Source organism: Hibiscus syriacus, unplaced genomic scaffold (assembly GCF_006381635.1).
Source record: "Hibiscus syriacus cultivar Baekdansim isolate YM2019G1 unplaced genomic scaffold, ASM638163v2 tig00111318_pilon, whole genome shotgun sequence".
Taxonomy (NCBI): Eukaryota; Viridiplantae; Streptophyta; class Magnoliopsida; order Malvales; family Malvaceae; genus Hibiscus; species Hibiscus syriacus.
Window position 1 is genome coordinate 569,300 of NW_024063058.1, and position 72,089 is coordinate 641,388.

Here is a 72,089-nt window from a genome sequence, read left to right on the forward strand (position 1 = left end):
GCGGATCAGTCTTCTCAGGTGAGTTCAAGAGTGGTTCTTATCGCTATATTTAGTTGAATTTTGTATCTTGACATAGCAGGAAAATATAAATTGTACCAACCATCCCAAGTATGGTGTTATGGTTCTTTACCTATTTTCCTACTGTAGATAACTAGTGAATTTTACCCATCAATGCAGGATGATAAGGAGAATTTGGTCAGTGTAAAGAGATTAAAATGTGGAGCTAAACAAACTAGTTTGCAGTCTCAAGGATGTATGCAAATATAGCACTTCTTCGGGAAGGGCTCGCCACTGATTGAAATTTAAAGGCACGTCCCATGGTAACTCGAACACTCTATTCAATTTTTACGGCCAATGAGAACAGCAGTTATGTTGCAACTTTGTTAGCCGGCATTAAAATTATGGAGTTCGTCACCCAGACATTTTAGGGTTAACCTGCCATATGGATCTGGAATCTAATGACATTATGGGGTTCGAACACCTTTGCTTTTATTCATGTTAATGACCTGTCCTACACCATAAAACATGAGAAACACGTTGGCTGTTGCCACTGCTAGCTAGTATCATGAAGAATGGTAAAAAAGAAGTTTTTTTATGCTGTCCTTTTCTTGGCACACTCCAATCATCAATTGTAATTGCCTCCCCAAGTTTGCCATGAATCACGCCGGGATTCGGTCGAAAATTAGATTGAAACATGAATTACACTTAAGGTGGGGAATTTAATGTTGTTTTCCTTCTTTGTGCAAGAATTCCGGTGGCTTTTACCCAGGAAGTGTTTGAAACATGTATTCTAACCAAACTGGTAGTCCTATGTTGAAACAGGTCAGTTTTGCTGTAGACACGTGTTGTTTGATTCTTCTCTATATTTGGCCATAGGAATTGGTTTTATTGCTAAGTTTATATGGTTATTATTAGATTAGTTTATTTGTTTATTTATTTATTAAATTGAGTACGTACAATGTAGTATTTGTTCGAAAATAACTCTTAACTAGGGGTATTTAATGAGTTGAGCAGCTCGAACTTGACTCGATTAAAACTCGGTAAAAGCTCGACTCGAGACCTTAACGAGCTGAGTCTAGTAAAGTCCAACTCGACTCAATAAGTTCGCGAGCAACTCGTTAATTTTTTTATAACTTTTTAGTAGTTATCTTAAAAAAAAAATTCATTCAAAAACTTACTAATTTACTAATAGATAATAAAAAATGATAAATTACTAATCTATTGATTCTCTAATAAATAATTAAAAATATTAAAATATTAAAAATTATTATTTTACTACGCCTAAAAATTAAATCTTAATAATTAGTTTAATGTATTTATAAATTGTTATTGTGGTGTTTACACTTTCAATTTGTTTCATACACTCTTTAGATATTTTTTTTGGTTAATTTATTTTAATTTATGTTTATATTAAGTTCTAGTATTAGTTATTTTACTTATAGTTAAAAAAATAAAATAAAAAATTTGGTGAGCTTAACGAGCAACGAGTCGAGTGATAAATTTATTAACGAGCACGAGTCGAGCAAAATTTTAACAAGTTTAACGAGCAACGAGTCAAGTCGAACAACAAAAGTTTTTAACGAGTACGAGTCGAGCATTGTCCAACTCACAATTAACTCACTCGATAAATACCCCTACTCTTAACTATTTGACATTGAACGTTTACACTTTAGTCTTCTTAGTGCTTGAACACGAAATCTACGAAATAACAACAATTCCTTGTCATCTTGTCTCTAATTTGACACAAAAGAATTCAAATTTAATTTCAGAAGAATTTAACTTTAATCTCTTCCTCTGTTTCTCCTCTTTCCATTTAGTTTTCTCTAAAATTCTCCAAAAACATGAATCCAGAAAAAATATTATGTAGTTCATTTTGATTATTGTTATCTTGTCACTGAATCTGACACAATCTGAATTCGAGTATTCTTTTATTATGATTTGCATGTGTTTTCTTTCCGATGTTTCAGTTAAGAACGCTATAAATCTGAGATATAGGTATGAATTTTCCTTTTCTTACAAAATCAGAGTTTAACACCGACAATGACAGAACTAGTGCTGGTGTTCATTCCCAGAAACTGCTGCACGCGTGTCATTCTCTGATGAGTTGAGCCGCCGAGCAGACCTACATTCTTTCTATACGTAAAAAATGGAAAAATGAGAGAGGAAAATACAAAAAAATGGAGGGCCATCGGACAGGCGGTTCTATGCGGCAGCTAAACATTTTTCAGGTACGCTAATACGCTTACGCATACTTTGAAATGTGGACGTCAACATCCACCTAATCAGTTGACCAACATTTGGACAGCAAAATTGTTCGATTGATTCTTAAGTTTTACTTTTTTCAGCATAGAACTATAATGATATTTTTCAAAATGATATTTAGTCTGGTGGATGGATTATAGTACAGCGATGATGAAGTACAAGAATTAGCTAGCCAAATATCTGTCACCCGTCAGCAGTAGGTACAACAATTCGACGCTGTTAGGAAATTAAGTGTATGTGTAATAATAATAATCGTGTTTCCACTTTACGTAATGTAATTGAACATAATAAATTCATTTATTTATTTTGATTATAGGATTCGTCGATGATGGATGGATTAGCCATCTATCTAGAATCGTCTTCAAATCTAACAAAAGTTTAGTCAGTTCCATCCTATTAAATATTGAGTAGTGTGCTTTTTTTAATATAATTATTAGTATTTGATTTTTTTTCATTCAATTAGTTTAGATCCAATATTATAATTATAACTTTGGAATTTAAATAAGATATGTTATAACTATGGAATTTATGGGTATACTTTTTACAAATTTATGTGTTTTGCACTTTTCCTTTTCTTTAGTGTTTTGATGTGGTCTTTTAGTCGTATATATTTTGTTTTTTATTTGGTTAAATTCACACATCTTATAAATAATATTGTTTGAATTTAAATCATTTATAGGGGATATTACCATCACTTGAACCATTTCTTGAGTTTTACCCTACATTTTTAGTTCATTGTTAGCTTTTTTTCTTAAAAATAAAGAAATAGAATTTAAATTTTAAATGAAAGGTATCAATGCTACTTAATCACTAAAACAATAGAACTAAAAATATTTTTTTTGGTTAACTATACGGATGATCACTTATGTTTGTGTTTTGTCCACTTTTGGTCACTGACTTCAAAAAAACATAAGATATGATCACTTTCATTTTTATTTAATTAAGATGTGGTCACCCCGAGCTATCATCCGTTAACAACAATTAAATATTTTGATATAATCACGCATTTGATCTCTGTTATTTACATATTCTCTCAATTTAGTCATACTTTTAAATCTATTATGTTTGTTAACTATAAGATTTATTCGACTGATGTATATGATAAAGAAAGTCTAATTATGTTATTTGTCAACTATCATTTTATCACATTCTCTTATATCTTTGGTCATTCTAGACACTTATAAATCTGTTTTATTATTGTTTATCAATTTAATTTTGTCAAAATATTTATAAAATTAACATAACTTTAACACTTATCTCTTTCTTTCTTAGAGGGGGTAAAAACTTTTTCGGATTTAATGGTTTTGGACGTGGTCAACCAAAAATTTAAATAGTAAGAAACATGCTTTCAATAAGAAAAATAATATATTATGAAACTAACTTCATCGGACCATTATCGATAAAGATTTGAGAACTAGAAGATTAAAATTCTGAGTTGATTTTCATTAACTTTAAGAAAAACAAAATTATTGAGAAGAAAATGGGGGATAAAAGGTAAACATTGTTGTACCATCTATGTCACATACATTGGTAGATGATAATTGAAAGAATTTAAGATCCTTTTACAAAAGAAAAAAAAATCACATCATATATTGCGTTAAAATATTAATAGTTTGATGACTAAAAAATGAATTAGAAAACTTTAGTACTATAATTTTAACTTTTTATAGCTCAATGATCAAAAGAAAAATATGGTCAAAGTTTAATATTTAAGAATGTATTTTGCCCTTTAAAAAACAACAATTACAAAATTAAGCATAATAAAGGGACTAAAATGAGAATTTGAGCTTTAAGATTTATATCAAATTAGGAATAAATTGAAAGAATATGTAAATAAAAGGGACCAAATGTGTAATTATATCAAAATATTTAACTGCTATTAACGGCAGTTAACTCGGGGTGACCACATCTTAATTAAATAAAAACGAAAGTGATCATATCTTATATTTTTTGAAATCAGTGATCAAAAGTGGATAAAACACAAACATAAGTGATTATCTATGTAGTTAACCCTAATTTTTTAAAAGGGGTTTTGTATGTATTAAAGATAAAACACTTACAAAGAACAATCGTAAGTGTTTCATTAAAATATCTCCCTAAACCTAAATAAAAATAAAAAGAGTACACTAATTGTTTTCAATTTTACAATTCACTGTGAGTTTTAGTTTTTGATTTTTTTAACAACAATTTTAGTTCTTGCTTTATCAGAATAATATTGACAACAATTATAATAGCGATAAATAACAAAACTACGCAGCTTTGATTAATTATGTAATGTTATATTTATACTTTAATTTTACGTATTTGTATCTCTAAAAATTAAATTAAATTTTAATTATTGATTCCTTATCAAATAACATCTTTTTACATTTTTTTGGGATAAATTTTTATATTCTTAAACCTAGAAATACTTTATTTTTGGCATGAAAAAAACTCTCTTCCCCCCCCCCCAAAAAAAGCCCTACTGAGGTTCCCATACATTATTAAAGTTTATGTAAGAATAGAGATTTCATAATAGGTCTATTAACATGCTGGAAAAACACCAATTGATACAATCTACCATGACATGCTTCATAACTCATGCAACCTACCAAAACACATCTAATGATCTACATGTGGTATAGTTGAGTTAGAAGTATGTTACTTAAGTGCCTTAAGCTTCTGGAAGTGTCCATGACTCAACCAAGTGCTACTTTTTCCTTTCCCTTGTTCTTGGAGCTCAAACTTCTCTCACTAGACAAGGAATTAACCACAAGAGTTACTAACTTGCTTAGGTGTTTAGGAAGAGATTATAAACAATTCCTAACACTTGAATACACTAAAAATGGTCTGAGTTAAAACCCCACTAAACCCACTTATGGCAACCACGACCAAAACTTGATGTTGAGGGCTTGAATGAAAGCTCTAGTAATGGAGTTTTTTATTCTTACCTTTTTTAATTCGTCCAAGGCTTACAACACTGCCCACCTTTGTTGGTTCTAGGTTGGGAGGAAAAATGAGAAGGTTGAAGGGAGGAAAAAAGACAAAAGAATGAAGAAAATGAGATGCAAAACGTGGACCTCATTCTTATTCAATAGAATTCAGTTTTTCAAATTTAGAATGGTATAATTATCTCATTGCTCCTCCTAACTTTGGGCACAACTTAAAATTCCCTTTTTACCAACTATTGGGCTCAATCCAAGTCCAAATCCACTCAAACTTGGGTTAAGGCTTCCTACAAGACATGTGGTTTATCCAAGGCCCTCTTGGGTTAGCCCGAAACTCATAACTCATGATTTGGGAATGTTAAATCTTGAGAAGATATTCTTTCTCGCATAACTCCTGACTAACTCCTATTCAAGTAAAGTGTTGTCCACAATGCTACGACATTCACAAATATTGTCTGGTTGAGGGTAATTATCATAGGAAAAATTATTATTAATTGATTCATCAAGATATTAGAGATGGTCTTCTACACCATCGAACATAAATATATAGGCCTCAAGTTTTTAACCATGGTTGGGTTTGGAACCTTATGGATAAGAACCACAATAGTAGCATTGAAAGTAGGAAAGAACAAAGAAGTGGTAAAGAAATACTTCACAACAGCTTTGAAATCCACCTCCACTATAGGCCAAGCCATCTTGAAAAAAATAAGAAGAATACGCATCAAGAACATATGCTCTATATTTACCTTGACCCCAAATAGCCTCCATAATATCATCATCAGAGATATCTCAGCATAAAAAATTAGCAACACCTCTATACAGGGTATATTGAAGAAGTTCTTGTAATAGGCTAACATCACAACCCTTCACATTTTGATCCATAACTCCCAATTGTTTCATAAAGAAATCCACCACTTGAGTAGAGATACTCTCAAAAGATTTAAGTCTATTACCATCATTATCCTGAAAACCCTAATTGTATTATTTTTCTTTTTAGTAGCAACCACATGATAAAAGAAACGAGTGTCTTGATCCCCTTCATAGAGTCAATTCACCTTAGCTTTCTACTTGAAGAGTAACTCAACATACTCTAAAACATGCAATTCTTTATGGGCTTTGATCTTGGCATCAATGTTATCCCCAGCTCTACCATAAGTCAAATTAGAAAAATTTGAAGCCTATTAAACTCTTTTTTTTTCTTGACTTTCTCATAAATACCATTAAATTGAATCTGGTTAAGCACTTTAAGATTACTTTTCAACCTCTTCAACTTTTGAAATAAGACTTGAAAGGGGTTCCCCAACAAAGATAACTGCCAAGACTCTTTAACAATGTCCAAAAAACTAGGATAAAGGGCCCAGAAGTTGAAAAACTTGAAGAGGTTAGACATGTTAACAGGGGCTTATTTGGACAACCACAACAAAATAAGATAATGATCTAAGTCTCCAGGAGCTTGAAACTCCACAAAAGAGTTAAAAAAATCTAGTAATCTAATTTAAAATAATAAGAACACAGTCCAGTTTACGAGCCAAATAAGCCTCCTACTGCTTATTGGACCAAGTAAAGACAAGGTCGTAATATGGGTGGTTCACCACATCCAAATCCGCAACAGAACTCTGGATGTAATACCCCAAATATCAGGTCAGGGACTTTAGTGAAAAGTTTTAAAATTTGAGGATGTATTTGATTAAATGATAAAGTATAAGATAATAATTTAGGAATTTGGTCAAGACTAATTTCTAAGAGTGAAAGAATGAAAGGGGTATTTTGGTCATTTATAGAGGAAACGAAATATGGTATTAAAGTAAAGAAAAAGGGGAGAGTGTTAATATTTTTTTGCTATCTTCTTTTTTTCTTTCCCGTGTTCACTTGGCCTTCTCTATAGATAAGGTAAACTTCATCTAATTAGTTTTTCCTTTCGATTATGTTTTGTTTTTGCAACCTTAAGATATGTAAGTTTAAGGAAAGGTTGAATAAGAGTAAAACTAGGAGATGGAGGAAATAATTGAGATTTAAGAAAATGGGTTTTTGAATGATAAGTTAGAATATGAGTTTTTATTGATGTTTACTAGTATATTTGACTTGTCAAAAAAGTAAATAAGAGATTATAAGCATTGGTTGGGATTAAGAACATGTTAGAAAAAGTGGTATGATTCTTAGATGGAAATTTTCTTGTAAGATTTTAGATGTTTTAATAAGCTAAATGAAGGAAAGTTAGTAAGGATAAGTAAATAAGAGTTTAATAGTATTGTTGGGAGAAAACATAAGGAAAATTAACCAAATTTGGGAAAGAATCGGGCTAAAAATGAAAAATCTGGATAAGGGTATCAGTACTGATAGAACAATATCGATACTATAGGCTTAAAATTGGAAGAATCAGCTGAATAGTATAGATACTGATGCAATTGGTATCGTTACTGAGAGGGGAGTATCGATACTATAGACAAGGTATTGATACCATTGATTACAGAATGCCAAAATGGTATCGATACCAAAAGGGAGTATCAGTACCATAGTGTAGTAGTATCGATACTGATAGAAAGATATCGGTACCATAGTATAGAAGTATCAAATACCATGGTAGATGTATCGATACTATGGAGCCTGGAGCTATAAGATAGGTTGAAATTGTTATAGAAATGTAAATAATAGTACTTGTGAATATTATTAAAGTATAAATGTTAGAAAATATACTAACAATTGATATTGTACGTGTCTTTAATGGATACTTGAGTATATCGAAATCAAGCTCCCGAGTCAAGCAAAATGAAAGGCAAAGGCAAAGCAGCTGAATAATCAGAATTTGCGTTTTGGATATAATAGCGAGGCAGTGAGTGCATTTATTATGTACGTATTTGTGATGATAGTCATAGATGTATGATTTCTTAATATATGTATGGTGATTACCAAATGACATTTTGTGTGCAAAACTAAGAAATTTATAATAAGTTTATGAATTTTCGTATGGGCACTTTGTGTGCAAAACTAAGAAATTCATAATAAATTTAGGAATTTTCGTATGGGCACTTTGTGTGCAAAACTAAGAAATTCATAATAAGTTTATGAATTTTTGTTGGGCACTTTGTGTACAAAACTAAGAAATTCATAATAAGTTTATGAATTTCTGTATGGGCACTTTTTGTGCAAAACTAAGAAATTCATAATAAGTTTATGAATTTCCGTATGGACACTTGTGTGCAAAACTAAGAAATTCATAATAAGTTTATGAATTTTCGTATTGGTAGTGGGAGTGCAACCCATGTAAATTATAATAAGTTTGTGAATTACAGTATTGGCACTACATGTGCAAACTATAGAGTTTATAATGAATTGAAAGAGTTAATTGATATTATGAATAATTATTAGAGTATAAATTGTTCTAAAATAAAAGACTAATGCCTAACTGTGCATTTGGAAGAAAGGTGCCAATAAGGCAAGTTAGAAGAAAGGTTAAATGCCTTTAGGATAAAAGACCAATGTCTAATTTTGCATTTGGCATAAAGGTGTCACTAATACAAGTTAGATCAAGAACAACACATAATTGGCATAAAAGGATGCCATAAATGAAAATGTATAACAGTGCATGATTGGCATGAAAGAATGCCTTAAATGAAAATACATAGCGGTATATTAATGGTATATAAGGTGTCACTCATGATAATTATAAAAGATAAAGGACTATTTGGCACTTTGGTGCAATGAATGCACAATACTTTCTCATTTAACGTATATAGGGCAAATAAAGAATAATTGGGGAAAATATACAGAAGGATAGGTGTGTTGGGACTAGTAAGAATGATTTCGATGATTGTATGAAAGAAAAATCTGGTTTAACTGAGAAGGATTTACTTGATCCTTATAGAGTATGCGATTTAGTTCGTCATTAAATATCATGAGATACTTATGTATAAATTGCAGATTCTTTACAATATTATGGCTCACTAAGTATATACTTAATGTGTGTTGATTTCATGCGTAGGTAACAGCAAAAACTAGTCGGGTACTGGGAGCAGGAGCAGTTATCATTAATCTAAGGTTGACTCTTATCAGTAACAATAGGACAATCATGTTATTTTGAAACAAAATTAATGGCATGTAATCGAAATTAAGAAAAATTGCTCTAGAATGTATTTAAAGTGATAACTCTGATAATAGGTTTCAACGACTGTTTTCTTGTTGTATAGAAATGTTTTTGGTTTTAAATTTTAAGATAAAATTTTAAGGGTTTCCAAATGAAAAATTGTTTTAAAAGTGATGTGACATCTATATCTCGTGTACGAAAAGGTATACGGGAGATGGGTGTTACACTGAAAGTCCTTGATGTCAAATTAGTATAAGCACCCAAAAATACAAACTTTTAATAGAGCTCATAATGACATTGAAGTCATCTCTAATAACCCATGGCATAGCTCCCACAACATTTTTCATAATCCTCAACTGATGCCAAAGCTATTTATGAGCACTACCCTCATTAAAATCATACACAACAGTGATCATAAAGTCATGACCACCAAATGAACCTTTTATGAAGACATTTTGATCTACCACTTGGCAAATAAAGAAAACTAGAAATTTCCTCCAAAGAATTCAGATCCTACCATTAACAGCTTGATCATAGTCACAACAATAATCCTAACCAAATAATTTCTTCCTCAAAATATCAACAGACTTATCCTCTTTCACTTTAGTTTTCAAGAGGTATAAAATATCAACCTTACAATTCCCAACTCTATGCATAACTTTTTTCTGTTTAAGAGGGTTATTGGGCCCTCTAACATTCCAATAACAGATAATTATACTAAAGATTAAGAGGTAAAACCCCACCAATAACCAAGGCATCTATAACCTTTTTTTCTTTATCTGAGTATTCTTTTTTCACTTTCATATCCTGCACAAGCATTGCCACACTAAGAGAAACACCTCTAGGCTTTCGGCCAGAATTATCATCAATCAACACAAATTGCCTAGAGTTTGTTGACTGCCCAAGAACATGACTAGCCATCTTCCCAATAGTACTATTCTTGGGGCATTACCACAACCCTACCATTACCATTAGTTAAATCATTATCCTCAATAACCTCAACTGCATCTTTAGTAGCAGTAACTATATCCTCATCACCCTCAACGAGATTACAAATAAAAACAAAAAAGACAATCTCATTCCCACCAGTATTACCACTTTTCCCCTTTACAGTTGTTTTAACTTTCCAAACTTGTTCAACTCTTTTCCCCTGAGGGAGATATTTGCCTATATGCCCAAATCGACCACAATCAAAACAACATGAAGGCATCCAGGTAAAAATACCCTAATCCAAACAAAAAAAAAAATCACATAGCAAGACATAATATGATTTGGATTTTAGAACCAATTAGCATACTCAAGATGCTCCATATATGCAATTATAAGTCAATATGTAAATGTTTGCTAGGCACTCGTAATATAGTTAAGAGCCTTTTCAAAAATAATTCCAAGGGACATTGAAAAGTTGAACCCAAATCGACATACGAACCAGATCGAAGCTCAATTCCTTTATATTTGGCTCTCATTTCCTATAGAATACAGGCTTATGCTACACATGCCAGAGATCATTCTCTAAAACCCAATCCCTAGCAGTTGATTAACAAATGAAAAAATAAATAGGTTTAAACTTATTAAGTTAACCTTCACTAGAGAGGATTTCCCTTACATAAGCTTGAAGATCTTCTGAAGGGAGCTAAAATTGGGAGTTGAACCAACAAATTGCCCAACCAAAACATACTTCCACTTTGAGATCCCCTTCTCAAACACAATACGAGGCAGCTTAACCACAATCGAACCCTCATTCTCCGACGGTGAAAAGAAATCGAACTCTTGTTCATCCCCGTCACAAATAACTTCCTCCAATTTGTAGTTACCTCACCGGACATAGCCCATCAAACACACTAAAGACCTAAACAACAAGAACAAAGAAAATAACGAAACAATAAGGAAAATGACCTCGTCTTCAATCGTCATTAGACCAGCAGGGTGATTGAGTGTTCCTTGTCAAATGGTTGAGAGTATTTAGAACACATATTACTTTGTAATCACTTAAACTTGTTAAAAACAATTATATATGCAATTGAAAAAAATTGTTGAAAACATTTTGATGTTTCGATATAATAATTTAAGTATAAAAGAATTTTAAGATTTTACAAATCATTTTAAAAGTATATTCGATTCAATTATTTGGATATCAAAATATTACTCCAAGTTTTTCAAAGTTCAATTTCAATCTTTACTAAAGTGTAAAATTTTGGTTCATACATAAAATATTTTTGAAACAATTTTCACAAAGTATTTCGAACCAAAAATGAGCCAAAAATCAATTTTATGAAGGGATGTACCGATGCACTCATTTGATGCATCGATGCACACCCATTTCGAATGCAATTTATGCACCGATGCACAGCCATGCATCGATGCACTCTAGTTTTTATTAAAACATCGAATTGATTTTCTGTACCGATGCACACACCATGCATCGATGCACTCCAGGCTATTTTGAAACATCGAAGCAAATTTGTTCACCAATGCACACCCTAGTGTACCGATGCACTAAGTCTTCCAACGGTCGAAATATTTGAATTTTACACATAGTATACTGATGCACATAGCCTATGCATTGATGCACCATACGCTCCCAGCTATTTTATTAATTATTTTCACACAATAACGACTCTATTGAGTCCACTAATGATCCCCAACGTTCAGATCCAAGGAGTATTTAAACAAGCTTAAGAGTCATTGATCAAGCACAATGAACAAGAAAAAAGAGAGAATCAAAGAGAAAGCATCAAACTCATTGTTTGAGCACTTCAAGCCTATTTTTCATTCAATATTCATTTTTCTTTCAAGAACACTACTTGTACTCAATTTTATTATTCTTGAGTGTTCTTTCTTTGTTCTAGAATTGTGCAAACAATCTACCTTGTGAGGTTTTCTTGTAAGTTTATGAAATTTGTGTATTTCTCTTTGAAAAAGAGTGTGCTCAAGAATTTAGGGTATAATTCTTGAGGAAGTTGTAAGGTTACTCTTTGTCCTCAAAAGAAAGAACAAATTAGTGCATTTATTGGAAAATCCTTAATGTGGATAGCTAAGGTAGTGGACATAGACTTTGGTTGAGAAAGTCAAACCACTCTAAATCGCTGTGCAAATATTTTCAATTTTCTGCAAAAGCTTCCACCGAAATCTTTAATTGTTAATTCACCCCTTTTGGCCTATTACGTCGATCAATTAACTCAATAATTGGTATCAGAGCCTCACTCATTTAAAGGTTTAATCGCCTATTGAGTCGATTCGGGAAGATTTACATCGATAATCAAGTCATCAATGGCCTCCACTTCAAATTTCGATTTCGATCTTGATTCATTGCCCGTCAACAAGCCTCCCTTCTTCAATGAGCTAATTATGCTTATTGGAAGAATAGGATGATGTATTTCATTCAAGCAAGTGACATGGGAGCATGGAACATTATAGAAGACGGATAAATCAAACCTTCCACTCATCAAGATTGTAGAGTGAATGAGATACAAAAATGTTCCTGCTCAACTCCAAAGCTATCTATATTATTTTTTGTGCTCTTGGACTGGATAAATACGGGAGAGTTTCATCTTGTACAACCGCCAAGGAGATATGGATAAACTACAAGTCACTCATGAAGGCACAAACGAGGTAAAAGAATCTAAAATTAGTCTTCTAACTCATAGCTATGAAATTTCAGGATGAAATTGGATGAAGATATCAAAACTATGACGGATGGATTCTCCACGATTTTGAATAGTCTCAAATCATATAGAGAAATTATTTCAAATGACAAGCTTTTAGGAAATTAGTTTACTCTAATCCAAAAGCTTGGCAATCAAAGAAGATGACGATTATCGAGGCTAAGAACTTAAAATCCTTGACCCTCGATGAGCTTATTGGCTCTCTCCTAACTCATGAAATGATGCTTAAAGAAGAGGAAGACCTCTAAAAAAGAGACGAGCCAAAGAAGAAGACGGAAAAAAAGAAAAACATTAGAGTTGCTCTCAAATCAACAAAAGATGAGAGTGATTCGGATGAAGATGATGATGGCAAGGAAATGACATTGTTTACCAAACGATTCAGAAAATTAATGAGGCCAAACCGAGGAAGAAAATTTAAACGAAATAAAGGTTTCAAGAATGAACCAAAAGAGAAGGACCGATCATTTGCTATGAATGCAAAAAGCTGGGGCATGTCAAATATGATTGACCATAATTGAAGAAAAAGGGTCAATCAAAGAATAAGCACAAGGCTCAAGTGGCTACATGGAGTGATGAAGAAGGTTCAAATGAAGAGGAACAAGAAGTAGCAAACTTGTGCTTGATGACATTCAGAGAGGATTCTCAGGTAACCTCTAACTCATTTGATTTAGATGATTTATCTTATGATGAGTTATTAGATGATTATAATGGGTTGGCTTCGTATTATAAGACTTTATTTTCAAAATAAAAAAATGATATTTCAAAATTGAAAAATGAAAATAGTCTTATGTCCAAAACCAACAATAATCTTGAAAGTAAGATCGAAGAATTGCAAATCAAATTAGATGAATTTGAAAAGAAAAACACTGATTTGCATAACTTACTTTCAAGAGTAAATAACGATCATCAAAAGAAAATTGATGACCTCAAAGCTTCTTTTAATAAAGTTAATCCAAAACGTTTTGAAAATAGAGAAAGTTCAAAAATCAACTTTGTTAGAAAAAGTTTTAAAAACTACAATTATAGAGGTCCCCAAAGAACCTCAAATAGAAAAATCGTTAGAAGTATATGGGTTCCCAAAGAAATCATTATTACTAAAGATAAGGATATCCTATACAAATGAATACCTAAGGGGACTAGGATTTTGAATACTAATGAATATGGACTCAAAAGAATTTGGGTACCAAAAATCAAAAATTAATCTATGTTTGTAGGAAAAATAGTATTGCTACAAGGCACGGGAAACAAATTCAAATTCATGGTACCTTGATAGTGGATGCTCAAGACACATGACTGGAGATAAGAGTCGGTTCATAGATCTTAATGCCAAAAATGGAGGAGATGTGACTTTTGGTGATAATTCAAAAGGTCACATTGAAGGTATAGATACTATAGGTAATACCTCTTCCATACAAATTAAGAATGTTTTATATGTGAATGGATTAAAGCATAATCTATTGAGTATTAGTTAATTGTGTGATAAGGGATTCAATGTCATGTTTGAAACTAATGGTTGTAAAATCGTTGACATTGCATATAATCAGATTATGTTTGTTGGTCATAGAATAGAAAACATATACATGGTGCATATACATGGTGCATTTAGATTCTATAGATATGACTAATTTATGCCTAGTTGCTAAGGATGAGCATGATAGTTGGTTATGGCATAGGAGACTAGGACATGCTAGCATGAGTGTTTTACAATGACTAATTCAAGGAGATTTAGTTTGAGGGTTGCCTATACTAAAATTTGATAATGATAAAATCTGTGATGTTTGTGCTAAAGGAAAACAAAAACGAATTTATTTTAAATCTATTAATGACGTATCCACTAGTAGAGTATTACAATTGATCCATATAGATCTTTTTGGGCCATCTAGAACTACTAGCTTGGGTGGAAAACAATATGCATTTGTCTTGGTAGATGATTATTCTAGATATACTTAGGTTCTATTCTTAAGTACTAAAGATGAAGCATTAGAAAAGTTCATCACTTTTTCAAAAGTAATCCAAAATGAAAAAGATTACTCTATAACTAGTGTTAGGAGTGATCATGGAACTGAATTTGAAATCTTGGATTTACTGAATTTTGTAATTCTAATGGTATTAGCCATAATTTTTCAGCACCTTGAACCTCTCAACAAAATGAAGTTGTTGAGAGGAAAAATCGAACTTTAGAAGAAATGGCTAGAACCATGCATTGTGAAAACAATTTGCCAAAATATTTTTGGGCAGAAGCCACAAATACCGCTTATTATGTTATTAATCGAGTAATGATTAGGCCTATTTTGTAATGATTAGGCCTATTTAGAAGAAAACTCCATATGAACTTTTCAAAAATAAAAAGCCTAATATTAGCTATTTTCATCATTTTGGATGTAAATGTTTTGTTTTAAACAACGGTAAATAAAATCTTGGAAAATTTGATGTTAAAAGTGATTAAGGAATTTTTCTGGTTATTTCTTAAATTCTAAAGCTTATCAAGTATTTAATAAAAGAACTTTAGTTGTAGAAGAGTCTATACATGTTGTTTTCGATGATAATCCTCTTCCGAGGAAAGATTCTTGTGTAAATGATGATGTAGGTATTGTAAACACAAATGACGTTAGACATGACATTGGAGAACCATCATCAAAGAAAGAAACGAAAGATGAGAAAACTCAAGATCCTCTGAGAATCTAATCATTGAAGAAAGGGAAGTCTCTTACCCTAGAGAGTACAACTATGTCAAGGATGGTGAGATAATATGTGATCCATCCAAAGGGGTAACAACTCAATCTTCTCTTAGAAATATATGTAATTATGTTGTATTTATCTCATGCATAGAGCCTAAGAATATTAAAGAAGCATTGAATGATGAACATTGGATTATGGCTATGCAAGAAGAGTTAAATCAATTTGAGAGAAGTAAAGTATGGACATTAGTTGAAAGGCCTAATAATAAATCTATTGTAGGTACTAGATAGGTATTTAGGAATAAGATTGATGAAAGTGGTAATATAGTGAGAAACAAGGCTAGACTTGTTGCTCAAGGCTATACTCAAGAAGAAGGCATAGACTATGATGAAACATATGCTCTCGTAGCTAGGATGGAAGCAATTAGAATGTTATTAGCATTTGCATGTTTTCATGAATTTAAATTATATCAAATAGATGTTAAAAGTGCATTTTTAAATGGTTTCATAAAAGAGGAAGTGTATGTGGAACAACCTCTAGTTTTGAAGATTCAAAATTTCCAGATTATGTTTTTAAATTGACAAAAACACTTTATGGTTTAAAACAAGCTCCTAAAGCTAGGTATGAAAGATTGTCAAATTTTTTAATTGAAAAATGTTTTTCAAAAAGGAAAGTTGACATTACATTGTTTTTAAAGCATAAAGGTAAAGATTTATTAGTAGTTCAAATTTATGTTGATAATATAAAATTTGGTTCTACTAATGATGCTCTTTGCCAAGAATTTTCTAAGCTAATGCAGAGTGAATTCGAGATGAGCATGATGGGGGAGCTCTCATTTTTCTTGGGACTCCAAATCAAGCAAAGAAAATATGACATCTTCATCAATCAATCTAAGTACGCAAGGATATGCTCAAGAAGTTTGGACTGGAAAATGGGAAACCTCATTCCACTCCAATGAGCTCATCAACAAAGCATGACAAAGATGAAGGAGGTAAATGTGGATGTTAAATTGTATAGGTCAATGATTGGCACTTTGCTATATCTAATCGCAAGTAGGCCGGCCATTATGTTTAGTGTTTACTTATGTGCTAGATTTCTATCATGTCTTAAGGAATCACATTTACTAGCTGTTAAGAGGATCTTTAGATACCTTAAGGACACTCCTAGTTTAGGATTTTGGTATCCTAGAGACTCTAGCTTTAGCTTGCATGCCTTCTCAGATGCGAATTATGGAGGATGCAAAATAGATAGGAAAAGCACCTCCGGTACTTGCCAATTCATAGGAAATATGATGATTTCTTGGTTTTCAAAAAACAAAATTGTGTTGCATTATCTACCACTGAAGCGGAATACATTTTAGCAGGTAGTTATTGTGCCCAAGTTTTATGGATGAAACAACAACTTTTTGATTATGGAATTAAAGTAGGTACCATACCTATCAAGTGTGATAATACTAGTGTTATTTGTCTCACTAAAAATCCCATCCAATACTTTAGAACTAAGCACATTGAAATTAGACATCATTTCATTAGAGATCATATCGCTAAAGAAGATATAGTTCTAGAATATGTTGATACTTTGCACCAATTAGAGGATATTTTCACAAAACCTTTAGATAAAAAAGATTTTGGACACTTAGGAGAGAATTAAGTTTGACCAACCAACCTTGACTTAGTGTTTAAAATAAGTTTAGCACTTTTTAATTAGTTTTTTGGAAAATGTTTATAAAAAAATATTTTTGTTGCATTCTTTGCTATTAGTTAGGGGGAGTATATGATTCTTAGTGAAAATTAATTATATGTTCAAATTATGTTTAAAGATAGATTTGATTGATTGAACATGATTAATTTTCAATATTTGGGTTGCCAATACCACTAAAGCTAAATAATTTAGCATTTTGAGTGTTTAAAATGAATTTTTGACATTTTTGTGCATAATAATTCGATACACTACCCAGTGCATCGATGCATCCCTTGAATGTGCATTGATTCACCATGAAGGAGTACCGATGCATGCCTTGAATATGCATAGATGAACTCTGTTGTGCATCGATACACCATTCGGTTTTTGGGTTTAAATTGCTTATTTTCTTCATTCCTTTAAAACCCCAAAACCTCTTAACTTAAGCCATTCGACCCTCTCTTACCCTAATCTCAAAATTACTTCAAAATCAACATTCTAAAGTCGGAATCCAACTGCTCTTCAACTCGTAATCTATTTCTATCATTAAATTATGCAACACATCATCACATTCTAACTTAAATCCAAATTTTCAAGGTTATCTATTACATTTCGATTTTAAACCATGTTTAATCCCAAACAACCTAGTACTTCGTCTAGTCGCTCAAGCCAAAACCGACCTCCTATTCCTCCACCTAATCCAAATCCAAATGAACTAAATATGACCATTCTAAACTCATGTTTCAACGTACCTGGTCGTAGACAGTATCTCTACCATATGTACCACACTTGTTTTGAGTCATACAAAATCCGGAAGAACGTATCCCTTCGATCCAAGCTATGGAAGATATGAATTTTCAATATCTTCTTACTCTTAAATCCTGGAAGTTTGATAATCTCTTTAAACTCAAACCTATTGTTTATCAATGATTAGTCCGTATCTTCTATTTCAATGCGGTATGTGTCCAAAACGAACGTCGATCCGAAACCATAGGTATTCGATCCTTTCTTTTAGGTCAATTCATTTTTATTGACTCCGACACATTCACTACCCATTTTGGACTAGATAACTTAGGTTTATATAATGAAAATGAGACTGTGGCATCACCCTATAAGTGTAAGGATAGTGTTAGTACCTTACTATCTCATCACGATCGATTCCTACATTTGTTGATCTCTTGATGGTTTCGAGCATCCAGAGGTAGGTACTCTCCCTTAGGAAAATAGATATATGGTGGATACATTGTATCCAAAATAATAAGAAGATTAATCTGGCACAGATCATCTTTAGTGAATTAGTAGATACCGTAAACAATGTCCCTTCTAAGAATATAGAAACTTTAGTTTACGGATGTCTTCTTAGTAACTTGTTTATCAAACTCGGTCTTAGGGTCAATCTTGATATTCTAATCCCTCTCCAAAACCAAATCAATTTCACTTCTTTAAAGAAAGCGGATGGAAACAGGATAAGGAAACTGGCCAATGGGTTTATCGTCCCACTGAGCAAACTCCGGGAGCCAGCTCTTCACGAGCTCCACCTCCTCTGGCACCGGCATCTGATGACGATCCATAGCTTCAACAGCTTATGCAAGATATTGATGAGGTCGTACCTGACGATGATTCTCCGGCATCGGAATCGGAACCGACACAGCAAGAGGAATAAATGCCTCCATATTTTCGAACATTTATGGAGTCATTTAATCTAAGGTTTGCTTTATGGAGTCTCAACTGACTGAGTTTCAACGTGAGATGCGTGAATATATGGATGCTCTCACACTTGAAGTGCGAGCACATTATCCTCCTCCTCCCGATCCTCCTATGGACGACTAGACCTACCTTGCTTTAGTTTGCTTAAATTGAACCCCAAACTCAAAACTTTGAATTATAAAACATTTTGATGTTTATGGATTATTTTTATTTTGGATGTTTGAACTTAATATATATATATATTTGATATGTTTGAATTTTCTTTTTGAGCTTAATATTTATTTTTGCATCTTTACATATCAGATGCATTATGACCAATTTTGCCATTTCACATTTGTTTATGAATATTGAATTATGAACCTAATGGCTAACCTTTCTCTTGATCTTTGATCTTAGCAACTTAAGCTATATTTATTTATAATCAATTGGCTATGCTTTTCAAAAACTTGTTTAAAAATGAGTTTTAGAGTCCTTTTTATTTAACAAAAAGGGAGAGAAAGATGTGTTATAGTAAGGGGTAATTTTTCAAAAATTGATTTCAAATATGATTTTCTTGAAAAATATTAAAATTACTCAAATGTTTTGTTATATAAAAAAGGGGGAGATTGTTGAAAACATTTTGATGTTTCGATATAACAATTTAAGTATAAAAGAATTTTAAGATTTTACAAATCATTTTAAAAGTATATTCGATTCAATTATTCGAATATCAAAATATTACTCCAAGTTTTTCAAAGTTCAATTTCAATAAAGTGTAAAATTGTGGTTCATACTTAAAATATTTTTGAAACAATTTTCACAAAGTATTTCGAACCAAAAACGAGCCAAAAATCAATTTTATGAAGGGATGTGCCGATGCACTTATTTGATGCATCGATGCACACCCATTTCGAATGCAATTTATGAACCGATGCATAGCCATGCATCGATGCACTCTGGTTTTTATTAAAACATCGAATTGATTTTGTGTACTGATGCACACACCATGCATCGATACACTCCAGGCTATTTTGAAACATCGAAGCAAATTTGTGCACCAATGCACACCCTAGTGTACCGATACACTAAGTCTTCCAACAGTCGAAATATTTGAATTTTACACATAGTGTACCGATGCACAAAGCCTATGCATCGATGCACCATTGATCAAGCTTAGGAGCCAAGGAGTAACGGCTCTATTGACTCCACTAATGATCCCCAATGTTTAGAAGTAATCCAAGGAGTATTTAAACAAGCTTAGGAGCCATTGATCAAGCACAATCAACAAGAGAAAAGTGAGATTCAAAGATAAAGCATCAAACTCATTGTTTGAGCACTTCAAGCCTATTTTTCATTCAATATTCATTTTTCTTTCAGAAACACTACTTGTACTCAATTGTATTATTCTTGAGTGTTCTTTATTTTTTCTAGAATTGTGCAAACAATCTACCTTGTGAGGTTTTCTTATAAGTTTGTGAAATTTTGTATTTCTCTTTGAAAAAGAGTGTGCTCAAGAATTTAGGTATAATTCTTGAGAGAGTTGTAAGGTTACTCTTTGTCCTCAAAAGAAAGAACAAATTAGTGCATTTATTGGAAAATACTTAATGTGGATAGCTAAGATATTGGACGTAGACTTTGGTTGAGAAAATCGAACCACTCTAAATCGTTGTGCAAATATTTTCAATTTTCTGCAAAAAACTTCTACTGAAATCTTTAATTGCCAATTAACCCTCTCTTGACATATTCTGTCGATCGATTAACTCAACAAAAATAATTTTTTTATTTCTATAATTAAACAAAATCAAAATTATATATATAACTGAATAAATTAAAATTTGTGTAATTTTAATATTCATCGCATACGAAAATTAACATGAGAACACTAAACGTTTAGCTACGAAAATAAGAATTCAAAGTACAAAGACTATAAAAGATTTAACGTGATAACGTGCAAAACATGATATTGAATAGAATGTGCTATTTGTTAAAATTATGTCTGAGAATGGCTACTTGAAAGTCAATTGGATACATAAATTTGCTACAGTTTGATTTTCCCCCACTATTTTGAAACATTTGGTTACGGAAAAAATACCTATCACGTTTTACATGGCTCATCAATTCTCCCTACCACTTCAATTTAATGCAACAATCACACCCGATTAACGTGGACGGCAGGTTTCATGATTATGAAAAATTATTAGATGGTCGACTCACCATGTCATTCGTTGTCCCAACCATAATAATTTTCATTTCATTTTTTATAAGGTGAATATTTATCTCTTTCTACGTGTAAATAAAGATTGGACATTTATTTGAAATTATTTTAAAATTTGTGACTCTCATTCACTAGGATCATAGATCATGTGCTAATTGGGACCATGAGAGATTATTATTATTATTATTTTTTGATAAATTTATTTTTGGAATTCGATTAATCGAGAACCTAAGAACGTGCCGATTTATTATAAGCTGCTTTTAGTTTTACACTATCAAATTTCTCTTTTTGCTTTAATGATCAAACCTTATGAGAGATGCGTTCTAGTGATGAAATGGAAGTTAAAAATAGATGAAGAAGATGGAGGGGGGGCGTTTGCCGAATCAAGTAGTAAACCCAGGAAAGTGGGACGCCATAAATGTGTATCTATAAGTCTCTTTTGTGTTGACACTTGTCCACGTTGAATGATGCTACACAATATGTTTGTGATTTGTGATGGACTCATTGGTTGGGGTTGAGTTTGATAACCGGCCACCCACCAATGTTTTTATTTTTTCCTAAAACTTTCATTAGTGAGGTATATTGGATAAATTAGTATTATTTGTTGTTATGATGCTTCAATAATTAGTAAATTTTAATAGGTTTTAAAAATAAGTTAATTGTCTAAGATATTCTTAAACTATAATTCACCTTTTAAATTGATCTTTAAACTTTTATGCATTCAATACCAATCTTAAACTATCTTTATCATTTTATTTTAACCATTTCGTTTAATCGATAGAGTTAACGTCACGTTAACATAATGATCAAAATAAGGTTATGTTAATAGTTTAAGTATTGATATAAATCATTCTATAGTATAGAAGCCGATTATAGTTTAGGGTATCTTGTACAATTGTTTACTTTCAAACCATGTGGTGTTTCCGGGAAATTCATCATCGGAACCTTCTGAATTGAACCTGACATTTCTGAAAATTGGGTCTTTACTATATCTCCAATTAAAAACGTGGAGTATTACGTTTTAACCCCCAAACAATAAATTTCCAAAAGAGAATATTAAAGAAATAAAACCTAAACTCGATTCTTTTTATTACACGAAACAAATAGTCAAAGTTAAAATTCCACGTCGAATCCATTATCGTACGAGTAAGAAGAAACTGGAAAAAGTTAAAACATAAAATTACAGAGGTTAAATTATTTCATTAATCCTTATTAATATCTTTTTATTTAATTTGATTAGTTTAAGTTAAAAAAACTTAACCCTGTTATCTTTTCATCGTTAGGATTACAATTAAAATTTTAAAAATTAAAACTAATCGAATTGAAGTAAGTAATGAAAAAAAATGACCGATTAGAAAAATTGGTTTTGCACGTGCATGATATCACATCTAAGACGCAAGCTATTACGAAGAGCTCAAGACCCATAACCTATTCCTCGCGTGCTCTTCATTTCTTTGTGTCCGAATCAAAGCTTTGAATGATAGACTTTTCGGTCTTTGTTCATTCTTCGGCCTCCATCAGTCCAAATTCCACCAATATTTCCTATAAATTCCAATATTCCATCAATGTTTGCTCCCACAATTCTTTCTTCATTCTATCACTGAATATTATTAATTCACACGACGCACAATAATATTCCGTTCCACCCTCTATTCTTTTTTCTTTTTTCCACTCGCCAATGGAGTTTTCGAGAAACAACAGTCGACAGCTCTTGTCCAAGATAGCCACTAACGACGGGCATGGCGAGAACTCGCCGTATTTCGATGGATGGAAAGCCTACGATAGCAACCCTTTTCACCCAACACAGAACCCTCACGGTGTCATTCAGATGGGACTTGCTGAGAATCAGGTTGATGTTTATATTCATTACCTTTTTCTTTATTTGGATGTCAAGTCCGGATTTTTCCCAGAAATTATCTTAACTTTTTCTTCTTCTTCTTCTTTTCATTCAGCTTTGCTTTGATTTGATCGAAAAATGGATACTGGAAAACCCCGACGCTTCCATCTGCACAGCCGAAGGCGTCGATAAGTTCAGAGATATCGCCATCTTTCAGGATTATCATGGCCTCAAGGAGTTAGAGAGGTATATATATATGTGAACAAAATACCACCATCTTCATTATCACTTTCTAACGTAGTCAAGAGCTAATTATTAAAGGCGGTATCTTCTTCTTCAGGGAGTAGCGAAGTTTATGGGAAGAATAGGCGGAAACCGGGTCACATTTGACCCGAACCGTATAGTCATGAGCGGCGGAGCCACCGGTGCTAACGAGACCGTCATGTTTTGCTTGGCCGATCCAGGCGACGCTTTTCTTGTGCCTTCACCTTATTATGCAGGGTAGGTGATTGTTTTTTAAACTGTTTTTTGCTTCTTCATTTTATAGTATTTAGAATTTGGTTTTTTGAAGTCAACACCAACAATTCAAAATGACTTGATAATGAGTTTATTCAATAAGTTAGATCAAGCTCACGTGACCTAAAAAAACTAGCAAAGTATTTACAGTAATTAATTAGTTAATCAATATAAAAGATAATATTATGCGAATTAGACTTCTATCTTTGACCTACCACTTCCACAAAATTGTAAAAGTATAACTTTTATCTGACTCTGATTCCTCAATTTCAAATAATTGTGTACAGCTAGCTTTAATTCTTTGGACAATTTCCTTTCTCTCTCTCTAAATTTCATGCTTTATTAAGTGTTAAAAACGTAATTATCCTCTTACTTTGTTTCTCCTTCACGTCTTAATTCACATTTATTCTTTATTTTTAATTATATTTCACCTTTAGTCGTTAATTTTGTTTTTGTTAATTGAAATTAAACCATGCAGATTTGCTCGGGATCTAAGGTGGCGCACTGGGATGGACATAGTTCCAGTCGACTGCGAAAGTTGGAACAATTTTCGAATAACAAGAGCTGCCCTCGAAGAAGCCTATGAAAAAGCTCAGAGATCCAACATCAATATCAAAGGCGTCATCATTGCCAACCCTTCGAACCCTCTTGGCACGGTTCTCGACAAAGACACGATGAGAAGCTTGATCAGTTTTATCAACGACAAGAGCATCCACCTCGTCTGCGACGAAATCTATGCCGCCACGGTGTTCGGCTCTCCTCGGTTCACCAGCATCGCCGAGATCATACAAGACATGGATTGCGACCGTGACTTGATTCATATTGTTTACAGCTTGTCAAAGGACATGGGTTCCCTGGTTTTCGGGTCGGCATCGTTTACTCTTTCAACGACGATGTTATGAATTGTGCCCGAAAGATGTCGAGTTTCGGATTGGTTTCGTCTCAGACTCAGTTTTTGCTCGCTGCGATGCTGAACGACGAGGAGTTCGTCGGGAATTTCTTAAGGGAAAGTTCCAAGCGGTTAGCCAAAAGACACAATGTGTTCACTAAAGGACTCGAACGAGTAGGGATTTCGAGCTTAAAAAGCCACGCCGGTTTGTTTTTCTGGATGGACATGCGACCACTCCTCAAAGAACAAACCGTCAAAGCTGAGATAGAACTCTGGCGTGTGATAATCAACAAAGTGAAACTCAATGTCTCGCCGGGCTCGTCTTTCCAATGCTCGGAGCCCGGCTGGTTCCGCGTCTGCTTTGCAAACATGGACGACGAGACAGTCGAAGTAGCACTCGAGAGAATCCGAGAATTCGTGCTTCAAGGAAAGGAAAAAAATCACTCATCGGAGAAATCCAAGCACTGGAAAAATCAGAACCTTCGCCTCAGCTTCTCTTCGTCTAGGTTATACGACGAAAGCCTCATCTCTCCGCACATGATGTCGCCTCATTCCCCGATTCCTCGGTCACCCCTCGTTCGAGCCAGAAATTAAACTAAACCCTAATAGTTATGACGTATATGTAGGTTTGCATGCACACCTAATAATGTTTAGCGAGTGATTATAGTTAAATTTAGGAGATTAGTACGGCTCAGATTGATTTAGTTAGTATCTTTTAGTCTGACGCCGATAAATACTAATCATTTATTTTCCCACATTAAAAACCTATGCTGTTAAAGCATTATTTTTGTGGGAGATGATCAGTGTGCACTGTAGTATTGGTAAATTTGTATGTTCCATTCTTACAATACTTGGAACCTTTATTTGTACCAATTGATGTTTGGTTATTTCAATCATCATGATAAATATGTGATTTGTTTTTATAATTATTTGCATTTTATATATTTTTCTTGTTCATATTTGTAACGTGTAATATAATTATGCCCAACGTTATTACGTCATCTTTATTAATTACATATACCTAGTACCTACCACTATCAAAAGGTCCTAAAATTAGGTCCAGGTGTTACATATATAAAGGGAGGTTCATCAGTTATTGGAGAAACACCTAATTCTTGTTCGCTAAACAAAATCTCAAATATTAAATTGGATAATACACGAAACTCAAATCTACGATTATATAATGGTTTAATATCAAAATAAGTGTTGAAATTATACTTAAAATTTTTAATAGGTGTTTAAACTATTTTCAATCCATCCATATGTCTAATGTTATAAACGTTATCTATCTAGGTGCTCGAACCGTCAACGGCATTAATTTCTTTCTTTAAGTGACACATGTCACAATCTAGTAATTTTAGAAATTTATTTAAAAATAATAAAAATAATTTATTTATGAAAAAAAACCCAATTTTTTTTCAAAAAAAAAAATCAAACTCTTAAAATTCTTATTCTAGTCCCATTCACTCCAACAGCCGGTCATCTCCGGCCACCTTTCGCCGACGACCGGCCACCCATACATCACCAACCACCCAACGACTAGTCATAACTCTTATTATCATCTCAAAACTCAAAATTCTCAAATCCCTAAATTTAAATTCTAATATCTAAAGTCTCAAATACTCAATCCTTCAAATTTGATCATGATAATCAACCGTTTCATCGACCGTGGTAGCCGACCATTTGGCCAGTCATTTAATCAATCGTTTGACGTGTGGCCATGGAAGGAGGGAGAAGGGGAGGGCCTCGCGGGAAGAAAGGTTCTGGTTTTTTTTAATAATATTTTTATTTTTTTAAAATAAAAAATTTAAAATTTAAGATTGTGACACGTGTCACTTAACGGGAAAATTAACAATGTGCTGAGCATTTAAATGGGTAACGTTTGGAACGTTAGGCAACTGGATAAGTCAAAAAATAGTTTAAGTACCTATTCGAGAATTTAGATATAGTTTAAACACTTATTTTGATATTAAACCTTATATAAAAACAATCCACTAAGGAAGCTCTCCAATTGACAACTGTCCTTAATATCTTTTATGATTACAAGAATAATGTTCAATTTGAGTTAATTCCTATAAAAAAAACTCCGCATGATGAGTATGTGAATTTTTCTTAAAAATACATTTCTAACACTAAAAAAAAACCTTTTTATATATATTTAGACATTGAGTGTATAAAAAATGAAATATTCAATCTATCTTTTTATATATTTGAATTTTTTTTTTGAAAAGTACATATTTGAATTTTTTTTGAAAATTACATATTTGAATATTGTATTTAGTATTAGGGATTGATTCATGATGTATACTGATACAAATTATGAGTTAATACTCAGATTCTCTTTGATTTTAAGTTTATCGATAACTTTTGGTAGTTGTATTCGGGCAATAATGTTATATGGGCAATGTGTTAGAAACAATGGTGTTGTAGAGCCAGACTTTGCAAATAATAAAGTCTCTGGCAGCAATCTTTAGCGTAAGAGGTTTGTGGTCTGTTGAGCTTGCGTTTCTGAAGGTTGCGTATAAATCTTGTATATAGTGCTAACGTGTACAAATCGTAAGAAGTTTACTAATTTTTGGTGGAGTGGTGGATCAGAATGATAAAAAGTTTTATTGGGTTAGAATGCTGCAAAATGTACTTATTTTCGTGAAGCTAGGTGGTGTTGTATAGTATTTAATCTCCGGGGGTTGTTCGACGAATCAGTACAAGAAGATTGGTAGATTGTTGTCCACTCGAGAATGGGGGTGTTATTGACTGTCTCGTGGTGTGGTTCACTGGTCAAGGGGTTCGAGCCATTTTTAGTACGACGATGGAGCATGGGAAACGATGTAGCTAGTGCAAATTGGTTGATGGTGCCCAAGTGATTTTCCATGCTAGTGCAGTGATTGTTTGAGTGTTTCTTGGTGAAGTATATTTTGTTCTCTTTGTCTCACTAAGTGTTTGTTGTTCTGAATTGAGCATGTGTCACTTTGATGAGAGGGTTCAGGTTAGATAATGTCATTGAATCTAGTGGGTTTGTAATGATTTGTTTCGATTGAACATATGTTTTCCGAATGGCTTTAGTCGAGACATTCTTTTTCCTCTATTTAGGCTTAAGAATATTTTTAACGAGATCTCGACCATAATTATTATCTTTGTATATTTTCGCTCTCAATACATACAAGACGCTCCTTTCAAAAAAAGATGTTCTTTGATTTTATGTAAATATTTAAATTTATTATTAAACTTTGAATTGTTCATAAGAATAAATACTTTAAATATCCATTTTATAGATTAAATTTCGACTAAAAAAAGAAACTTCAATTCAGAAACTCGAGAAGATCATCGTGTATTTCACCAGTGATTCATTGTACCTTAATTTATCTCTCCTAATAACCAGAAAACTTAATCATGATACCATGTTAGAATTAAAGGCTAATCATATATGATAACAGATAGACATAAGATTTTACGTTAGACAGGACAAACTTATAATATTTTAGGAATAGAAAACATCTAAAAGATACTAGAATTTAAAATTTTTAGAGAACAATATCCCCTTTGTCGGTCTCTCTTTATATACAGAAATATTATTAATACAGTTTAATAAAATAGATTTAAACTATATCTTTATATACAAGAATTTGTAACCAACTGCCCAACTTTCAACAATCTTCATCAAACATAACAATTTCTGAAGTTAACATTAGAGTGGCAACTTTTGATGTTGAAATAGTTTGATGTCGTAGAGACGTAAAACTGAAGTTAATTTCCCCAGGGGGGTAGACAACCAGCCCCCACCACCAACACGATGTTTGTACCCTAAGCTGCATTTAATTGTTTGCACCTTCTTCTAACCATCTCTTCAAGATATGACGCCCGATGCTCTCTTTTTTGCAGGAAATGGAGTCCAGAAGCCACTAATCAGCTATAAATGTCTTTATATTTTGTATAAATTTTGACTTTGTTAGCTCAATCCAATATTGACTCTTGCGTAGGGTTTCTGTTCGCCGTCCAGCTTCTGCTGTTGTCCACGTGTCGAATCAAATATTATGTAGTGTTAAATCATAAACATTAACACTTTTATTTTATTCTATTTTTGTTATTAATTTTTTAAAAGTGATTTTTCATCATTTAGTTATTGATTTATAACATTTTGGTTGGTGTGAAGTTAAGTATTGTTAATTTTTTAGTTTTTTTATATGGGCATAAAAAATAGATTATTTTTAATTTGATTCTTAACGTTTAGAATAAATATTAATTTCATCATTGAGTTTTAAATAAAATATTAATTTAATTTTTAAATTCAATCAAAGTTTTCCTTGTTTGTCACTGTTTACCACATCGTTGATCGTCATTTTTGCTGTCATCATCAATGATTATCGGACTCCTAAATTTTCAGCCAACTCCTTTTGAACCTCTTGAACGTGAATATGATGTTCATTTTGTCGGAAAATCCATCGAATTCCATAAATCTAGCATAAAACAATTTACTTCCTTTAAAATTAAATTATAACAATAAATTTATAATCAATATTTTATTTAAGATAATTAAACATACTTATATTTAATTTATTTTTCCTAATATAATCATTAATATCTACATTAGATTATTAGATCTAAAAGATAATAAAATATTTAGTTATGATCAGGATTCATAAACAAATCTTAAATTATTTGCGAAAATATTTGGTTGTATGTTCATGAACATATTCGTGAATATGTTGACGAAAATATTCGTTTAATATATTCACCGACATTAAACAAATGAATAAGAATATATAATTTTAAATAAACAAAACAAATTTTCAAATTTTCAAATAAACACAAAAAGGCTTAAAAATAAGAAGCCAACATTAATAGAGTAATATGAGTTTCACAATTTATACATTACATGCATAATGAGAAACCTGTTTTACCACAAGGTTTTAATCAATTGAATAAAAAAAAGGCAATAGGTTTTATATTAATAGCAGGGACGGAGCCACTAAGGGCTTGGGACGCCCCTCCCCAGCTAAAAATTATTTTTTTATCTTTAATTTATATATAAATTTTAAATATTTGTGAGATAATTATGGAGTTACCCCTTAATTTTAGAGAAGTTATACTTTGTCTCCTCATATTGAAATCCTGACTCGTCTCTAATTAATAAGGTTTAAGGTTTACATGATTAGAAGATAAGAATGGGAAATTATTAGAGGTGAGGATGCAAAGAGAATTTGATACGTGGAGACAATGTCAAAAAGTAGCAGCCCAGGAGAGCTGATCTCAAACACAGTATTGTCGTCCTTTTGACGAAGGAAAAACAAAACATGGCTGTGGTTGTGGACTGGTTTTGTTTTTTTATTCACAATTCAGCACGTGCACGTCTCTACGTCTCCAACAATGCTGGGTTGGGATCAATTTCCATTAAAACTGCGTTCTCCTGAAAAATCCTTTCCTTGGAATATTTACGTCATCTAAATCTTCTTTATTTTAGAAATTTTTTTATTAAGTTAAGGTGATTGTAAAATAATATATATTTTTTCAATCATTTAACAATGAAAGTTCAATTTCCTACTACAGTGACATTTAGGAACAACAACGATTCCTTTAACCATTGATGTAAATTGATTCATGTATTTAGAAAATTAATTACTAGTAAACAGTGGAAAATGTTTTATATAATTCACACCGGGAACCATTTTCATGTATATGAATCAGAATTTCAAGAAATTGATTCCATCACGACTTAAACAAGTTGTGTAAAACACAAACAATTTCTGTTTTTCGCCAACTGACAATCTGGTAGTCAGAGTTTGGGCAATGCAAAATTAGTTTATTCAAAGAGCTGATTTGAAGTTAATCTTATTGACAAATGCAGCAAGTGTAATTATTGTTTGATGAAAACACTAGGCCATTTGATATTCATAAAAGGCAGGCCATCTCTTAATGATATTCACAGCTTTGTGCATCTGATGATATTCGAATTCAAAATGTGGAAAAAAAATATTCTAATCTTGCTTGCGGTGGCCAAGATTCAAAAAGACCAGGGTTAGCAGCAGCACAGTGAAGGATAAGATTGAAGAAGTGGTGGTACATGCAGAAACCGATCTGATGGAGACAAATTTATTATACTTTAAGAATATATTTATAGTATTTTGAGAGATGAAAATAAATTATGAGTTAAAATATAAAAATATATAAAGTTTTAATGAAGCAGATCCTTCTGCAAGCCCCTCAATCCATCACTTATACATGATATCCCTTTCTCGATTCCTGTGGAATTTGCAAGGCCGGACACACGGCAATCTAAGGCCAGCCCAAATTAAAAATATAATAAATTGGGCCAAGATCCTACTTCCAAACTAGTGTATAAGATCCAGCTCCAATTGGGTTGGATCTACTTTGTTGGGTACATAGAACAGGTTTTACCTAATTGAAATCAATTTGATTTTTTTAATACGTTGGGTGAATATTTTATTGATATAATGACAAAATTGATATACTAATGTTTTTCAAACATTTCATTATTGGACAAAATGCCTTTTGATTAGATAAAAACTGTTAATTGGCTAATGGTCAATACCTCCTGTAGACACTAATTTTTCATACTATTATTATTATTATTAAAATTAAAATTATTATTATATATTATTATTATTATTATTAAAAAAATAAATAAATACAAGCCCAAAATCCCTAAGGCCCAACCCGTTTACAGTTGGCCCAACAGACCCAAAACCTAATTAGGGTTTTCATATTTTCTGCTAGGGTTTCTCAACCTTATCCAAGCCGCCGCCACCTCTGAAGCCATTCCAACCGCTGTCGACGCCTCCAATGCCAATGGTCCAACCAGCCACTGCCTCCAATGCCAGATGGTCCAACCAGCCGCTGCCGACGCTGCTGTTGCCAAGAAGCCAGCCTCGCCGAAGTCTCCAGAAGGCCAAATGGCCACCCACGTCAATGCCCTATGGTGAGTCACCACATAGTTCGGTGACTCACTGCCAAGAGCTCTATTATCTGGTCCAAGGAGAGCTCGGTGGTGGCTATAAAGCCACCGAACCTGCAAAATGAAAAAAAGAAGGGAGAGGATGACCACAACAGCAACCATACAGGACAACAACGACGAACAACGAACAACCACCGAGAGCAAGAACAGAGAGCAACCATAACTTAAAAACCACTCCAACAAATAGCCATTCAAGGAAAAACAAAGAGAAATGAGAGAAACTTACAAGACCCTCGAAGCCCTCCAAACCGCCGTCGAACCATTAAAATACCGAAGGTATTTTCCTTAGATTTAGGAAATACTAGGGGTTTTAGGAGAAAAGGGTATTGGATTCGACTTTAGTGTCGAAAAAGGTTCGATTTGGGGTAATTTCATAATTTTCGACCACCATAAACGGTGGCCGGCGATGGTGGTCGGTGCCGGAGCACGGCTGCCGGTCGGTGGCCTGCCAATCTCGGTGGGATGCTTTTAGAGAGAAGGCAGAGAGAAAAAAATTTCTCTCATTTGGAGAGAGAAAAAAGGAAAAATGAGAAGGAATGGCCTTTAGGGCTGGTTTTCTGAGTTTAAATACCCCTTTCCAAACGACATCGTTTTGGGGAGAGGTATCTGTGTAATTTCAGGGGCCTTCAAAACCGTTCCGTGGTCGTTGTATCTTTTAGTTATTTCAATTTGGTCACTAAATTATATTTCTGAATATTTTAATTTGATCTTATAATTTTATTTTATTTATAATTTAGTCACCATATATCTATGTTTAAATATTTTAGGTAAATATCTATTTAGTCCCTTATAATTTTAATTAATTTTATTTTAATCCCATATTAAAATTTAAGGCTAAATTACACTCTTAATGTCTATATTACACGATATTTATAACTATGTCCATTAATTGTTTATATTTTATAATTTAATAACCGACTTTTATATAATTTTAATTTTGACCATAAGTTATATATTTTGCAATTTAATATTATTGCTTTTAATTTCTTTTATTTTGATCATTATTTATTTGCAATATTATTTTATTATTACTTTTGATATATATTTAAATTATTACTTTTATTATTATTTTATTATTATCTTAGTCATATATATATATATATATATATATATATATATTTAAATAATAATATTTTTTAATATTAATAAAATGGCAGTCTTAAAGCAATTAGATGTCCTATTCAGGTATTTTAAAAATAAATAAATATTGTATTTAAAAAAACCAAAAAATACATATTTTTTTATTTAAATTATTTTCTTAGGAAAAATTATTATTTTTAAATATTTATTTATTTTTCAAATATTAAGAAAGGGCAGTCTTAAAGCAATTAGATGTCCTTTTATGATGTTTTAAATAAATAAACATTTTATTTATAATTTATAAAAATTATTTAATATCTTTTTTATTCCTTAGAATTATCAGATTAAAATACAAAATAATAGGCTCATAAATTAAATTTACATTCGAATTCTTAAATTCTATTATTAGAGACAATTTATAATCAACAGGTACCAATTTTGGGCGTTGTGGGAGTGCTAATCTTTCTCCAAACGTAACCGACCACGAATCCCTTTTTATTTCTAAAAAGAATGAATTTTTGGTTAAACGCATACCAGATTATCTTTTAACGATGTTTTCTTAAAAACTCTTTTAAAAGATGATTTTTAGGTATTCAACCTACCTAACCCAAAAAGGTCGATGGCGACTCCCAAAATATTTTTTAAATCAAAATCATTTTTTATCCACATTATTTTTCCGCCAAGTAAAATTTCGTGCCCGGGCGAAAACCGGTTACGATAGCTTGGCGACTCCTCTGGGGACTCTGGTCAAACCTAAGTTGATTATATATTGTCTCTATAATTAGAAATTGAGAATCAAATTTTATTTAATTTATGATTCTTTTATTTCTTTCAATTTATTTTATACCCTTATATATATGTGTTAATATTTAATTTTATTTTAGATATTAATTTTTGTGTGAAAATTTCTCCTCACACACAACACATGCATTGCATAAACATAAGCTTTATAATCAAGCTTGTCCCTTTTAAGTGGGAGTGAAAGCGACGTCTTCGTGAGAATTTATTCTCCGTGTTAGACTTAGCAAGTAACTTTCGGGGTTCATATGCTCTATGTCTTCGTGAGAATTTATTCTCCGTGTCAGGCATAGAGAAATGTGTCCCCTCGAATTGAACTCGATCCGCTTAAGTTTGTGATGGACTAGGATTGAGGGTTTGACAGCCCAAGGGGGAACCAACAAGGACAGTTTGAGTACCTTTACTCCTAGAACTGAAACCCTGCATATAATAAACCCTAGAAATTCACCCGATCTAAGACAGTACTGAACCTCTGTCCATAGGTGTACACAAGGGAGAAATAAGTTCAAACTTTTTGTCTTTTTAATTTATTTGATTTTTTCCTTTTTCTGAATAAATGCATGCGAACTAGAAATCATGCAATTAGGTTAATTTTTCCAAACAAAGTATAGAACTAGAAAGCATAAGGTTAGGATTTATTTATATACCATGATAAATAATAATATTTTCTTTATTCTATTAATTGGTACTAACCATTTTTTATTTTATTTTGCTCTAATTTGTTTATATTGATTTCTTGTGCTTGCATTGCATGTTCATGACTAGAAAGTGTTGACTTAAAAGACTGTTCATCAAATTGGAAAGAATTCATAAATGGCCAAAAAGTTTTATGATCAAACAAAATATGACGCACCAAGGAATGGCATCTTGAGGGAACTCCGAAGATAGAGGAGAGCTATGCACCTAAAGATCGTATGCCCATTGAAGAGCAAAAGGAGATACGAAAAATAAGAGAGCAAATGTCCAAGATGATGAGTAGAATATCTATTTTGGCCAAAGGAAAATAGACCCTACACAAAAAGAGAGAGAGGTCAATGAAGATAATCTTGCAATTTCAGATATACAAGGAACTTCGAATCTTAACCAATTTGAGTTATTACAGACAGTCATCATTCGTATTCACAAATTGTCTGGAGATACTAAAGAAGTGGTAACAACTGTAAAAGCTCCCAGAGATGAGAAGAAATCATGTAATACGAAACCATCGAAGTTTAGTCTGTTCCCGACGTCTAAAAATCAGGTTCAATCCAAGACAAAAGGCGGTTCTCATTTCGATACTATCCCTATATCAAATAAAAGTTGTATGAAAAGCTACTTGAAGCACGAGAAGTGGCTCCGTACTATATAAAACCATTCCAACCTCCATATCCGAATTGATATGACATCAACGTTTATTGTGAATATCATGTCGGAGCTCAAGGACATACCATTGAGAATTGTCTTGCCTTCAAACGTCGAGTCCAAAGTCTTTTCGATCATGGAACCTTACAATTTATGATAAATGATCGACCTAGTTTGGTAACCAAAGGTCCTGCTAGGTTAATACCAAAAGTCTTCAAAGGTAAGAGTATTAGTAGAGCGCCTAGAAAGAAAAGATTTGCTGAGGTTCAAGGCTCAAAACGCCATTTAAAGATAGAAAACGATAAGTTGAGCACCAAAATGGAAACCATGCATGAAGATTTCATGAAGGTCAGTCAAACCTTTCAAAATGTTGGCATAGGAAACACCCCAGAAGAGTGGATAACAGGGGTCACCAAACTGAAAAAGAACTGCAACATATATGAAGATCTTATCCAATAACTTCTTGAACACAAAGGTTCTCTTACAAGGGAAAAGAGCAACTCCGAGAATTGACACAATAAGATGAAGGAAAAAGAGAATGTCATGAAGAAGCTGCAGTCCAGACAAGCAATATGGCCCATAAGCTGATAGACTAACTTGGCTTTATAGAAGAAAATGGGAAAGTATTCCCATATATGTAAAGTTTTGTTGAAGTTAGGACTGAAAGTTGTCCCCTATATGTAAAGTTTTGTTTAATGCACGGAAACTTTTGTGTTCAATGAAATCTGTTTTAATATGATCACTCTTGAGTAACACCTTTTCATACATGCATTTTCATTTTGCATCTTTGCATTTTCATTTTACATTTGTACTTTTATGCTTGCTTTTGTATTACACAATTTGCATTCTTATTGGTACATTCACATATTTACATTTGCTTTTTATTTTTACGTTTGTATTTACATTTTCATATTTGCATCTTTACATAATTACATTTTATTTCAAACTATTTTACGTGCATTTAATCATGACAATGTGGAATAATTCGTGGAGAATTCCATGACAGAATTTTTGAAATCAAAGTGGAGCTAACTTGGTCTTCTTAAAGAGGGATAATAGCCATAAATGAGATTTTAGCAAGGGTTGGTAGAATTGAGAAACTACAAGAGCAACTTATCAAGACTCAACAAGAGATGATTGATCAAGTAAAAAAGTTCCAGGGTAATTCAAATGAACAAATGGATCAAGTAAAAAAATTCCAAGATGATTCAAAAGAGCAAATGACAAAACTAATGGATATGGTGAATATTGTGATCCATTAAGAGAAACCCTTAGAGGATCCTGTTATGAAAAATTTGAATGGGATTATGAATGTTGTAGCTGATACAATGAAAACAAATGACCAAGAACTTGTCAAGAGATGTGGAAATCCAATAAGGCTCCCAGAAAAGGCGATAGAGATCAAGTTGAAGCGAAGCATAGAAGAGGTTCAAAGGCCATTGAAGAAAGCTAGGAAAAGAAAAAAGAAAATGATATCTCTCATTCCAATTACAATCTCATATTCAGATTTATTATCATTTCTTTTTGAAAATGACCTCATTACACCAATTCCTCCAAGGCCTAATACTTATTTGCGTCCAGATTGGCAGGGTGTCAAGAATTCATGCAATTATCATTCTGAAGAGTTTAGCCACTCTACAGAGAATTGTAGGGTTGTGAATTTATAGGTCCAAAAACTCATTGCAGAAGGGTTGCTATATTTTGAAGATGAGAAACCTAAGCTCCTCAAAAGCTCAAAACTGGTCGAGAAAGATGAATTTTGAATTACTGTCTGTCTCATTATGTTCAAGAGTCAAACATTCAAAACAAACATTTGGTCATCATTCACATGGTCTTCAAGAAAGCAAAGTAAATAATTGTAAAGAGACAGTGATGTCAAGGGAGAATCTACCTCGTTTTCCTTCAGTTTCATGTAGCAAGGTATATTACAAGTTGCTTCAAGCCCAAATTATTACCCCATGTCAGGCTAAGCCTTTGTTGCTTCCATACCCGAGTTGGTAAATGAGAAACTCTCTTGTGATTATCATGTTGGAGCCGAGGACACTCCATTGAGAATTGTGGTAACTTCAAACGAGCGGTTCAAGATCGTTTGGTTCAAGGAATCATAGAAGTGGATGATCAGTCTGTTTTGGTTAAATAATTGGGAATCAAACCCCAAAATAGAGTTGGTAGTATCAAAACAAGTGAAGTACATACCGTAGAGGAAGAGAAAAACAAAGTATTTGAGCCAAAGATAAAACGTTCAATTTTCAATACCTCTATGATTATAAATGATAAAGAAGTAAAAGGAGAGGTAATTCGAGACTGGCCCACAGGTTTAAGAATGAATGGGAAAGATGCAACTTTGAAAAACCTCATACACCTGTATCAGATTTTCTGAGGACCAGTGAAAAGAGTCTGGATACAAAGAGTCTGGTGAATATTACTCCAATTACAGCCGTAATATATGTTCAGAATCAGGACAATGCTATCATCCTTAGTAAAAGTTGTTCTAAATCTAAAAATGAGCTCAATTTTCAGTCAGAGAAGAAAAAGATGATGATAGAGACTACTCAGGAGAAAGAAGAGTTTTATCTGAAAGTTTATCCAAATGACTTGACACAAGAAATGATCAAGAAATGGGGGGCAAATAAATATGAAAATCCTGGCAAGTACACACCCAACATTAGAGGAATGATATAGCAAGTTAAACAAAATAAGTGGAAGTTGTTATCTACCATTATAGTACCTTTCTATTTTCAACATCCTGTTTAAACTTGTTTTTTGTTCCTTTCTCCGCCTTTTGTGCAATAAATAAATTTGTATTGCTTTTAAGGTTATGAGCGTTGAGTCAATTTTGCAATCTTGCAGTTCTTTGAATATCAATTGGATTAAAAAACTCTTTAAATGATTAGAGTTATAATCTTTGACAAAATATCAGGATTGAAAACCAGAAAAACAAGGACCCTTGACCTTACCTCAGATGAAATATACCCAAACACTATCCTATTACAAATATGAGATAGCTTCTCTTATTGAAAGGAATTACAAAAAGGCTTGGTATTTATATATAGGAGTGTACAACATGGGGCATCATTGGTGTATTACATTGCAAAACTGACTAGAGTACTTTTCTATTGATGACGTTCGATGATGAATATAATTTTTACAAATAGGTAAATCTAGTTTAAGTCAGTTGCTTGGAAATTGAACTCTAACAAAGAGATTTTTTGAATTCCACCAAAACACATAGACTATAACAGGTTCTTCTTAACAAGCTTAAGAAATTGGATTTGAATACCCATGTTATATTATTATATACAATAAAGCTTGAGTTATCCCCCTAAAGCAATTGGTTAATAGCCACGGCTTTATGGATAATATTCAACTAGCCTATTATACTATTATATGCAATAAAGCTGTCCCTCTAGAGAAATTGGTTAATCACCCCGGCTTTATGGATAAGTTTCAATTAGACTGATAAAGGTGATTATATTATTATATACAATAAAGCTAAACTCAGCTAGCCAAAATGGAAAATGTGTTAAGAGATGGACTAAGGGAGTTGCGAAACACCTGTTATAGTCATCTTTACACAAGCACTCAGAAATTTCATTTTTAGACCGATATTTTCGCACTACTTTGGTTAGATGAGTCTAAATGAAAGATTCCATAGAATTGAAATGGAAGTATTCTAGAAAGTCTAGTAACCGTTATGCTAGATTATGTCATTTTGTATGCATCCGATTAAAATACCAAGTCCTTAAAGTGAGTCATGTGACAAAGTTCACAAAGAGAGAGAGGAGTGACATCTTAAATAGATGTAACCATAGAAAATAGGAAAGTCATCCTAAAACTAACCCATAAATCTTGATACTTGTCAAAGAGCTATAATTCTCAAACATTAAAGAATTGTTGATTCTTTTGATATTCTTTGAATTCATGCTTATGATTTGATTTTATTGTGAATCTTTGATAGGCAATGTTTTACAAAATTCTTTCATTCTTTGATAAAGAAAGGATAAAAAACATTTTCAAACAAGACAATCTCAAATGAGGAAAGTCCTTGAACCAAGTTGTTGCCTACTCTACCTCTATTGAAGAAAAAGAATAAGCAAGACCAGAATGATGAAGCATTTCACTCTCTTGAAAGCAAGTGGTCCAAGAAACCAGAAGCAAGTGGTCCAAAAGTAAATATAACCAGTTTTACTATCAACTAAACCTTTCATGGTTCGGGAAGAGTGGGATATGTATGTGTGTATCTTGAAGCAGCATAAGAGGCAGTCACTGTAGTAGTCATTGCAAGAAAATGCACCAACAAAAATCTTCTAGTTCATCCCGATGATGTTTATTTCTTCGGTAAGGTTGTTACACTGGATACCACCAACAAAAGGTCAAATTCACCAAATCTACTCATTAATTGCTCCAACCGATCACCATTCAGTTCTTGCGCATCTGTTTTCAAAGGTATGCCAAGACAATAGAAGGAAACCTCTGCATCACTGATCCCAGAGAAAAGAGACAGGACATTGATACCACGGGGAACATGTCTCTAGCAGATCCTCCTCCTCGTGTATGGTTTTTAGGGAAACCTAGAAGCATTTCCACTTCATCATGTTCAAGTGGAACAACTTTATTCCTTCCAACCCATATCAGATTCTATTTTCGGCACTCGTCAAGAACATACTTCTGGACACTCGAATGTGGCTCATCGTCATAAGCTTCAAAAGCCTTACGGATCTTTTCTGCAATTTGGCACTTCCTGTACATGTTTGTAAATAGTTCAACTTTGTTCTTGGATCCCAGAAGTCCCCCTTTTTTTTAATGGAAAAGCATCATGTATGCTGCGTAGAGGAAGCGAAATAAGAGGAATTTTGTTCTCAATTGGTAGATTATAAATATAGCCCTTTTCCGTAGCAACACAAAAATACTTCGAATCTACAAATTCTGGCTCTACATCGTATAAGTACCATGACATTTTAGTCCAAACACCAACTGGAGCAAGTGCCACGTTCTAGTAGTAGAAATAAGGAGGCCCAATAGCATCTTCTGGAAGTGTTCTTTGAGTTATCTGATCTGGTTCGGTAGGAACCTCAAAACCAATATTGGATTTGAAAGATGAACTACATGATCATCTTCATTAAGAAGCTTCTTTTCAAGCTTCCTCTACTTCTTTCTTTTCCAAAAATCATAGTCCGAGTTTCGCCTTTTCTTGTAATTGGGATCATTGCATAATGGTTTCTTATCTTCTACCGGAAGAAGTGCGTCAGCAGCCTCAACCATTTGAGCAGCACATATAAAATCTGTCAACTCTGCAATTGATGAATCCAGACCACATCTCTCCATGGCTATTGAAGCCTCAACCTCTGAGTACCCCATTTTCGTCAAGTATAACAATTTATTCTCCTCATCGGAATCAGAATTCAGGATTTCCTCGGTATTAGAAGAACCATCAATAACTGTGAAATCATCCTAAAAGATCTCTTCATAATCAGATGAGTAGTTATCAGAATCAACAGGTTGCATGGGTGCAGACTTTTCAAGAGTCTGTACCACTGCATATGTAGTCTTGCTATTACATCAAAATAAGATTAATGTTCACATAAATTGGTTTTCTCTCCCACAGAAAAGTATATTCCAGAAATAGCCTTCACTGAAAACAAGGTTCACTGTGTTGGCCTGAAATCAATTACCAAGCGATTTATACCACTCTGTCCAACTAGATCCCTCCAGATCTAAAAAAATGGACACCTCATTAAGAAGAGGCACATATATCAGACATTTTCGTCAAAATGATTGATTACTTCTAAGTTTGTGACAACATGAAGAGAATTCCTTAAGTTACTTGACAACTGCTGTTTAGTGACACCAGAATGAGAGCATTCAAGATAAACAGATTTGGGGCACGAATAAAGCCACAAGTACCTACAACAGTGCATTTTCAAAATTGGACCTCGTGGGGATCATGACATTCAAGTCAAACAGATGTTGAGAATGAACCAGAAATAGAATATTGCGACATCTCGAAAGCCCATTTCAGACAGAAATGATCCATGGGGCATTTTGAAGCCCCACGTCAGTATGAATATTTGGGCATTTGAAAGCTCATATCAACAAATGCTGGGGCATGCTGAAAGCCCATTTCAATAAGAAATTGGAATATTACGCATTTTGAACGTCTATATTAGCAAATACCGGGGCATGCTGAAAGCCCATTTCAATCAGGAATTGGAATATTGATGCATTTTGAACGTTCATATCAATAAATGCTGGGGCAGGCTGAAGGCCATGTCATCATATGTTAAAGATCATTGCTTTGAGCAAATATTTCCAATAAGACAGAAAGTAACAAGAATTCCATGAACCTCCTTCTGTATATAGATCCTATAGCTGATGTGTTTATACTTCTACAATGCTCATTACAGAAGAAAACGTGATCGGTATCACACTTACCTTGCTCGAGATGATATCAATATCAGTTGGTATCTTTTTTTTTCAATTCAGCACTAACATGTTTTGTGAATTTGACCAACATTGTGGTAATGAAACACCAACATCTCACTTCTATTCCCACTGAGTTTTGTTTCAAGTGTCTTGTGACATCATACAAAAGCTTTGAATACTATGCAAAGAGCTTCATTGACCAGAAATCTGTGCAGAAGTCACATGAAAGGATGAATGTGTTGTTAAATGCTTTACGAACATCTGGCCAGAAGCCACAAGAAATGATGAATGTGTTATCAAAAGCTTTACGAAAATCTAGGCATAAGCCATGAGAAAGGATGAATGTATTGTCACATGTTTTATAAACCAGTGATTATAGTGCTGAACCAATGTTGTTATCATATGGTGTTTTCATTTATTTTGACTTCTTCAACTCCAAGGTCAGAAGTGAGATATGATAAAGATTTCTTTCCATAGAAGGGAAACAGAAATTTAAACAAGAAACTAGTGTAGCCAACTAAGGTTGAATGACAGGTTGTTGTTAAGTATCTCGACATGATATGGTCCAAGTTACCTTGTTCGAGATCCAATTAGATATGGAGACATGAAAGGAATCAGGATGAATCCTCCTTATGATGTGTTTCAAGAGTCAAATCAAAACAGACGCGATCTCCTAATTAATTTACTGAGTCAGGCATATCTACATCTACTTTTTCAAAGATGATAGATTCTCTTTTCAAAGATGATAGATTATCTTTTCAAAGATGAAAACTTTATTGGATTTCTACACAAGTCTAGACAAAGAAAGTCGGTTTTATCCACAATAAAATGGGGCAACAAGATCATAGCTCTGACTACGGCAAGAGTTCCATAAATGAAACATTTCTTCTGAGACTTTCATGAAACAAAGAAGTCACAAAGATACAGATTAATCAGATGATTCTTCATAAATATAGCATAAGTTGCTACACTGATATCCAAAGGTAACCCTGGAAATAAATGATCAAGTAAAGGAAGACTAAGTTCACTACTTTGAAGTCAAATGAAGATTGTATCAACATTCATGCATTCATAAGAACATCATTTGCACAATAGACAATTCATTACATCGATACATTTGATTGCATTCAAACATGAAGTTTCACAGATCTTCATATGAAAAAGAAGATTCATAAAGAAAATACCTTACAAGAAAAGGTAGAATTTAAAACCTCAAATACAGAATTACGTAAACATCTGAAGAATAGATGGATGCAATCCACAGAAGAAGAATTATTTTAAAATGGGGCATGTTACCCAATCAACAAGTTATTTCAATGAGAAAACGCTTTCCAAAGTTTCTCATTTAATCTTTTCTGAAAATGAAATTGTTGAATAGTGAGAAAACGATTTCCAAAGTTTCTTACTTAGTAAACTATTTCCCACATCTGTAAGCCCTTCAGTGCAAGATATTTTCAAAACCTTCGGTCATCTGTAAGCCCTTCAGTGCATGATGTTTTCAAAACCTTCTGGTCATCTGTAAGCCCTTCAGTGCAGGATGTTTTCAAAACCTCCGGGTCATCTGTAAGCCCTTCAGTGCAGAATGTTTTTAAAACCTTCGGGTCATCTGTAAGCCCTTCAGTGCAGGATGTTTTCAAAACCTTCGGGTCATCTGTAAGCCCTTCAGTACAGGATGTTTTCAAAACCTTCGAGTCATCTATAAGCCATTCAGTGCAGGATGTTTTCAAAACCTTCGGGTCACTGTAAGCCCTTCAGTACAGGATTTTTTCAAAACCTTCGGGTCATCAGTAAGCCCTTCAGTGCAGGATATTTTCAAAACCTTCGGGTCATCTGTAAGCCCTTCAGTGCAGGATGTTTTCAAAACCTTCGGGTCATCTGTAAGACCTTCAGTGCATGATGTTTTCAAAACCTTCGGGTCATCTGTAAGCCCTTCAATACAAGATGTTTTCAAAGCCTTCGGGTCATCTGTAAGACCTTCAGTCCATGATGTTTTCAAACCTTTGGGTCATCTATAAGCCCTTCAGTGCATGATGTTTTCAAAGCCTTCGGGTCATCTATAAGACCTACAGGGCAGGATATTTTCAAATGAGATTTTAAGAAACTGATTTTCAAAGGTTTCTTGATCTTAAATCCTCTGGGTCATCTGTAAGACCTACAGTGCAAGATGATAAGACCTCAAGACCATTTATAAGACCTCTGGGCAGAATGTTTTCAACATTTCCATCATACTCAAAAGAAGCCAAATGAAAAATTATTGTCTTTTTGTCTTTGCTCATTCTTGTAAAGAGGGGCAGCTGTAGACACTAATTTTCCATATTATTATTATTATTAAAATTATTATTATTATTATTATTATTAAAAAAAAATACAAGCCCAAAATATCGGAAGCCCAACCCGTTTACAGCTGGCCCAACAGACCCAAAACCCAATTAGGGTTTTCATATTTTCTACTAGGGTTTCTCAACCCTATCCAAGCGCCTTCGTATCTGAAGCCATTCCAGCCGCTGTCGACGCCTCCAATGCCAGATGGTCCAACCAACCATTACCGACGCTACTGCTGCCACGAAGCCAGCCTGCCGAAGTCTCTAGAAGGTCAGATGGCCACCCACGTCAATGCCCTATGGTGAGTCACCACATAGTTCGGTGACTCACCGCCAAGAGCTCTATTATCCGGTCCAAGGCGAACTCTGTGGTGGCTATAAAGCCACCGAACCTGCAAAAAGAAAAAAAAGAAGGGAGAGGACAACCACAACAACAACCACACAGGACATCAACGATGAACAACGAACAATCACCGAGAGCAAGAACAGAGAGCACCAGAACTCAAATCCCACTCCAACAAATAGCCATTCGAGAGGAAAAACAAAGAGAAATGAGAGAAACTTACCACGACCCTCGGAGCCCTCCAAACCGTTGTCGAACCATTAAAATACCGAAGGTATTTTCCTTAGATTTAGGAAATACTAGGGGGTTTTAGGAGAAAAGGGTATTGGATTCGACTTTAGTGTCGAAAAAGGTTCGATTTGGGGTAATTTCATAATTTTCAACCACCGTAAATGGTGGCCAGCGATGGTGGTCGTGCCAGAGCACGGCTGTCGGTCGGTGGCCGACAATCTCCGGTGGGATGTTTTTAGAGAGAAGGCAGAGAGAAAAAAATTTCTCTCATTTGAAGAGAGAGAAGAAAGGAAAAATGATAAGAAATAGCCTTTAAGGCCGTTTTCTGAGTCTAAATACCCCTCTCCAACGACATCTTTTTGGGGAGGTTTATCTGTGTAATTTTGAGGGCCTTCAAAACCGTTTCATGGTCCCTGTATCTTTTAGTTATTTCAATTTGGTCACTAAATTATATTTCTAAATATTTTAATTTGATCTTATAATTTTATTTTATTTATAATTTAGTCACCGTATATATATGTTTAAATATTTAGGGTAAATATCTATTTAGTCCCTTATAATTTTAATTAATTTTATTTTAATCCCGTATTAAAATTTAAGGCTAAATTACACTCTTAATGTCTATATTACATGATATTTATAATTATGTCCATTAATTGTTTATATTTTATAATTTAATAACCGACTTTTATATAATTTTAACTTTTACCATAAGTTATATATTTTTCAATTTAATATTATTGCTTTTAATTTCTTTTATTTTGATCATTATTTATTTGCAATATTATTTTATTATTACATTTGATATATATTTAAATTATTACTTTTATTATTATTTTATTATTATCTTAGTCATATATATATATATATTTGTTTAAATAATAATATTTATTTTTAATATTAAGAAAAAGACAGTCTTAAAGCAACTAGATGTCCTATTTAGGTATTTTTAAAAAATAAATAAATATGTATTTAAAAAAAAAACCCAGAAAATACGTATTGTTTTATTTAAATTATTTTTTAGGAAAAATTATTATTTTTAAATATTATATTTATTTTTAAATATTAAGAAAGGGCAGTCTTAAAGCAACTAGATGTCATTTTCTGATGTTTTAAATAAATAAATATTTTATTTATAATTTATAAAAATTATTTAATATCTTTTTCTTCCTTAGAATTATCAGATTAAAATACAAAATAATAGGCTCATAAATTAAATTTACATTTGAATTCTTAAATTCTATTATTAGTGACAATTTATAATCAACATGTACCAATTTTGGGCGTTGTGGGGGTGCTAATCCTTCCCCAAACGTAACCGACTACGAATCCCTTTTTATTTCTAAAAAGAATAATTTTTGGTTAAACACATATCAGTTTATCTTTTAACTGATTTTTTTAAAAACTCTTTTAAAAGATGATTTTTAGGTATTCGACCTACCTAACCCAAAAAGGTCAGTGGCGACTCCCAAAACATTTTTTTATATCAAAATCATTTTTTATCCACAATATTTTTCCGCCAAGTAAAATTTTGTGCCCGGACGAAAACCGGTTACGACACCTCCTGTTGATTAAACAGATTCGCATACTAAAATTATGATATGATATGTCAGTTATGATATTATATCAATAAAATATATTTTTAAATTAAATAATTATTAATAATGTTTGGAATTTGAGTGCAGAAAAGTAACTAAAGTGATATCAACATAAAATAAGATACAAATGAGACATGATTTAACGTTGTTCGGCCTTGTATACCTCCACAGGTGAGATAAACAACGATATACTATAAACGTAGATAACATAAAGAGTACAAATACATGATATCACGTATATCCAAAACCTGGTATAGATACCAAAACTCGGTATATCCCAAAACACTATTCCAACATCCCAATAAAACAATATCTGCAACAAAAATCTCAAAAGTTGCAGAGATCCTAAAAAAGAATTACATCTCTCCAAAATAGTTATCTCTCACTTTGACCCTAAAGGTTAAAATATAATCTATATTTATAGAGAGAAATATTGGTCACCAAGAATTCTTTTTCCGTTTTGCCTAAACTAAATATTTACTTTATTAAATAAATATAATTACCAAGTAATGTAACACCCCCAAACCGATACGGGTGACCCGATCCGGTCCAGGATGTTACAATAGGGCTATCGGAGCAACCCATAGTAAAAATGACGAAAAATTTAATTTTTTTCTTAAACCATTTAAAAATCGTAAAAACAATCTATAAACAAAAACAAAAGTCTAGAAAATCATGCATATATAGAATAAAATTGAAATCATATAAGTTTCAGACTCAATATAAAAAAATCAAGTGTGACATACATGCCCCCTAGTTACACTAGTATAGTACTATGCAAGTACGCCAACATAACTCTCATACTGATGCTGATAACTGTACATGATCGATCATTAACATGAAATAATGAGTAACAGAGTGAGCTTTGGGAAAGCTCAGTAATACAAAACTACTAGATGATACTGAAGGACATGTAGATAAATGGCAAATCATAAAATTTCCTTAGCTATCCAGGCATAAACAGGTCATAGTGATAAGCTAAGGTTCCATTGATATTTCTTCAGGCGATAGACAAAAATCTTATAGTTCAGAGGAAACATTTAGAGGACCAGGTTTAGGAGATTTAAACAGACGACTAGTGTGTTCCCATAAACAGAAAATAATTTAAAAGTATTAGTATTTTATTTTAGGAAACAAATTTTTAAAATCACTGTAATACCCTCCATCCAAACACCGATATACAGTTCCCCATAATTGCATAAATAAGGACTTACCCTAGGCCCATTGGATGTAAGAGCCAACCTAAGGGAGTACCTTGGGGCCTTAGGGCCTACCCAAGGAATGCCTTGGTGCCTCAGATCCTATCCAAGGAAGCACCTTGGGGCCTTAGAGCCTACCCAATAGAATATTTCGGGGGCCAAGAGCCTACCTAAGGGTCACCTTAGGTCCGTAAGGATTTACTAGCTTGATAAGAGTTGAACCTCTATACTCCAGCTACCCAAATAGTGTCCCAATAAACAATTTAAGTAGTGACCAGTAGTTTCATATCCATACATCTCACATATTTCATTTTCCAGTAAAATAAGTAACCAATAAATAAGTATATCAATCTATAAAAATAATCGTAAATCAACTAGATATCAATTAATAATTTCAATACAAATAAAACTGTAATACCCCAAATTTTAGATAATGACTAAAATGTAAGTTTTGAAAGTTTGGGGGCTAAAGTATAAACTTTATAAAAGTTTAGGAATCAAAAATTTAATTTTGAAAATTTATATATTTTAGCCCGTAAATGTATAGTTTGGCTTAAAACAAGGATTTTCATGTGAATCAGATTTTCAGTACGGGATTTATGTTAAAAGTTATAAAGCGATAAAGTTCGGTATTGAAATCGGATAATCGGATCAAACCGAATTTTTACAAAAATTTGAATGATATTAGAAAATGGTTGGAAATATTATTTCCATATTTTAGGTTAGAGAAATTTAACGAAGATCAACGTAATTTTTCAGATTTGGTTGAATAATGGAATTTTAGTTACTAAAATTCCATTTTAAAAAATTTCATGAGACCAAGCCAATTCCAAGCTCCATTTCGTGTCCTTCATGTCCTAACACCATGGTAAATCTAGTAATTCAAGTAGCTTGAAAAGGGAGGAAAAAGTGTGGGATCAAGAAGAATATCATGGAGAAGGTTCAATAGCGAGGCAAATGTGAGTGCATTTAACTTGTATTTATGTTATCAAACAAACATTGGCTTACGATGAGCCAGTGCCGGAGTTACGTTAAGAAGTGACTCGTAGTTTATGCGAATTGTGATTCAAGCCTAAATGCTTAATTGGTAAGCTAATAGAATTAATGAATAAGTTAAATAAGTTAAGGATGCAAGTTGGTGAAATCTGCCTATAAATTATATCACTGGATTCTTATATCAGTATAGTTTCTCTTAGAACAAATGGTAACTGATTTAGAATAGTATACAAAAAGATATGAATTTTTAATTAGTGATAGGTCAGAAAACATGGCAGCAGATTCTGCCCAAAATAGCTTATGTCAGTTAATTATGAAAATTCGCTATAAATTGTACGAGTAGAACTAGATGGAGTGCCTTATATGGTTAGATTTGTATTCGAGTATAGTTTTCATTGGTACAAATGGAATAATTTTTAGTATATAGATTAATACAAAATAATATTTCTTTTAAAGTATCGCAAACTGCCAGAATATGGAATTTTGATAAATTATGTAATTTAAGCAATTTAAAGCAAATGATTAAGCCTAAAGCTTGGAGAGGCTTATATTTTGATTTATAAGCAAAGTGTAAAATGAGTGCAATAGTTTATTTGATTAATTTGATTGAGGATGACTTGTGATAAGTCAACCTCGTATTATTTTAAAGTATGATTTCTATTTTAAATACGAAATATATATATAATGTTCGCATGAATGTTTTATGAATGTTTAGGGTATGAATTGCCCAAATTATGATTTTTATGAGAATGATATTGGAAAAATTCTATTGATTGGAAACGTTGAATCATAAATGATATGAATTTAAAATAAAGCCCATTGTATATTGCATTGAGAGTCGTAGGTACAATTGGCATGCCATGAGGTGGAGTGATTAATATATTGTGGTGTTACCGGTGGGTAAACTAGTATATTTCCAATACGATTGCACTTTGTGTACATATTATGATTCCAATATGATAGCATTGTGTGTGCTTATGATATACAATGGTGTTACCTGTAGATACACTAGTATATTTTAGATGTGATTGCACTTTCTGTGCATATTATGATTTTGATATGATAGCACTGTGTGCTAATATGTTCTGATTGAGATGATAGCACTGAAGTGTTTACTACGCACATTCGCCTGACTCACGTACCTTGTATTCTCTTACATATACATTGGGCTATAAAAGTAAATGTGAAAGTTATGACAGAATATGAAAGAAATGAACCTGAAATTGAATAGAAAGTTCTAAAATATGTTTGAATGAAAAAACATAAGTTGTTTATGATATTTGATATTGACTTACATGATTTTTGATAAAATCATGAGATAATGATTTTTCAGATTTTCAAGATGAAAACAACATGAATAACCCAGTTTGAATATTTTAATGTTTTTATTTAAATTACAAATTTATGTTTATAATATTTTATGAAATTTATGTTTTATCTCATTTTAGCTATATTACTACCTTACTAAGTTTTACTTAGTGCGTGAAAATTTTTATGCGTAGGTTCGAGTAAAGAAATGAACATGAAGTAAGGAGTTATCTGAGCATCTTATGGAAGTCAAACCTACCTACAGAATCAGTAAGGCATCTTATCTTTGACTTATTAGTGGCATGTACATTACACCTGATGGTATGCTTTATTGAATTTATTTTACAAGGGTATGTAATAGTAACTATGATTGTTTTCTTTAGTTTTGACTAATTTCAGTATTTAATTGTATTTTTGAATGAATAGTATAAATGTTATATTTTAAATGGTTTTTAAATTAAACAGTATTTAGGTAGTGATATATAGTTATGATCAGCTTTGAACTGCATACTTACTGATTGAAATTAGATTTGTTTGCAGTGATTTGAATATTTTAGTAAGGTACTGGAAATTTTATGTGATTAATGTAAAATGATCGTAATGGTGAATGGTCATTATGAATTAAATAGGAAACTTAATATGAATTCTACAAAGAATTCATAATTTATGGCTTGAAGGTGTAATTGGAAAAACTTAAAGGGTTGGTTTGATAGTGGAAATAAATATTCATGGGGTTGATAAGAATTTTGAGAACTTTGAAAATTTTGATAGAAGATAATGCAATGAAATTTGGTAATTATTAATGTTCATTAATGGTAAAATTAGAAATTCTCAATAATTGAATTTTAAATTCAATTTAGTTAGTTTAAATGTCATGTGTATTATGAATTAATAATAGAATGATCAAGAGACAACAATTTTTCAGATTAAAAACTCTCATGGTCAAAATAGAAAGTCAAAACCAAGTTTGCACATCTTTGACTATGGAATATTTTAATGAAAGTTTAAAAAGAAACAATTTTTTAAGTCTTTATGCTCAACAAATAATTGTCAAGTTGATGTGACATCTATAGCTCGTATATCGAGACATATATAGGTTATAGATATTACAAAAATGACCATGTATCACATAGAGAATACACTAGAAGATTCATATATTTTTCGGAGAAACTTGGTCATTTTCATGGAGGGAAAACGTGATATTTCTATAGATTGGTAAGATTTCAGAATCGAGGTGCCTATTAAGGGGTTCATTCATTAACAAATCTAATCAACATTTAGAAATTGATGTTTCACGATCATTTACGATTCAAGTGTATCAAGAACCTTTATATTAGAGTTGTTTAAGATCCATATATAATAGGAGTAATCCCATTATTTAGGCCATTAAGGGTATTTCAAATATTTTGATTCCTGAAGTATTCTTAAAAATTTAACCCAAGAAAAGTCAAGAGATGGTTTGCAGTATTCAGTATTTATATCGAATTATCAGCTTTAAGTCAAGTCGAACTAATCAGATTCTAACACTGCGATATCTGTCAATTATTCATGCCGAAACGCTTTACAGATATTCACTTCTTAATACTGACTGTACCAGTTGAACAAATCTCCCTTAGAATAAACATTGAACAAATCTTCAAATGATGAACATGTATTTCGATGGTATTCAACTTATTTTCGAACTGCAATAGTATCAAAATAAATGACGGGCATGGGTCGAGCTCTAAACTTTAAGGGGCGGTACAACACATAGGTTTATCGGTGTTACTAGAATTATCCGAAGACATTTGTTTTTTTAAGTCGTGAGGGTATTTAAGTCATTTCAGTATTCAAGGTTATTTTTTTCATTTATAAGCACAAAGGTATTTCAATCATTTTCATCAATTCAGTCATATGTATCATTTCCAGTAATTTAGTCATCGAGTGATTATTCTAGAATCGAAAATTCTAAATCTTTTGTAACCTCGGGGGTAAAATCAGTTATCATGATTTTTTTCAGAACAAATTGAATATTTAACAGGTGAATCAAAAGTTTATCAGATCAAAAATGACTTTTTAAGGTTATTTTAGCTATTACAGATCTTGAGGATATTCCCGTCATTACTTCCGATAGGTCATGTAACACCCATATACATATATACGTATTTCTGTATACGTATACAAATGTCACATTACTTAAACCCAATTTACTCATTTTGTAAAGTCTTTAAAAATTTTGTTTTAACTTAATTTCCACATAAATAAACATAATAAATAAGTGTTCATTAAAACACATTACAAAATGTTATTACCGTTCTAATATTACTGATGAGTCAACCTTGGTGAATGATATCTGTTGCTATGGCTTTACTCCTTACTTGATTATTTCTGTTGTTACCTACGCTGGAAACACACACGTTAAGTATATCTTAATTAATCATAATATAGTAAATAAACCCTTGTATATACATAAATATTTCATTCTCAATTATCATAATCAATTGTCATGATTCTTTCTTTTCATTTGTAACCTCCATTCATGATTATAATACACCATTATGCACTTTAAATTATTACATACTTTTATGTTGATAATGCACCCATATGAATTTCAAGTATAATATACTTTTCTGTTGAAAATGTACCCATATACATTTCAACTATAGCATACTTTTCTGTTGATAATGCACCCATATGCATTTCGACTATAGCATACTTTTCTGTTGATAATGTACCCATATACATTTCAACTATGGCATCTTTTCATGCTAATAATGCACCCATATGTATTATTATTTTTATTTCTTTTAGAGCAATTTATACTCTAAAATTCATACATATAGCCTTTCCATGTATTCAATAAACATAGTAATTACAATAAAACATACATTAACATTTAAATAACACATATTAAATTATTTCTAATCATTTTCATCTAGATTGAATATAATAAATATACTCACCTGGCTTTCCTCGCTAAGTGTCCAAAAGTAAGGAAGATTACTCCAGAACTTTACCCTTGCCTTTCACCTTACTTGCCTCGGGAGCTTGATTTAGATCTATCCCACATTCATTAAATTCATTAAATACTTATTATTAACAACAATATCAGTCCAACTTAAAATTTATGGCCTTTCAGTATCGATACCCCTACCATGGTATCGATACTACCCTACTTTGGTATCGATACCCCCTTCCAGTATCAATACCCCCTTCCAGTATCAATACCAAAATTAGATTTGATGTGGCCTAGTATCGATACCCTTACCATGGTATCGATACTACTATAATATGGTACTGATACCCCTATATGGTATCGATACCAAAATTAGGTTTGATGTTACCCGATATCAATACCCTCACCATGGTATCGATACCACTTCATTCGGTACTGATACTGATTGAATCAATATTGATACTTCTCAGTTGATTTAGCCTAATTTTTGCCTACAGTATCGGTACTGTGCTATCAGTACTGATATCCCTGCCCAGATTTTCCAGTTTTCAACCCGAAACTTATCAAATTTTGGTCAATTTTACTCTCATTTACCCCTAACAATACTATGTAACGCTTCTCTACTTAACCCTACTAACTTTACTTCATTTAGATACTTAAAACATCTAGTATATCTCAAATGCATTTCATTCTTATAATCACACCAAAAATTCCAACTTGTTATTAAACTCATTCTAAGCTTCTAATATTTCATTTACCTCATTGACAAGTCAATTTTACCAATAAACATCCATAAACCCTCATATTTCAGCTTATCACTCAAAAACTCATTTTCTTTAATCTCTAATATATCATTCATAACTTAGTTTTAATCTCCTCTAAACCTTCCTTAAGCTTCCATCATATACAAGGATTTGATAACCAATAAAAATTGAAGGAATAAATCATTAACTTGAAAACTTACCTTTGAACTATGAAGGGGCTTGGTTACGGGAAAGAGGAAGAAAAGAGAGAAAGAAAACTTTTTGTAACCTAACCCTCTTTTCTCTTTTCTTTAATACACACATCAAAAGATATTTTAAATTCTTTTTCATTTAAAAGACCAAAATGCCCTCTTAAAACAACATTATCACAATTTAGTCTAAATTATTAATTATAATCCTTCTTATATTTTATTATTTAAATGAATAAATCTTCATATTTTTGAATTATTTCAATATAGTCCTTAAATCGGTATTTAGGGCATTACAATTCTCCCCCTTAATAAAATTTATCATCGAATTTTAAAGAAATACCTGAAGTAAAGAGATGTAGGAACTGTTTTTTCATATCCTTCTCTCTCTCCCAGGTAGCCTCTTCCACCTTATGATTATGACAAAGCACTTTGACCAACGGAATCCTTTTACTACGCAATTCCTTGATTTCCTTAGCCAAAATTTGTACCGGTTCTTCCTCATAAGTCAAATCTGGTCAGATTTCTATCTCTTCCGGAGTGATAACATGTGAGGGATCTGATCTATACCTCCTAAGCATCGATACATGGAAAACATTGTGGATTTTGTCCATATCTGGAGGAAAAGCTAATTGATAAGCCACCAGTCCAATCCTTTTCAATATCTCATACGGTCCAATAAATCTCGGACTCAGCTTTCCTTTTCGCCTAAATCATAATACCTTCTTCCATGATGATACTTTCAAAAATACTTTTTCTCCTACATGAATTTCTCTATTTATTTCCTTTTCAAATCTGCATATGACTTCTGGCGATCTGAGGCTATCTTAAGATTACTCTGTATAATTTTCACTTTATCCTCCATATCTTTCATCAAATTCGGCCCGACTAGATATTGATCTTTCAGTTCAAACCAATTTAATGGTGTTCGACATTTTCTCCCATACAGAGCTCCATATAGGGCCATCTTAATATTGAATTGATAACTATTATTATACGCAAATTCTGCTAAAGGCAAATACCTTTCCCACAATCCCATAAATTCAATCATACATGCCTTAAGCATATCCTCCAGTATCTGAATAACTCGGTCTGACTGCCCATCTGTCTGAGGATAAAAAGTTGTACTAAAATTCAATCGAGTACCCAATGTCTCATGCAAAGACTTCCAAAATCTTGAAGTAAACATGGGGTCTCGATCGGACATTATCGATATCGGCACTCTGTGCAGTATGACTATCTCTTTTATATACAACTCCGCAAACTTATTCATCAAGTAGTCTACTCGCACCGGAATAAAATAAGTTGTATTGGTCATTCTGTCCATATAACCCAACTTGGTGATGACAACGGTAACCCCAAAACAAAATCCATTATTACTCGTTCTCACTTCCACTTAGGAATAGATATAGGCTGAAGTAATCCGGATGGCACCTGATGTTCAGCTTTCACCTGTTGACATGATAAACATTTAGCAACAAATTATGTTACTGCTCTTTTCATTCCAGGCCACCAATAACGACTCTTCAAGACATGATACATCTTATTCCCGCCTGGATGCATAGTCAAAGGGCTATAATGGGCTTCATAAAGAATATGTCTCCTCAGATCATCATCATCGGGAATACAAAGCCTTCCCCGGTAATATAGGCATCCATCATCTCTTATTTCAAAATCTTTGTTCTCTTCTTTTTCAATCAACGCCAATTTCATCAAATACTTTTTATCTCTCTATTGCAACTCTTTTACTCGATCCAACAACATCAGTTTTAACTTTAATTTGGCAATCACAACACCATCTCCATCCACAGACATACGTATGTCTAAAGCCCTTAAAGTTGCAAAAGTTTTTCGACTGAATGTATCCATTACCACATTAGCTTTTCCCGGATGGTAGTCGATAATCAAATTATAATCTTTCAAAAGCTCTATCCATCTTATATGCCTTAAATTCAACTCTTTTTGAGTTAGCAAATATTTTAAACTTTTATGATCTGTGTAAACACGGCAACGCTTACGTACAAATAATGGCGCCAGATTTTTAAAGCAAAAACCACTGTAACAAATTCTAAGTCACACGTCGGGTAATTTCGCTCGTGATTCTTCAATTGTCTGGAGACATAAGCCACAACCTTCCCTTCTTGCATCAGTACATAACCCAACCCATTATGGGATGCATCACTATACATGACATATTCTTTACCCGACTCAGGTTGCACAAGCACTGGATCCTCAATTACAATTATCTTTAACATCTCAAAACTGTCTTGACACTTTTCTGTCCAAACAAATGACACATCCTTTAACAAAAGCTTAGTTAATGACAAAGATAACATTGAAAAATTCTTCACAAATCGTCTATAATAACCCGCCAGCCCCAAGAAACTTTGAACTTCCGTAATATTCTTTGGAGATTGCCAATCTACTATGGCTTGAATCTTCTTGGGGTCCACTCTAATTCCTTCTGCCGACACTATATGAACAAGAAATGAAATCTCAGACAACCAAAATTCGCATTTGGACAATTTAACATATAACTACTTGTCACAAAGTATCTGAAGGACCACTCGAATATGAGCATCATGATCCTCCTTTGACTTGGAATATACCAGGATATCATCTATAAACACTACCACGAATTGATCCAAGTATGGTTGGAAAACTTGGTTCATCAAGTCCATGAATGTCGTTGGTGCATTAGTCAATCCAAATGGCATCACTAGAAATTCATAATACCCATACCGAGTACGAAAAACTGTCTTTGAAATATTATATTCTTTGATCTTCAACTGATGGTACCCTGACCTTAAGTATATATTAGAAAACACCGATGCTCCTTTCAATTGGTCAAACAAATCATCAATCCTCGGAAGAGGATATTTGTTCTTTATGGTGACCTTATTCAACTGATGATAATCGATACATAATCGCATAGTCCCTTCGTTCTTTTTCACAAATAAAACAGGTGCTCCCCAGGGAGAAACACTAGGTCATACAAACCCCTTATCGAGTAATTCCTGTAGTTTGGCTTTTAATTCTCGCAGTTTAGTCGGATCCATTCTATATGGAGCCATGGAAACTGGTTCAATAACTGGATAAATATCAATCCTGAATTCTACCTCTCGATCTGGAGGCAGTCCCGGTAATTCCTCAAGAAATACATCCAGAAATTATCTAACTGTAGGAATATCATTTAATCTAACTTCTGGAATTCTGGTATCTATCACATTGGCTAGAAAAGCTATACATCCTTTCAACATCATCTTCTTTGTAGTTATAGCAGATATCACATTCAAGGGTGATTTCGATCTTTCGCCGATTACTACTATTTTTGCACCATCGGCATTCTTTAAAAACAAACGTTTCTTACGACAATTGACCCATCCATAATGTGAGGACAACCAACCCATTCCTAGAATAATTTCAAATTCATTGAATGATAATTCCCTTAAATTGGCCAAAAACACAATCCCCTGGATCTTTATAGGGCATTTGATATATACTCTAGATATTCTCGCACTGTGACCCATAGGATTTATTACTAACATCTCACTCAATATTGGTTCTAAAGGAATTCCTCTAGCTCTAACCAACTTTGTACTAATGTATGAATGTGTAGAACCGGGGTCAACTAAAATAAATACAGGTTCATCGTAAAGATGGAAAATACATGTTATGATATCAGGATCATCTTGATCCTCAGTGGTCTTAAGATTGTAAATTCTAGCAACTCCCTGAGTCTCTTGCCTTGACATTGATTCTGTCTGTCCCCTGGACCTACCCTTTCCTCTGTTTCTGTTTGAGGCTGTCACTGATCTTTTAGACTATGCCGAATTATCACCAGATTTCTTAGGGCAGTTTCGAACAAAGTACCCATATCACCACATAGAAAGCAAGCTCCACTGACAAATCTACACAATTTGCCACAGGTTTGACATGGATTCTTTTCCCTAGAAGCTTTACCCGAGCTAACAACGAAAGCCTGAGATTGCCTACTTTTCTGCGAAGCTGCTACAAAACTATCTCTCTCAAAGAATCTGGAACTCGAGCCTTTGCCTCTTTTAGCATAATGGGGAGTGGAAGGTATTCCCACTCTTTTCCCCACTTGAATAGTCTGCTCCGCCGTTATTGTTTCCTCATGAGCTCTTTCGATAGATTTGGCTCTATTTATAACTTTCTGTAGACTTGCAAGTTCAAAGTCAACATCATCTCTTTCAGCTTCAACCTCAAACCCTCTATGAACCAATCACGTATTGCCTTGTCATTTGGCACAACTTCAGTGGCAAAATGGCTCAACTTGTTGTATTCAGCCTCAAATTCATGAACGGCTTGATCCTCTTGCTTTAAATTAAGGAGCTTCATCAACATTGCTCGTTTAAATTGTTCACCCACAAACCTTTTTTGAATTCTTCCTGGAAAAATTGGCAGGCGACTTGCTCCGGTGGTACATACATCGTAATGTTAGACCACCATACTTAAGTTGATCTTTTCAGCAAAGATACAACTCCTCCTAATTTTCCTGATCTAAACATTGTAGGATTTCAAGCATTATCATCACATCATTTAACCATATATCTGCCTCCATAAGACCCTCACCCTCATCTCCTCTAAGCTCTAGAGCTCCCAAACTCTTCAAATCCTTTGAAATCAACATTCTAGGTATTGGAGATACCTGTTATGATCTCAGGATCATCTTGATCCTCAGTGGTCTTAAGATTGTAAATTCTAGCAACTCCCTGAGTCTTTTGCCTTGACATTGATTCTGTCTGTCCCCTGGACCTACCATTTCCTCTGTTTCTGTTTGAGGCTGTCACTGATCTTTTAGACTATGCCGAATTATCACCAGATTTCTTAGGGCAGTTTCGAACAAAGTACCCATATCACCACATAGAAAGCAAGCTCCACTGACAAATCTACACAATTTGCCACGGGTTTGACATGGATTCTTTTCCCCAGAAGCTCTACCCGAGCTAACAACGAAAGCCTGAGATTGTCTACTTTTCTGCGAAGCTGCTACAAAACTATCTCTCTCAAAGAATCTGGAACTCGAGCCTTTGCCTCTTTTAGCATAATAGGGAGTGGAAGGTATTCCCACTCTTTTCCCCACTTGAATAGTCTGCTCCGCCGTTATTGTTTCCTCATGAGCTCTTTCGATAGCTTTGGCTCTATTTATAACTTTCTGTAGACTTGCAAGTTCAAAGTCAACATCATCTCTTTCAGCTTCAACCTCAAACCCTCTATGAACCAATCACGTATTGCCCTGTCATTTGGCGCAACTTCAGTGGCAAAATGGCTCAACTTGTTGTATTCAGCCTCAAATTCATGAACGGCTTGATCCTCTTGCTTTAAATTAAGGAGCTTCATCAACATTGCTCGTTTAAACTGTTCACCCACAAACCTTTTTTGAATTCTTCCTGGAAAAATTGACAGGTGACTTGCTCCGGTGGTACATACATCGTAATGTTAGACCACCATACTTAAGTTGATCCTTTCAGCAAAGATACAACTCCTCCCAATTTTCCTAATATGAACATTGTAGGATTTCAAGCATTATCATCACGTCATTTAACCATATATATGCCTCCATAAGACCTTCACCCTCATCTCCTCTAAGCTCTAGAGCTCCCAAACTCTTCAAATCCTTTGAAATCAATATTCTAGGTATTGGAGGAGCAGAGCGAGGTTGAAATCGAGTCAGTATAGCATCAAGGGCATACATGAAAGTTCCAAAATCAGGCGCCGGAATCCCTTGAGGTGCAGATGTGTTTGCATTTTTAGAAGGAAGAGGCAGTGCACTATTATCCTCATAACTTTCGCTCTCTGTTCATTCTTACATTTCTTGTTCCCTCGCTCTTCGCGAGTTTGAAGATTATGACATCTAATACAACATTCATAATAATAACAATACCATTAGTAAGGAGCATTATCAATCACCTCCTAATGACACCATCTCAGTAACATTAACAACCTTATTGGCATGTAATCCTTTTTCTATTTTAAAATAAAACTAAATTTGGTTGATAATCGGCTAAACCTGTAGCTCTGATATCAATAAATGTAACACCCATATACATATATACGTATTCCTGTATACGTATACAAATGTCACATCAGTTAAACCCAGTTTACTCATTTTGTAAAGTCTTTAAAATTTTTGTTTTAACTTAATTTCCACATAAATAAACATAATAAATAAGTGTTCATTAAAACACATTACAAAATGTTATATTAAATCTAATTACATGCCAACAAGTTTACAAAAGTTTACTACCATTCTAATGTTACTGATGAGTCAACCTTGGTGAATGATATCTGTTGCTATGGCTTTACTCCTTACTTGATTATTTATGTTGTTACCTACGCGTGGAAACACACACGTTAAGTATATCTTAATGAATCATAATATAGTAAATAAAACCTTGTATATACATAAATATTTTATTCCCAATTATCATAATCAATTGTCATGATTATTTCTTTTCATTTGTAACCTCCATTCATGATTATAATACACCATTATGCACTTTAAATTATAGCATACTTTTCTGTTGATAATTTACCCATATGCATTTCAACTATAGTATACTTTTCTGTTAAAAATGTACCCATATACATTTCAACTATAGTATCTTTTTCTGTTGAAAATGTACCCATATACATTTCAACTATAGCATACTTTTTTGTTGATAATACACCCATATGTATTTCAACTATAGTATACTTTTCTGTTGATAATGTACCCATATACATTTCAACTATAGTATACTTTTCTGTTGATAATGTACTCATATTTCAACTATGTCATCCTTTCATGCCAATAATGCACCCATATGCATTATTATTTTCATTTATTTTAGAGCAATTTATACTCTAAAATTCATAAACAATATCATTTCCACGTATTCAATAAACATAGTAATTACAGTAAAACATACATTAACATTTAAACAACACATATTAAATTATTTCTAATCATTTTCATCTAGATTGAATACAATAAATGTACTCACCTTGCTTTCGTCGCTAAGTGTCCAAAAGTAAGGATGATTACTCTGGGACTTTACCCTTGCCTTTCGCCTTACTCGCCTCGGGAGCTTGATTTCGATTTATCCCACATTCATTAAATACATGTGTAATATCAATTGTTAGTGTATTTCCTTACAATTATAACTTAAACATTAATCAAAATACTTATTATTAACCTTTCTACAACAGTCCAACTTAAAATTTATGGCCCTTCAATATCGATGCCCCTACCATGGTATCGATACCCCCTTCCAGTATCAATACCAAAATTAGATTCGATGTGGCCCAGTATTGATACCCTTACCATGGTATCGATACTACTATACTATGGTACAGATACCCCTATATGGTATCGATACCAAAATTAGGTTCGATGTTTCCCGATATCAATACCCTCACTATGGTATCGATACCACTTCATTCGGTACCGATACTGATTGAATCAATATCAATACTTCTCAATTGATTTAGCCTAATTTTTGCCTATAGTAACGGTAATGTTCTATCAGTACCGATACCCCTGCCCAGATTTTCCAGCTTTCAACCCGAAACTTGTCAAATTTTGGTCAATTTTCCTCTCATTTACCCCTTACAATACTATGTAACACTTCTCTACTTAACCTTACTAACTTTATGTCATTTAGATACTTAAAACATCTAGTATATCTCAAATGCATTTGATTCTTAGAATCACACCAAAAATTCCAACTTGTTATTAAACTCATTCTAAGCTTTTAATCTTTCATTTACCTCATTGACAAGTCAATTTTACCAATAAACATCCATAAACCCTCCTATTTCAACATATCACTCAAAACCCATTTTCTTTCATCTCTATTATCTCATTCATAACTTAGTTTTAATCTCCTGTAAACCTTCCTTAAGCTTCCATCATATACAAGGATTTGATAACCAACAAAAATTGAAAGAATAAATCATTAACTTGAAAACTTACCTTTGAACTATGGAGGGGCTTGGTTACGGGAAAGAGGAAGAAAAAAGAGAAAGAAAACTTTTTGTAACCTAACCTCCATTTTCCCTTTTCTTTAATACCCATCAAAAGACATTTTAAATTCTTTTTCATTTAAAATACCAAAATGCCCTGTTAATACTCCATTATCACAATTTAGTCTAAATTATTAATCATAATCCTTCTTATCTTTTATTATTTAAAAGAATAAATCTTCATATTTTTGAATTATTTCAATATAGATTTTAAATCGGTATTTGGGGCATTGCAGGTCAGTCTTCATATATTTATTCAGAAGTCAAAGTATTCGAGTATGATGTGATTCAAGGGTTAATAACTAATTATCAGGACTTCTAGACAAATTAGGAGTTCAACTGATGGATCTGCAGTTCTATCAAGTCCAGAACAAAATCTCAGGTCAATTCCACTATTCGGGTCAATGTAAATTCTTTTTTTACATTATAAGGGTATTTTCGTAACTTCTTATCCAAACATTTTCAATATCAAAACATTTAATGATAATACTCAAATTTTAAGGATTATGAGAGTAATTCTTTTGTCGATTAATCACTAACCTTAAATTTATTTCTTATCGATATTCCATTTTTTTGTGCAGTTTAATCGAGTCTTAACCAGTTTATTACTTTATATCGTATTATGTTCGAGTCAATCCATAACCAGATATACATAATAAACCAATCATATACATCCATGCATTTATCCAATATCAACATATTTCATAAAGCATGCAAAGAGGTAGTAAAGTATTACCTTGATTTTTGAGCTACATCGGATGACCCTAAAGGTTAATATATAATCTCTATTTATACAAATACTTGGTCACCAAGAATTCTCTTTTCAAAACAATTCTTGCCTAAAATCAATATTTATTTTATTAAATAAACCTAATTACCAAGTAATCTTCAAACATTAGAATTACAATAAAATCTAACTAAATTATCAATTATAATTAAGTCAAAATATAATAAATAATTATTTTTCTTTAATTAATAACAATCAATTAAACGATAACATGAGACATTTGCTTTTAAAAAATAATTGAATGTAGCTGCCATGGAATTCAAACTTTGATATAATGGAAAGCTGTAATGGCAAACCTAGAAAAAATTTTATAGGCTGGGTTAATTTAACATGATAAAATTTATATTTAAAATAAATTTTATATATTATTTATTTATTAATATATATATATATATGGATTAAATCTAGAAAAATATATTAAATGGATAAATATAATTTTTTAACATAATTCATATTTTTTATTTAGGGTAAACTAACTATTTGATCACCCACCTATTACTTAATTTATGTTTTGGTCACTCAACTATTATTATTTTTAAATAATAGCTAACCTTATGTTTTGTTTCTATTTTGATCACCCACCATTAAAAAATTAACAATGGTGTTAACATGACATTTTTTTATAATTATTTTCCAATCATGACATATCATTATCGTATGATGATACGACAACATCATTGCTAATTTTTTAAAAACGAGTGAACAAAACAGAACGAAAATGTAACATCAAGTGTTATCTAAAATAAATAATAGTTATGTGACCATAATAGAAAATAAATAATTAATGAATGATTGAATAAGTAATTTACCCTTTTTTTGGCATAGGGTGGGCCATGGCCTAGGTAGGCCTAGATACGCTAGACCTGACAAATTTGACATGTAGCCAAATGCCCAAACTAATTTATACGATCCGAGACTCAAATATGGTGACCCAAAATTGATCTGAAAAACTTTAACCCAATAATTTAATCTAAGTGAATGAATAATTTATTATTGTTGTTGTTGTTTTCTATTTTTAATAATTTGGTAAATTATAAAATGATTCATGTTTTATTCTCATTTTGTATTATACTACTAGTTAATCGTCACTTTTAGACTTTAGTAATAGTTGAATGGTTTAATATAACATTTCCTCATTTAAAATATCATCTATGTATCTGATCCAATAACATTTAACTTAATAAAAAATTATTTGACCTGAAAGATTATAAAATAACATTACTCATATTCAAAATTCTGGAGTATGTGATTAACTTTAATTCACATCATTTAGATAGTGGAATGCTTAATAGATAAAGAGATGAATCTAATTAGGGTTTACGTTTAGACTAGAACTTGTTTTACAAAAACAACTTATTTAAAAGTATTTGGTTTTTAAAAAAATAATAAATAACTTATTTTTATAATATATAAATATTTATTTTTTATAATTTAAAATTAAGATATTTTCAAAAGTGTAATATCATTTATAAAAGAATTTATATTAATATTCATTTGAATATAATTATTATATATTTTTTTAAAATTTAATAAATAATATATTTATAATTAGACATCAAATATCTAATTAAAAATTTTAATTCAAAATAAAATTTATAATTTAAAATTTAATTCTTCACCATAGGTTCCATCATAAACTTTTCATGTTAGATAAATTCAAATCACAAAATTTAATATATCTTTTAGGTTTGTGTCAAATTGTCATCAATAACTGATAGTGTAATATGAAACATGGAATGTTTGAAAGTTGAAATTGAACTTAAATTATTGACAATAAAAATATATTTTTTCTTATAAGAATAAATTAATAATTTTATGTATACTTGATTGAGCTCATAATTAACTCAACTCAAATTGATATGAAAATCTAAAAATTGACCCGAAGTAAAAATGACCAATTTAATATTTACCCGATTTGAAATCAATGGATCTAGTATTGATCAAACCCGAAAACTAACCAATCCGATATTAACCCGACTCGATGCCCAATTTACTCAAATTATCATAGACCTGAATAAAAATCGAACTTGAAATAACCTGACGCAACTTAGGTAAAGTCTGAAGCAAAATAACCCGAAACATATCCGATCCGAATAATCCGTTTGTCACATCTTGGATAACACCATCGGAAAGGTGGTTTAATTACTTAATCACCGAGCCAAATTTATTTATTTTTACAATTTGAACAATAAAAATATTTAAAATGATATTTTATTAGATTGATGTTATATTTTGCTAGATTCACATGTTCAAAATAACGAAAGACATCCGAAACATTGACGTCTCTTCAACATATTTTTCTCTGAGAAAATAATCTCAGTGATCGAAAATTTCTTATAATATACGATTTTGACCAACTTTTTTTCGATTTGCCAAAATGACCAACAAAATCGCAATGCGATCTCTAAATCGCAACGAGATCTCTAGTATCGCAAATTAGTTTCCAGATTCGCAACGCGATTTTGACTATCGCATTGCGATTTTCCAAATTCGCGTTGCGATTTTAGAAAATCGCAACGCGAATATGTAAATCGCAACGCGATTCTGACTATCGCGTTGCGATAATACAAAATCGCAATGCGATTTTCAAAGCGCCATTAGTATCGCAACGCGTATTTTATTATCAAATTCCAAACACGAATATTAATATATCCCGTAATTGCAACTCTTAACCTAAAACCCTAAATCACAACTCAGTCCTATCTCCATCTCTCACTCTCTACGGTGACATCCGTCCCCATCTCCGACGAAATCCGTCCCCATCTCCGGCGAAATCCGTCTATCTCCATCTCTCAGAGCCACCCACACAATCATTCACGATCAGAAATGGAAAATCAACCAAATCAACCACCGATGGTTAGTTTTTTTAATTATTTTTATTTTGAAATTTTTGCATTATTATTAGGTTTTTCATATTGAAATTGATGATAAGTTTAATGGTAATTTCAATAATAGATTAACCATTTCACTTAGATTGCTTATTAAATTCATTCGATTGATGCCAATACTGCTAAACTGTTTAGTCTTTAACCCTGTAATGTTAGTATTTGTCTTTGTTTTATCTTTTGGTTGAAGTAATGCAATTCATTCAAGTTTCAATTTTAGACAATGACTATTTGAAACCGATGATCGCAACGCGAAATGAAAATCGCAACGACAAAATCGCAACGCGATTTTAGTTTCGAGTTGCGATTTTCATTTCGCGTTGCGATAGTCAAATTCGCGTTGCGATAGTCATTTTCGTGTTGCGATTTTAAGTTTCAGAAACTATTATTCTTCTGCAAATTGAAACTTGAATGAATTGCATTACTTCAACCAAAAAACAAGGACAAATACGAAATTCACAGTGTTACAAATTTAAGTTTGAAGAATAAACTACTACTACTCTTTATGTTTATTATTGTTTTTGGTATATCTTCACAGTGTAGTTTTTGGTATATCTAACTTGGTATGTTTATTGTTTTTGTAGAACTTTTTTTCGGCTCAATTGACCTTAAGGAATAAAATAAGCCTAGTCACTACAATTGTGTCGAAGCTTTCACTTGTACAAAGAAAATTGTTTGAGGATACTTGCTTCGGGCCATGGCTGAAAGTACAACATCCGGGTGGAGATGCTATGTTGACCCATTTGTGGCTTCAGACCATGACTAGCGATCTACCCGAGAGTATAAAACGTGGTAATGAAGAGATATGGTTTCATTTTCAACCGGTGTATACGTGTTTTGGGCGGGAGGAGTTTTGCTTAATCACTGGTCTACGCTTTGGACACGATGATGTAGGTCGATACACTAGTCATATTACCCACCCATCATGGTTATCCCGGGTTTTTCCTGAGCTGTCAATGGAGAAGCCGAATTTACACATCGACGACTTGACGAGATTATTGAATAAGAAAGATGGTTTTACTCGGATGGATGACGTCGATGTTGTCCGAGTATGCCTTTTAGTACTTTTGCAAGCCGGCTTTTTAGGCAGAGAGGCCAGACAACCTATTCCTAAGGACCTAATATTATTGGTAGAGGACCTAAATGCATGGAACCTGTTTCTGTGGGGTTCGTATCTATGGAAAGCTACCTGGAATAAGTTGTTGTCTACCTTTGATGACCGCAAAAGTTTGCGTGGCGATGGTTCCAAATACACTTTGTCAGGCTTTATTTGGGCCTTTAAGGTAAGAATTTTTATATAATGTTTCCAAAATTATAATTAATTATTTAACAATTACTAATGTTTGTGTATTATATTGTTTGTAGATTTGGATATTTGAGGTTTTTCCCGACATGCAGACATATGCATTAAAAACTTCAAATGATATTCCTTGAGCTATTTCCTGGAAGAGAAAACGGTGGTTGTTGATTTGGGAAGAGTTACTACGGTATACGACAATAAATGATGTAAGTTAACATAAATACTACCATATATAAACAAGTTATTACTAGTACACGTTTAACTTTGTTTGAGCTTTTATATTGTTAGGAGGCCAACACTCTATTATAGAGGCTGACACCCACGGAGGCTGAGCTTGCCACTGATTGGTGGCAAGCTAGTAAGCGTTTTTTTTATGGCACGGATGATGAGCAGCCTCCACTTCGAGAGCCATCACCTCACCCAGAGCCATCACCTGATCGACCACACTATACACCTCTACAACGAGAGTTATCACCTATTCTGTCACATCATCGAGCCTCTTCTCCACCATCACCTCATGATAGGCGACCGGCAAAGATGCCACGACATTTATCTCCCTGTTCTCCACCTCCACGGGATGAGTTAGGGGAGTTACGTGATGAGGTCAATGACTTGCGTGAGGATGTCGGTACTTTACGCGATGACTATGGTGCATGGCGTGATGAGGTATCTACTTTACGTGGTGAGGTAGCGGCTCTACGTGAGATGGTAGCATCGTTGCAGAATGAAGTTCATACTCTACGCAACGAGGTAAGTTTAAGATTTTTCATATATTTACCTTGATTTACTCGTAATTTCACTTAGATTAACCATTTCACTTAGATTGCTTAGTAAATTCATTCGGTTGCTGCCAATACTGCTAAACAGTTCTAAAATAACCCTGTGAAGTTAGTATTTGCCTTTGTTTTATCTTTTGATTGAAGTAATGCAATCCATTCAAGTTTCAATTTGCAGAAGAAGAATAGTCGTAACACGAAACTTAAAATCGCAACGCGAAAAATGACTATCGCAACGCGAAAATGACTATCACAACGCGAATTTGACTATCGCAACGGGATAATCACAATGCGAAATAAAAATTGCAACGCGAAACCAAAATCGCAACACGAAACTAAAATCGCGTTGCGATTTTCATTTTCGCATTGCGATTTTCATGTTGCGATTTTTATTTCGCATTGCGATTATCCCGTTGCGATAGTCAAATTCGCGTTGCGATAGTCATTTTCGCATTGCGATTTTAAGTTTCGTGTTGCGATTTTAAGTTTCAGAAACTATTCTTCTTCTGCAAATTGAAACTTGAATGGATTGCATTACTTCAACCAAAAGACAAAGACAAATATTAACTTCACAGTGTTGCAAATTTAAGTTTCAAGAATAAACTACTACTCTTTATGTTGTCCTTGAGCATGCACTAAACCTATATGTTGTCCTTTTAAATGTTTATATAAGTGCTTACTTCTGGAATGTTATCTGATGCATTTTGTGAACTATGATAGAATAATGACTTGGGTGAATACTGTGCAAGTTTGAAACATATTTGTCTTTGTTTTCACTGTTTAATATCATGTCTGTTTATTTACTGATTTATGTATTAATTTATTTTTAACAGCCCGATAAGGTGGATGCTTTACATCGGGTTTTTCTTGCACGACGGGGTTCACGCATCAGACGGCGTGCACGTGCCATTACGTCTCCGTTCACCACAATAGTGTGAAGACTCCGTAAAAAGAAGCCCAACTCACCTATCATCGTTCAAGAGGCCTCTCCTATCGTTCAAGAGGCCCCTATCATCCCTCAAGAGTCCCCTCCCATCGTTCAAGAGGCGCCTGTCATCATTGAAGAGGTCCCTCCCACCATTCAAGAGCCCGATTCACACGGCATAATATGTCTAATTATTGAGAAACCCTCTCATGTGCCAAACATGATGGATGACAGTTGGCTTTCGTATGAGTTACCGACTAGTACCATTCCGGCAGATGAAGTGGAGAGGAGAAAACTACCGAAAACAATTATGGATAATACCCTTTGGGCTAAGACCGTAGTTGATTTTTATCTACATGAGCGGAGCCAGGGGTGTTACGCTGACATATACAAACTCAACGATGATATACATTTGTTGATTGATCGGTCTTGGTGGGGTGTGTTATTAGGGGTTGAAGACAAAGGCTATTTCGATGGGAGGTAAGTCTTATATTTTTTTTATATTTCATTTTGATTAATTTTTTTTAAATTTATGTAATTCACTAATATATGTCTTTTTTTTGTAAAATAGCATATTGATGCATGGGTGTCACGTCTTCTAATGATAAGGAAAATGAGGAAAAATAAAAAAAATATGCGATATACAATTATGCCGACTTCTTTTCACGTAGTTCACTTGAAGAATCAACGACAGGAATCATATGTGTTGGCTAATGGACAAGCTAAACTTTATCCTATATGGTGGGAGGTCGATAAGGTTAGTATTTATTTTTTAAATATTTTAAAGGTGTTCATAAATAAGTACGCAATTGAATTATTACTTATAATTGCAGGTGTTTATCCCTGTTTTGAAACGTACTCATTGGCTTCTCGTCAAGCTTCAGCTCCCATCCCTGAAGACAATAGTATATGACAGCATGATAAATTACATATCATTGTCTGATTTGAGAGATATTATTAAGGGATGGAGCTCTCATTTGGCTAAATTCTTGGATGCGATTAATTATTGGACTTATTTTGGAAACAAGAAGCCAAAAAAGTTCAATGTTACAGTTATCAGAGACGAGACCGCGCCACAACAAACAAATGAAGCCAGAGGGGATTGTGGTCCTCTCGTATGCATGTGCTTGGAGCGTTTGACGACAGGAAGTACACAGTTTCTACCTCCCACCGATAGAGATAGAGGTGTAGTAGGCTTGTGGTTTCTACATTTTATGGCTAGAGCGATATATGCGAGATGTTGCCTACCTGCATCCGTGTTATGAAAGTGTCCATAAACAATTTGTAAGTCAAATGCAAGTGTTGTTAAGTACCTAGAATTCAATAATAATTTGCTGTTTGTTGGTCTTAGATGTGTAGAAAGTGTTGTTTGAGCAAATGTTTGGTTTCTGCAGGTTAATCCTGAAGTGACCTGCGTGAAATTGATGTATGGGTGCATAAACAACTGTCTGGGTAAACTCTTTTTGATTGTTTAATTGATTTGTAAAAGTTGATTTGTAAAAGTTGATTTGTTTAATTGATGTGTAAATAATTCTTATTTGTGCTTGTTTAAATGATTGAAATGTAAAAGTTGATTTGTTGATTTCAATCTGCATCATATTGAAGACAAAAGACCTGTTGAAGGTACACTTTCGCAACGCTAAACTCAAAATCGCAATGCGAAAGTCAAAATCGCAATTCGAAAGCCAAAATCGCAACGCAAAAGTTAATTCGCGTTGCGATAGTCTAATACGCTTTGCGATTTTCTCATTGCGATAGTCAAATTCTCGTTGCGATAGTCAAATTTGCGTTGCAATTTTTGTGTTGTGATAGTCAAATTCGCATTGCGATAGTCAAATTCGTGTTGCGATTTTTGAGTTGCGATAGTCAAATTCGCGTTGCGATAGTCAAATTTGCGTTGCGATAGTCAAATTCACGTTGCGATAGTCAAATTCGCGTTGCGATATTCAAATGAATATGTAATAAGTGATAACAACTGAACAGATCATAGTAATGTTCAAACTCAAGTTACTAATACATGCCTAACTGAAAATGTTAAAAGTTTACACATAAAATACACATAATAGTCAAATTTGCGTTGCGATATTCAAATGAATGTGTAATAAGTGATAACAACTGAACAGATCATAGCAATGTTCAAACTCAAGTTACTAATACATGCCTAACTGAAAATGTTAAAAGTTTACACATAAAATACACATAATACAACGTTTGCATTTAAAAATCACCTAAGTTAATAGTCCCAAAAGGTGAAGCCGGTTGTGATTGGGATTTTGATTTTGATTGCGATTTTGATTGCCTTTTTCTTGACACCATATGAGCTTTGGATTTTGATGAGGATCCATATTTTGGTAGAGGAAAAGATGATTGTGATGACACTGGTGATCCACATGTCAACCTTGTATGACCACTTTCCTTGCACCGACTACATGTCGATATCTTCTTCTCTTCACCCTTGGACGGTATACGATCGTGACTTTTTGGTCGGCCAGGTAGCCTTCTGTCCATGGTTGGTGGCAAAACTGTTTGTAAGTCATCTGGTATGTCCCACTCAGAAGGATGTGGAATAGGGTAGATAATTTCGGCATAAGTCTGTCGATATACTTCTGTAGTGTACCAATCCATAGCGTATGCGCTTGAATCATCTTGGTTTAGATGAAGAGCAACTTTTATAACATGGCCACACGGATAACCAGATGTTTGCCATTTCATACAACTACACGTCTTTGCATTTAGATCGACAAGCCCATTTAAGTTATTATTCAGTACTTCAAACAAAGTGTTTGAACATGGTTCAACTCTCCATGACGTTGACTTCACAACACGTTTCGTTATCTTTTTTTCAGTCTATGGTGTAACACGATGTTCCAATGTTCCTGTAAATTTAAATAAATAATACTTAGTAAAATATATGATAAGTTACAAATTTAAAGAAATAATACCTGCATGGTTTCTTTTCTTGTTATACCACTGTTGAATAGAGGCTCAAAAAAACTCCATTAACATAATAATGGGTAATTTCTGGGAATGATGACTTAGAGCATTGATTGATTCTGCACTATTAGACGTCATGAAACCATATCTTGCTCCAAGTTGATGTACTCTTGACCATCTTTCAAACCCGACATCTTCTAGTGTTTGAGCACACTGAGGCAAAACACGTCTTAAACAATTTATATGCTTATTAAAATCCACTTCCCGATAAGCTTTTACAGCCTTCCAGTATGTCCATTTGTGATTTTTTATACCAGCAGACCTTGATTTTAGATTTCTATACAAATGAACACTACAAAGTACATGAAAAGCATCTGGGAAACACCTTCTAACAACATTGTCAATTGAGTTTGCCCTATCGGATATGATTGTCAGATTGCTAATAGGACCTATGCAATCCCTAAGATACCCCATAAACCATTAGAGTTTCATAAGTTAACTTTTTTAATGACAGTTTTAGTTGAAGATTCATGGGTAAAGACATATATTGTAAAACACCATGAACATTTTCCCATGACCCTCCAAAACACAAATCTATACAAACATGATCAACATTAGATGATTTCATTATTGTAAATTAATTTACTAAACAAACGAGCTGCAAAACTAAAACCTGTTGCCGGATGGGGAAGGATGTCGTTGGATATAGGAACGAATGTCGCCGGAGAGAGTGATAGATGGAGATGAAATGAGTTGCGATTTAGGGATTTAGGTTATGAGTTGATGTTGCTGCGTAGTTATATACCCAAAACATTTGTGTTGCGAAACTAATACATGTTGCGAATTTGAAATTTAGCGTTGCGACAGTCAGAATCGCGTTGCGTTAGTTAGAATCGCGTTGCGATAGTCAGAATCGAGTTGCGATTATGTATTATCGCGTTGCGATAGTCAGAATCGCGTTGCGATTTACATATTCGCATTACGATTTTTTAAAATCGCAATGCAAATTTGGAAAATCGCAATGCGATAGTCAAAACCACGTTGCGAATATGAAAATTGATTTGCGATACTGGAGATCGCGTTGCGATTTAGAGATCGCATTACGATTTTATTGGTCATTTTGGCAAATCGAAAAAAAATTGATCAAAATCATATATTATAAGAAATTTTCGGTCACTAAGGTTATTTTCTCTTTTTCTCTTTTTCTCCTTCCCGAAGGCTGAGCCGTAGAGAGTTTCCCTCTTCCTTCTTTTGCTCTAGGTCGTGTTGCCATTGCCATTGCCATTGCCATTGTCAAATTATTAACTTCACATTCACGACAAAACCCCCCAAATAAAAATAAAAATAAAAATAAAAATAAAAATAAAAATAAAAATAAAAATGGAAAAAAATTCGTTTTCTTCTCTTCCCAAACCCTAAATTTACCCGATCAATTCTCGTATCTTTTTCGTTTGTTTATTCATGGTTATCCCCAGTTTCCTCACTTTTGATATCCCAAAATATTTCCCACCCTCCTTCT

The 72,089-nt window shown here is 33.0% G+C and overlaps 1 long non-coding RNA gene and 2 pseudogenes across 2 annotated transcripts in view; all 3 read left to right on the plus strand.

The window, feature by feature from the left end:
• The window catches only part of LOC120158497, a 979-nt gene extending 520 nt beyond the window's left edge, over nt 1-459 (plus strand). The window contains exons 2-3 of one of the 2 annotated variants that reach the window (XR_005519235.1): nt 1-52; nt 178-459. The exon at nt 1-52 is cut by the window's left edge and continues 181 nt beyond it. This is a non-coding gene — a long non-coding RNA (uncharacterized LOC120158497). The remainder of the gene's footprint in view (nt 53-177) is intronic. The other variant, XR_005519234.1, reaches the window with a different exon arrangement.
• Nucleotides 460-23,148: 22,689 nt separating this feature from the next.
• On the plus strand, nt 23,149-25,341 carry LOC120158515 (annotated as a pseudogene).
• A 46,617-nt stretch (nt 25,342-71,958) lies between these two features.
• Nucleotides 71,959-72,089, plus strand: part of LOC120158522 — a 7,935-nt pseudogene continuing 7,804 nt past the window's right edge.